At 32.9% G+C, this 72,089-nt stretch overlaps 1 protein-coding gene and 1 long non-coding RNA gene across 3 annotated transcripts in view; one reads left to right on the top strand and one right to left on the bottom strand.

The window, feature by feature from the left end:
- Positions 1-2,126, bottom strand: part of LOC127698206 (uncharacterized) — a 10,509-nt gene extending 8,383 nt beyond the window's left edge. Inside the window, exons 1-2 of one of the 2 annotated variants that reach the window (XR_007980745.1) lie at positions 1,865-2,126; positions 1-116 (exon numbers count right to left, since the gene is read on the bottom strand). The exon at positions 1-116 is cut by the window's left edge and continues 308 nt beyond it. This is a non-coding gene — a long non-coding RNA (uncharacterized LOC127698206). The remainder of the gene's footprint in view (positions 117-1,864) is intronic. The other variant, XR_007980746.1, reaches the window with a different exon arrangement.
- Positions 2,127-33,722: 31,596 nt separating this feature from the next.
- LOC127739458 (carbohydrate sulfotransferase 14-like) lies at positions 33,723-57,872 on the top strand. Its single transcript, XM_052251252.1, has 3 exons — positions 33,723-34,359; positions 55,865-55,926; positions 56,533-57,872. Exons 1-3 carry the CDS (start codon positions 34,257-34,259, stop codon positions 57,661-57,663), a joined length of 1,296 nt encoding a protein of 431 aa, XP_052107212.1. The 5' UTR covers positions 33,723-34,256; the 3' UTR covers positions 57,664-57,872.
- The last annotated feature ends 14,217 nt before the right edge of the window (positions 57,873-72,089 follow it).

Here is a 72,089-nt window from a genome sequence, read left to right as displayed (position 1 = left end):
CGCAGTAAATCAAGGGATCTTTGGAGATCAAAAATGTCAGAAATTTCAAATATAGAATCATTGCCATAATGACGACATTTCTTTATACAATTTCCCATAAATGGATTTCAAACAATCTGTAAAATCAAATATTGTGCATTGATTTTCTTGAAATTTTATTTAATATGAATTGAACAATCTTATTTCTCATTTGATCACGGGGTATTGTGAGTTTTTGGTTTTACATAAGTTGCATGGATAAATCGATATTGAAAAAAGATTGGTAGTTTTGATGTGCTAGGAAATCGGTTTCAGCTAACCACTTTTGCAAAGTGCCTGTACCGAGTCAAGATAAGGGCAGTCAATTGTTGATTAAATGATAAAATTTTCCAAAAGTGGTCAGTACATGCAGAGACATTTAATACAAGAGATTCGCAACTCTAGTAGAATCTAAGTAATGGCCAATGAAATGTATCGGCCACCGGAAATCGATTGGGATGATTGGATTGTGACGAAAAAATCCGCCATTGTGGTGAATAAGATGCGACGCCTAATGATTTTTTTATTGTTTGTGCCGATAGTTTCAACAGCTAAAGCATGCAGGTATATTCAAAAGATACACAAACCAAATTCTAATAATTTGTAATTAATATAATGTTTTGAAATGACGAGAGTAATCAAATACAGACCAATTTAAAACTCGGTCCATTCTGCTTCGCCTCCTATTACCGTAGACCATATATAGTCTACCAATCTGTTTCGGTAAAACTTAAAAATTTACGATTAAACATATGATTTTATGGAGCTATATTACTCCCAAATGTTATATCGTCAAAAATAAGACTGGTTTCGTAAATTTGATCCAACAGTGGTTTCTAAAAATATCAACAAAGGTAACTATTATGTTCATATTGGCACTCACAGCCACCTATGCTGGTACTACAAATCTGTTTCGTAAAACTTGGAAATTTACGAATTACTATACAATTTTATGAGGCTCTATTACTCCCAAATGTTATGTTGTCAAAATAAGACATGTATCGTAAAATTTTATCCAATGTTGGGCTTCTAAAAATACCAACAAAGGTGACTATTATTTTCATATTGATACCCAAAGCCAGCTATGCTGGTACCCTACTTTTGTTAAAAAATAACTCTTGGCTTGAGCGCAGACTATTCATCTTTTGTGGGTATATTTTTTTAAAAATACAACGTTTAATTCTAAATATCTTGGGAAAAAAATATATTTTAGACGAGTTGTTTTTGACAAAAAATGTTTTTACTATTGTTTTAAATGTTGTTAGCTAGAAAAAAAAATATGTCATTGAGTTTAAAAGAAAATGCTTGTTCTACATGTTTAATTTGGGAAAAAATAGTGTTTCTTAACATTCGGGTAGTAAAGTAAGAAAACATGTTTGTCATTAGAATGAAGGAAAAAACCATGACCTCAAGCACAGACTGGGCCTTGCAAAAATTAGTGAAAACAAGTGTTTGGTTCTCCTTTAAAATTCATATAAGAATCACTGAAGATTTTTGTATATTTTCTTTGAGAATATGAACCATCAGAGAGTGGATGGCATATATCTGTTCTGAATGAATATTGATTTTCACCTTATGCAAGTAATTTTTTTTTGCGTAGCAAAAGTTATTTATTTTCAATGTACACTTTTATATCCTGCATTTCGTTGGACAAAATATTCATTTTCACCCTGTTTAGGGCAAGGTTATTTATTTTTAGTTCTTACAAAGCCAGACTATTTCATATTCAATATCCTCCTAACCCTCCCCCCAGAATATTTGTGAGGAGATTTGTACATAAAAGTTTCATCATTAAAATTTCTAAATCTGTATAAAAAGCATTTTACAATAATTAGTGTACATGTACCTGTGTCATTTCATATACTTCCTTAATGTTCTTCTGTAGGATAGTTATTGGTTCATACAGAGATGTGTATTATATGTCTCCGATAAATACATGTATGATAGTTGATGTTTTGAATTGAAATTTGTAACTACCAAATCTTACAAATTTCAAACATCCCCACTGACTAGCACATATGTACTTACTATTTAATGCTAACTACGTATCATTTAGGTATTACACAGACTATGCGTCAAAATACCTGTGTGTTGTTATTGATATACATTTGAAGTATTTAAAGGTTGATTTGTAATTGAAGTACATATGTAATTAGAGAATAATGATATTAGCAGTATTCCTACCGAACAAGGAAGTGTTGATCATTTCGCGGTAATCTTGTTGGTTATCTTCTATCCAAAAATATGTGTATTATTCTGAATGATTTTTTCTATCAGCCCCATGGCTTAGTTCCACAGGGTGCAGGTTTGAATTAAGGCATGGGGAAGTTGTATTCGGAGTTTAATTACAGATGCAATTAATAAAATAATAAGTTAGATATTGAAATAGCTTATATTATGTCCTATTGATATGTGATATTATGACTGCGTTTAAATTCGCATGGCCGTTGATGTAAGCAAGATTCCTTTTATTAGAAAATATAACCTTTTCTGATTTAGTGTTTAACATAAATTCCTGCTCTTCAAATGTTTTCAGAAAAAGTTCATCTTCAGGGAGGATATTGTTAAGAGTCAGGTTTTGAAGTTTAAAACTAGTTCAGCAATAGTTGTTCACTCATGAAAATTCTAGTTTCCTTTCCCAATTTCATTGATGGCCAGTCCCTTGATGATGCATTGCCTCTAATTATTTGTTTCTTTCCTGGTCCCATCAATATCATATGGCAAGCTGTCCCAAAATTATGAGATTTACCAATTATACAATGTATCTAGACTTGAGATAAAAAGAAATGTAAGTGTCGATTTGTTACTGGCGTCCTTTTGCAAGTTAATTTTCCAATAATCAGATATTGCCTCTCTAACCTGACATTTCTATCACTTCGAAGGTAATTGATCACTTAGTGATGGAGGTTACAGGTTTTAACTTGTTTATTCGAGCGTTACTGGTATCTTATGTAAACGAAACGCGCTTCTGGCGTACAAAATTATAAGCCAGATAACTTTGATGAGTTATTTTACAACCACTGGGTCGATGCCAATGCTGGTGGACGTTTACTCGCCGGGGGTATCGCCAGCCCAGTAGTCGGCACTTATGTGCTGACACGAATTATCATTGATATTGTCATATCTATAAATTAACGGTTGACAAAACTTTGAATTGTTCAAATAATTGGGATTTCCTACCCAAGGTACTTAGCTGTATTTGGCAAAACCTTTCAGATTTGTTTGTTTTTAATGCTCTTCAACATCATACTTTATGGCATTTAAAACTTTTTTATTCGAGCGTCACTGATGAGTCTTATAAAGACGAAACGCTGGTTTGGCGTACAAAACTATAAGCCTGGAATCTTTAATGAGTTATTTTACATAAAAAATAAATAAATTTGCTACTCTGTGAAGAAAGATTAGTTCACGAGTTGCAGGGTGTGTTGTCTTTCTAGGGCCTTTCTTAGACTGTCATTCTTTGGTTAGAAGGTGGAAAGAAACAAGCTAAGAATTCGATGTGATTTATTGTATGGAAAGAGCACACAAAATACTAGTATAGTTAGTGTATTGGATACATGCAGATTGAGGATTGTATACGTATTTTGTTTGGAAAGACTATTAGTTTGAATGTTCAATGTGGGCAGACTTTGCTGTAATTTTAAGGTCGTTTGAGTTCTCAGAGTGTAGCAGATAGACCAATTTAGAGTTGACTGAATTTCAATTGCTCCAATTCTAGATTCCACGGCCTGTACTCTTACTTACCGCACCCTTTTATGCATGTTAAATGAGTCTATCATATACTAGAATTTGATTTACATACTAATTTATAAATTTGTTATTGTAGGTCTTCGATTCTGCATCACAAGAGTTCTACAATGTCTTGGTCTACATTATCTCCTCTGCAGAAGTTTATTATTTTAAGTGGTTCTTTGTTTTTATGTTATAGTTCAATTACGTATCCGTGTAACTCCATATCACTGCTGTCAGTGCCAGTTGTTTTGGTCTGGAAGATGTTATCGTGGGTCTTAAAAATTTTATTTACTATTAGTATGTTGCTTTTAAAAATTTTATGAATAATAATGTGTGCTGTTCTAAGTATTTCTTGTTTTCTTGAATGCAAATGATCTTTCTTAGTACTTGTGGTTTCCTTTACTGAAGTTATACCATTGTTTACTTCAGTACATTGTTGTACTTTTGCAGAACTAAGTTATTTCTTTAAGTATTCTAAGTGATTTTTGACACTCCAGTTTTCGGTTTTTTTTTTCATATTGGGCATATAACTTGGCATTCACAAGCTTTTACGTTACTATTTATTTCACCAATAATTTCCAGTGGAGGCTTCGGCATGTTCGCGGGCAACATCGTCATCTTTCTGATATATTCTGTATATCCTCTTTATACAGATAATTTCTACTACATCTCTTGCATATGAACAGTATGGTTGGATCAGTCTGGTTCACTTAGGTTCTTGTAAAACCAACACAAGTATTGTGAAACCAGTGGTGGCAATTCTCACATTCAATGGTATCTTTATCTGACTGTTGGTTTCAGACGGCAGAAACATTTTTGTTTGATATCAGAGCTAACATTTTCTGAATGACATGGATGTGTTGAACTTACCTGACGGTTTCAGAAGGACAGAAACATTTTTGTTTGATATCAGAGCTAACATGTTTTGAATGACACGGATGTTTGTTTTCTGATTGATATCAGAGCTAACATTGTCTGAATGACACATAGATGTTTTTTTTTATATTGATATCAGAGCTAACATTGTCTGAATGACACATAGATGTTTTTGTTTTTGATTGATATCAGAGCTAACATTGTCTGAATGGCACATAGATGTTTTTTGTTTTTGATTGATATCAGAGCTAACATTGTCTGAATGACACGGATGTGTTGAACTTATATTCCGATTTGTTTTTGCAAGTTTGATTTTCATCATAAAGTTTAAGATGATGTGTTTGCTGATGATTTCTTACATAGCTACTATTATTTATCACTTGACTAATTTTAGGGCTCGTTTTACTAACGACCTCTTCATTTTTATATCAGATGATTTCTTTTTGTGGAAGGTTTGTTTCTATAAAAAGGTATGCCCTAGGATCATTTACCAGTGAACATTACTTAAGAATGAAACAGATATATTGAAAAGTTCGGGTATGCCTTGACTTGCACGTTTTTCAGGCTACAAAATCTTAGTCTAGTAATCTCTGTTTCATTCCATTTTTTTTATCTTTAACTATTTATAATATGTAAAGATAAATATTATTCAAATAAAAAAAAAACAAAAAAAAAAAAAACAGGTATAGTGCGGAACAACCACACATACCACAGAGCATATTTAAAGATTTCGTTTTTGTTTGTTCCAACAATCTGTATTAACCAAGCTTTTGTCAATAAGGGAGTTGGATAAATTCTGTCTTTGTAGAGGGTTGTGTGTATATATTTTCCTGGTTTTATTTATACTGTGCTCCTTATCAGTATGTGTACTACATGTTCTGTATAGATCATAGGAACAATCAGATCTTGAGTATTGTTTAGGTACTTAATAGCAGAGTACTTAAATGTTATGTATTTGAAAACACATTGCATCGAGGTGGACAGTGTTTCTTACCCGCTTTGTATTCTACCGTTTTATCGGAAAATGCCTGTCTTACCGATTTCGCCATTAGGTAAAAATGAATAAAGAATGCGGAGAACATGCGAAGTTACTTCACTTGACGAATTCGTCTCGAAATGACATGTTCTCAATAGGCATAATTCAAAATTAAACGGAAAAAGCAGCATATCATTATTGTTTATTTGGAAATTATATAAACTATTAAATAAAACAGTTCGTTGTGTAATCCAGAGAGGAGAAACATCAGATTTATGAGCAGACATGATACAAGTATGCCACTTAAGAGCGGGGTTAAAGACTTTTACTCTTACTTAAGTTTACATCGACGTCTCACATTCAGGAAATGATTTAAAATGTTAAGCCTAAAATTGACGAATAGACAGTATTGTCCTCAAGCAATTATGGCCATCCATTTTCTAGTACAGACTTTTCAATCTTTAAATATAATTCAGAGAGGCTCTCAATCCATGGCCCCTTAATAATTAAAGAAGAGATAATGACAGACACTAACAAAACTATAAAGCTGTGAAGAAATACGTTCATATGAAAGATCGATGATTTTCTATCATCTATTAGATACCTAATCATACATCTTTAGGTGGCCAGAATGCAGAATACATTAGTTTCCATACAACAGTTAAGACATTAGGACGGGTCATTTAACGTATATTAAATTCTTCTTAAACTTATGGTAAATTCTTTAAAAAGAAGATTTATTTCTTCAAATTATGATACCAACACACCTTCTTCATATAGTTTCTACACTTTCAAGCGACGTAAGTTACGGAGCAGTGTTATACTTCATGACTTTTACAGACCTATTTTTATCTCAGTGCTATAAAAACTTTTGATATTCTCTCCGTCTTCCCTTTATATCCCAGTTATACCTTCAAACAACTGTAATAGTACGGTGACAAGTAAGGTAAATTTAAAAATTTAATGGACCGAAATACCTCACGGCTAATTTTGGTCTTATTTTGAAGATACATATAATACCCTTTGACTAAAGCGTGTCGTAGAGTGCCAAAGTGGTGCAGATTTTTGAAAACTGTGGTCAAAGGTCGAAAGGGGGGATTTTAAAAAATCGCAATTTTTAGACATTTTGTACAATTTCTCGGTAGTCCCCCATGATAACTGAGAATTTTTTCTATGGAAGCATGCTCTGGGAATGCTCCACGAATTCCGCTAGTCCTAGTTATGCCTGATTGCCAGAGATTAGAGATGTATACCTTCGCTTCCAACTTGTAAGAAAATGAAAAAAAATATCTTTATCTACGGAAATTATCGACAAAAAATATTCATATTCAATATTTAGCTATGCAGTGATATATGACAACATATAAAGATATTTTTGGGAATGTTTTGTTTAAATGCCATAAAGAACAGAGGAGAAATAAGAACTGTAAAGTTAACACCCGGTCCGTGATTTAGTGAAAAAAAATGATGAAATTCATTACTGATTATTTAAACCCAAAAGAATGTTCGAACAATAAAAAAAATAGTCTTCATGCATAAATGCCAGAATTAACACTATAGTATATAAAGTTGTTTTTTATGTTAATAGATAATTCAGTACAAAACTTGTGTCCCCCTTTTTCATAAAACAAGACAAACAATGGCTAAAACCGATTTGAAAGCCCGAAATATATTTGAACTACAAACAAACACGATTCCCAGAGATATTACGCTACAAAAAAAGCTGTCTAAGTATATAATACACTAACACTAGACAACGGAATACTAAGGATAAAAGGAAAAAAAATATATTGATGTCATTGTATGTAAAAGAGGGACGAAAGATACCAGAGGGACAGTCAAACTCATAGATCGAAAACAAACTGACAACGCCATGGCCAAAAATAAAAAGACAAATAGACAAATAATAGTACAGATGACACAACATAGAAAACTAAAGACTAAGCAACACGAACCCCACCAAAAACTGGGGGTGATCTCAGGTGCTCCGGAAGGGTAAGCAGATCTTGCTCCACATGTCCAAAAATATCTCCAGTTGCTTTGAAAGCGCACCAACCGTGTTCAGGTCCGAGACCACTGGCAGGTTTGTTTGTTTGGTTTTGGTTTGTTTTGGTGGTTCTGTGTGTGTGTGTGTGTGTGTGTGTGTGTGTGTGTGTGTGTGTGTGTGTGTGTGTGTGTGTGTGTGTGTGTGTGTGTGTGTGTGTGTGTGTGTGTGTGTGTGTGTGTGTGTGTGTGTGTGTGTGTGTGTGTGTGTGTGTGTGTGTGTGTGTGTGTGTGTGTGTGTGTGTGTGTGTGTGTGTGTGTGTGTGTGTGTGTGTGTGTGTGTGTGTGTGTGTGTGTGTGTGTGTGTGTGTGTGTGTGTGTGTGTGTGTGTGTGTGTGTGTGTGTGAGAGAGAAAGAGAGAGAGAGATCCCCAACCACATCAAATCGGAGGCCACTAACTGCAGATAACTTGAAAAAATGGTCATTGAGATTAATAGTTCTTCGATCATCATCCTTCTAAAATAATCTGATGAGTAAGATGGCTTCTACAATCACCACTGCCCTGACAACAACAGATGCTAGCGCACGACACATTCTGTATGTAGCATACGCAAGATTTGCTTCAAAAAGTTTTGCCTTCACATGCCAAACAAGGTCCTGTAAAAGGTCATAGGACATTGGATTCAGAATACTAGCATACTGAAACTACGGAGCTATTCCCAATATCCATATTCCAAAGATGACCTAGGTGGTGGTTTGGCAGTATCAGCATTCATCCAGACGTACAGAATGTGCTGTCTGAATGATGTATATGAATGAGGTAGTCTCACTAATTTAGCACCATAAGCAAGCGCCGATTTCACTCTTGAGTTTATTCGGATCACCATGTACTGATTGACCATTCCTTCTTGATCATATTTATCCGCTATGAATTGACTTTTCACTACAACAGATGTGTCAATATTAGAAGCAGCGAGATTGGCAAATTTAGATACTTGCATGAGGTTTTTTTTTTCGATGCCTTGTAATGATCTTTTTTGTCAATTCCGATTAAAGAAGACGTGTCGCATCCTGTAAGAGCATGAGTACCTGGTGGTTTGCCAGACATCAGTGGTCCAATAACTAAAAAATGTTGCATATGTCGCGAACAAGAAAAAACCGTCTTGCGTCTTTGGTTGAAGAAACGCTTCCAGTCTGAAACCACAATTCATCATGTTTGACATCTAAGGAAAAGAACTTATTAGAAATAAAACATAAGTGTCTTGATTTTTATATAATGCAACCCCTGGAATAATCTTTTACCATCTGTTCATTAGCACAGAATATTTCTTACATCTGCCTCTTCAGTCACTTACAGATCCTGCACAAAATTGCTTCACCGTAAATAGATTTTGGAAAGATCCTGCTAAGAATATTTCGTCATGTTCTTGCAAATCAAAGTCATTGTAGTGTGAGAGTGCATAGTCACCTACAAATCTTATCAACCCCTGTTTATTTTCAGGTGCACAAAGAAATTTTTTATAATCTCTAATTGATCTGCATTCTTGAAGAACCTTAGATCAACCACCATTTGAAATAAACCTTGCTGTCTCTTTGATGCCTTCCCCGTTTCCATACTCAATTTTACTCCTTATTCTTTCTGCTGATTTGTCCACATCATATCGACCAAACACGTCCACGACACACTCGAAGTTTTCAAAACAAGCTATTAGGGTTTTGAAGGCGTCATTGGCCAAATCTCAATAACTGTTTAACCTCTTTACATACAGACTTTGTACAGTACCCATACCATTTCTGATCAGGGGTGTACTGGTTTTTCATACAGTGATATCACACACTCAGCTAAAGGTATATATTTCATTACATGCAGTATTACATGGGAGTGCATTGTAATCATTATCCATCTGAAAATAATTGTCATATACTAACCAGTTAAAATATTTATCTGAGAGGTAGGAATAAATTGTAAAGCTGTGGAATACTAAATTTTGACGGAAATAGATAGAAATAATTTGAAATTTCGAACGATCGGAAACTGCTTTTCACAATTTTTTGCGCATCCTGAAGGATCTGGAAGAAAGGAATAATATGTAAATAGCAAATTATACGACAACGAAAATGCTTTTTGACACAAACAGATCATAATGTAGACTTTCTTTTATTTTTTGGAAAGCAACATCATGCTCCGACTGATTTGAAGCATCAGAAGCAATTTATTTTTTCATTTCATCTAGTAGTTAACAATGCATGTTGAATGATGCAACGCCTTGTCCTTAAAGTTATCTATGGATAGTAAGCTCACCACTGGATAGCCTGCCTGGTAATTTGCGTCATTTAAAACATAATTGGCACGCTTAAAAGACTCGACATGCATTAGTTGCTTAGCTTGTTGTATGAGTTTTGTTTGCAGAATAAACATCTAGACTGGTAATGCCATGGAGCATGTTTTAACGAAAGTTGATTCGTCATCACACGCATTGCTTTATCACTAATTCAAATGTATCAAAATATATTCTTCTTGTACATGTAAAGACTTTATAACACGACGTAAGCTACTTTACTTGTTCTTATTTAAAGCACTGCCCATAATTTTCCGGATTTATTCGGATGTGTTCCAGTGTGGTTTAAAATTAGTCCATTCGAAAAACTCAACAAGAATACAAACACCTCAAAAATTATTGAAACTTAACATCTGTAATTATTCAAACACCTAAACACAAACATTGATACAAATCTACATTTTTATTTACAAAAATTAAGAAAATGCATATTTAATTCATTGTGAAAAAAACACAGGGGAAAATAGGAAAAGGGAGCGTTACATGACTTGAGGTGAATATTGAATAGGATGAATATTATAAAAAGGCTTGTAAAAGTTGGTTTGTATGTTCTATCGAACTTTGATATATATTAAAACTTTTAACTTTGATGTTAAATGAAAGCTGAACCATTATTCTTTCATTTCATAGCAAATATTTGTTGATATCTTCATTCAGGAATTAATCATAAGCGTTCCCGTGTTTGATAATGAAAAAGAAAAAAAGCGGAAAATCACGCTTTACTGCGATTTTACCAAAAACTGCACCGTGGGAAATCTCTACGACAGGGCTAAAATGATAGTATAATGTATACTCTATCATCATGTGGATTTTCAGCCGTGAGGTATGTCGGTCCATTAAACTCTTAAAATAAGCGACTTTTTCTTGATTTGTCACTCCACTATAACAAGTAACCGTAACACGATTGGTATGTCATTAGTGTTATTTCCCTTTAAATAGCTATGGTGAAGAGAAAGTAAAATGTTAAGCTCATTTATAAGTTATCTGGTTTTGTAAAGATGAATTATAATAGTTACAATACAGAATCATTAAGGAAAAAATTCCGTTTATGGTTTCCGAAAATATTTTCCAAAAATAAAAGCCATTTTTACATGCAAAAATCACTTAAGGATGTGTATTTAAAAAAAAAAATAAAAATACATTAAGGATGAGTCGCAGAATAAATATCACATGAACGCTGATCCTCAGTTCAAACAATGAAGTAGATGATGCATTTATACTGTTCACTAATTATACAGGAGTATAAATACAATATTTTCTATATCTATGAAATAACAATTATGTGCAAACTCTATTTAATTCACGTTTCGATTAAAATATATTTTGTCAATTTTTCCCTGCATTTTCAAGAAATTCTGTAACAGAGATATGATACTTCTTGAAATAAGAAGAAATAACAACTTAATAATGTCTACCAGGGACTCAATGTAAAGAGATATTATTTTCCATATTTTAGGACGTGGGTGTTCCGCCCTTGAATATTTAAATAATATGGAGACTTGATCACTCTTTGAATTTGAATACAGGTACTGTATTGGCAACAAATCGGTAAACCTCTATTGGGACGAAGCGAACGAGCAACTTTATTAGCGATCACGTAATCACTCTAACTGGCAAAGAAAGTAAAAAGTAAAAGTAGAAGAAAGAAGAAAGTAAAGAAAAGAAAAACGGGATGTACAAGTACCCGTCCACGTCCACTCTGTGTTTTTGTTACATATATTTCTATTTGTATCCATCAGATGAGTTAAGCCTTTTTCAACTGATTTTTAAAGTTAAACTGTTTGTTCTTATGTTGTACTGTTACACCACTGTCCCAGGTTGTGCGCTCACAAACATGTTTAACCCCGCCATATTCTTTATGTACCTGTCCCAAGTCAGGAGCCTGCAGTTCAGTGGTTGTCGTTGGTTCATGTATGTCATATTTTTTTTTCGTAAATTGGTTTGTTATAAATTAGGCCGTTAGTTTTCTCAATTGAATTGTTTCATATTTTTCATGTCGGGGCCTTTTATAGCCGACCATACGGTATGTGTTTTCTCATTGTTGAAGGCCGTACGGTTGGCTATAATTGCTTACATCAACTTAATTTGAACTTTGGTGGATAGTTGTCTCATTGGCAATTATACCACATCTCCTTATTTTTATATTAATTAAAAATTCTAAATATTTTTTAAGAGGCGGGACATTAAAAACTCGTGTAAGTCGTAGATGAAATCAGATCATTCACTTTGCTCCTTTAGATTTGTTTGTCGCTCTTGTAAGATCTGAAACATCCAATAAAGGGTCATGTTCGTAATGACCGTTAATGCAAATGTTCAATCAGCCTTCTTCTTCTTCTTTGTATAAGCTTCCTATGAATAGGAACACCTAAATAATATTAGAGTACTAGTATAAGGGTAATTTTGTATAAAAAAAATTAAAAGAAATATTTTGGTGTATTATATATTTCAACAAACTATGTACATCACACTATGCATTCTTTTTTCCCCGTGAATGTCACTTTAAACATTATACAGTTTTGGCTTTTATTTTATTAGAATTTTACAAGATTATATTATTTACATGTGTGGGTGTTATACATGCTAATAATATAGCTGGTTACAAAGTGAGATTATAAAAAAGTTAATGGTTTAATTTACAAAGGGAGATAATGTTCAAAATGTATCGTTAATTATACATTAAGAATTAACTTACAAAGCAGCTTAGGTGTCAAAAAAGAATAATTTTGAATTTGTCTTGAATTTTAAAAATAGTTGTTCAATGATTAAAATCCAAAACTTTTCTCTTATGTTTAAAGATATAAACAAAAATAAACAAACAAACAAAAATACCCAATATTTAAATGATTTGGTGTCATATTTTAGAATATTTGTCCTCTATTCATATTTAAAAAAAGAGTTGTTTTTTTTAATTAATATAAGAATCAAAATGATATATATATATAAAAAAAGTTTTTAATATTAATATTACAATCAAAATTATATATAGCAACTTTAAAATGTTTTGGCATCATTTTAAGAAAAAAATTTTAATTGTTTTAATTTAATTGTTTTAATTTAATATTTGATTACATGATGAACTTTTTTGCATACAATATTGTTTATCATAGTTATATTTAGATACAACAATGCTTACAAACGGGTGATTTGTGGTATGAAGTATTGTTCTCCTTCTTCATTCATGATTCACAATTCTACTCACTTCTCCGCTTTTCTACGAATATAATATATTTGCTCTAAAATTATTAAATAATTTCATTATCTATGTATATTTTCACTTTCAATTATTATTTGATGTTAATTGCATCTAATACTTCAATTCTCTTGACATGTAGTTGGAATTATAGGTTTCTTGCTAATTTTGTTCTCTATCTTCTCTGCAAGTTCTCTTCTTATATCTAACGATGCTTTGAAGTTGTTACATTCTAGTATCAAGCGGGTTATTTCCAGCTTCTTACCACAGAAAGCATTCCAATTTGTTGGCCCAATATTATCCAAGATTTCCCTTTTTATATCTATGAAGTATTTCTCTCTTATAGTTCTAAGCACTGGACATGATGTTACCATATGTTCTATTTTTTGTATGGCATAATTGACATGCTTGATCTGCTTAAAATGTGAAGACTTATGTTCGTCTTATTGTAAAATGTATGCTCCAGTAATCATTATGGCTTTCACAATAGCTTTTCTTAGCTCAAGCCTTGGTTGATTTTTCAGATTCAAAATTTGTCCAATGTCAAGGCTTCTATATTCATATATTTAATACTGGTTTTGTTGGTGGCTTTAGATCTCAATTTAGTGTTCCAAAATTGGTTTATTTTTTTCCCAGTTTCTTCTTTCCCGGCATCTTTTTTGGTATGTTTTTCTATTGATAATTGATTGAAGGTAGATCATATAGTTCGAGTATTTTTAGTATTTTAATGAAAAAACTTTTCTTATTGTCATAATTAGTGGCAATTTGTCTAATCAGAACATCTTTAATTGTATTGATGTCACATGATATTATGGAGTATAGACATGATAGCTTCTATTGACAGTGCTCCTAATTATAATAATAAGACAGCAGCATTTGATGTTTTCTCTGGTAGTTATTGGAGGTGCCTCACATTTTTCCTGTAGATTATCACTAGTTGCTCAAATTTTGCTTTTGACAATGGTAGATCTTCTAAACCATATGTTAGTCTTGGTATTACATATGTCTTGTATATTTGGTATGAGGTTGCAGATTTGAATCCATTTGTACCATGTACACCAGACCCCATCAGTGCATACTTTGTTCTTCTATCTGTTTGGATTCTTTCTTTTAATATGTTGAAGTCATTTTCAAGCCCATCTGTTCTCTTTATGCCTAGATGTTCACTGCAATCTGTGGTTTTTACTTTTTTCCCTCCCATAGTCCAGTTGTAGTGAGTTTTCTGTTTTCAGCAATCAAATATTTCAGTTGTAGTTGGATGAGTTTTATAATGATGCTCTTTAGCATATCTGTCTATTACATTCAACATTATTTGTAACTCGTATTCATTGTTTGAAATAAAGGCTATATCACAAGTTGGTGCTCCTAAATATATGTCCCCAAAATGATATCCTAATGAATGCTGCTCAAGTTCTATCAATAGGATTTTTGTATAAATGTGTGGAGAGTATTCCCTCTTGTCTTACCCCATGTTTAATTTTGAATGGTTCACTTAACCCATCCATCCATTTTACTTTGGAACTAAGCCCATCATATAGCTCTGTGAGAATTTTCCGATAAATTGGATGTATATTTTGATCAATTGCCTTGTCCATTTGAATGACATGCTGTACAACATCAGATGCTGATATACATCAAGAACAGATATTAAAACATTTTCAGATGCTTTTTTGTTTTCATAGCGGGCTTCTGATATGAGCAGGCTTGACATAATTGGTGACAGTCATGTAAATCCAAATTGTAGTAATGTTATTGTTTTTGATTTTAGATTAAGTTTGTCTAGAAAGTTGTTAAATATTGATGTCAACACAGGAGCGACGGTTGATTTTTGATCTTTTTTTTAAATGTTCAGCTATTATTCCAGATTCATCTGCACCTATTTTAGTTTGAGTTCACCAATTACGTTCAAAACTTCTGTTCATGTTAATTGTTCCGTATTTTTGATTTCTTTGTTCAATGCATATTCAAATAGCTGTTTGATTTTTACAATGGGTAAGATAGCTATTGTCATATGTATATCCTCCTTTGGTATACTTAAATCCTCATAATATGCTGCATAATTTCTTCTTTTGTCTTCTAGTACAAAATTACATTCACCATCAATTTTCAAACAATTTGTAGAGGTTTGTTGGTTGCTGCGATTCCTATTTATTAGCCTGTAAAATAGTTGAGTATTAGTGTTGTCCATAATCTGTTGATACAGATTTTGCCGACCTAAAGTTTGTTCCATTCTCAATTTACCATTCAGTTTCCTTTTCTCCAATCTAAGTGCTGTTACTACAGGATGATCTTTCTGTTTACCAACATCTTGCCATTGTTTATATATATTTCTCCATGACTTTAGTACTATTTGAATCTCTGGTGATGCGTTCCATTTAGGACCCTTCAGTTGCAAGTTTTATTTTTGGAATTGTGCTTTTCCCTGCTCTTATGAAGTTACTTGTTAACATATCCATCTGTGTATTCAACGAGGATTTTTTTAACGACTTTGACTATCTTTGGTCGTTAAAAAAAAACATCTTCGAATACACAGATGGATATGTTGTGTCTAAGAACGTCTCGTAGTTTTCTTAAAAAAGATCATTGGAAGATACCAAGACCTTGTTGATAAATATTCCGTATCAACTTTACAAATAATACATGATGGTTTTGAAGTATAGATTCTAGGTACTGACGTTGTTTATCATCTTAATTACTTGTTATAGTGTTCTTTTATTTGTCTTTGTAAATTATTTTCCTTCACTGTTTTTTCCATTTTTGGTAATATCCTTTTGGCGTGGCTCGGTGTTATTGTGCTATGGTAATTTTTCGTATTCTTGTCTTTCATTTTTGCTTATGTGCTTTGTCTATATGCCATTTAGTTTTTCTTTATTTTGTTTGTTTTATAGTGATTAAAATTATAACACTATGTTGACTACAGTACCCCTATTTTTGACATTTTTACCTATTTTGTCTGTTTGTTTTGTTCAGGTTTAGCTAGCTATAAAACCAGGTTTAACCCACCATTTTCTACATAAGGAAAAGTCAGGAATATGACAGTTGTTTTCCATTCGTTTGATGTATTAGATATTTTGATTTTGCCATTTGATAAGGGACTTTCGTTTTGAATTTGCCTTGGAGTTTTTGTTATTTTACTCTTTTTTAGCAAATACTAGAAAATAGGAGAAGAATAAAAAGTCATATAATAAAACAATTGTTGACTTTTGATATCAGTTTATACGATGATTTATCAACCCCAGATATATGACATTTGCCCTCGTCCGTTGGCCTCGGTGAACACCGTATCTCAGGGGTTGATAAATCATTGTATCAACCTCACCGAAGGTTGATAATTGTATAATTATATCATATATTATATCCAAACATTCTCTATATTCAAATTGGGAATCTGTGCTATACGTTGACATGTATGTATTGATAATACAAATATCTTGTCAAGACTATTTGGTCTTTCAATTATATCATTATGGGCATTTCTTATTCTTTGACTACAGCTATTGTGTTCCTTTTGGAATCCCTGTGTTTATGAAATCTCTGTTAGATTGACATGTCACTGTTGGTATATTTGCCTTTTGATGATCTGTATGATTCATATTCAGATTGAGATTTCGACGATTAATGTTATGATGAGGTAGAAGCCCTGGTTTCGTATTCTGCTGGATAGTCTCCGGATTCAATGTTTGGCCCTTTGTAGGTTTTGTTGATATAAGTGCGGATTATTATAGGCATTAGTCATTACATGATGACGTTGTCCTTGAAGTACTTACTGGCATCCTAGTGGTTCTGATGGGAATATTAATTCCTGACATTGGATGTTGATACATATAAGTTGGTGTTCCATATGGACTATGCATTCCTGCTAGTATATTTGGCATTGTTTGTATATGGGTTCATGAATGCTGTATGCATATAATTTGGTGTTACTTGATGAACCGTGTGTGGATGTATTAGTCCTTGTCTAGTATACATATATGGTAGAATAGGAAGATTCTGCTTTGCTTGTAGTGCAATTTGAGTTGTTAGCGCAGTTTGAATGCACATCTTGTATCATTTTTAATTTTAGTTTCTTGTGTATAATTTGGAGTTTAGTATGACGTCCATTATCACTGAACTAGTATACATATTTGTTTAGGGGCCAGCTGAAGGACGCCTTCGGGTGCTGGAGTTTCTCGCTGCATTGAAGACCCATTGGTGGCCTTCGGCTGTTGTCTGCTCTATGGTCGGGTTGTTGTCTCTTTGACACATTCCCCATTTCCATTCTCAATTTTACATATTTTGCATCCTTTGAGTTTCGATTGCTCTTAGTCGATGGGCAAGAAGCATTTCTCTGAAATGGTTCTGTGTCGTTTGATCTTGTTGGTAATGATTTTTTCTATGTGTATTATCATCTCGATATGATGTATCCTTTTAAGATTGGATTGCTTCGATGACAGTTTTTATATGCTTAATTTCATTTTCTAAGTTATGAATCCTTTTTTTTTGTGAAACTATAATTTCATCTTTATCAGTTCTGTATATACCAGTATTAGATTTGGTACAAATTTTTCTTTTCACCTGATTGCAACATTGTTTTTCCTCCATTCTGACTAATCCAGATGTTTTATCCTCCACAGTTTTCATATTTCATTTTTAAGGCTTGGTTTTAGCGACAACACGGATTTTACAAGTGTTTCTTCTTCAGGTGCTTTTACTGTAGCTGATTGGATTGCATTGTCCGATATCTGATTAGGTATTTCGATGTCTTCAGTTTCCTCTGACAATTTTCCGTTAGTGTGGTCTCTATGGTCACTATCTAAGTTTGTATCTTATTTTCTGTATGTTCTCTGCATCTTGTATAAACTCATTCAGACTATTTGTGTTGAGATCCTCTGAAGTTTAGAGTACTTCATCATGATTGGATTCCTCAATAGCATCGCATTCTATATGTTTTCTACTTTCATACAGCAAATCATCGTTACAGAATCTGCATATATATCATATGTTTTAGTTCTTCGTTGCCTATATTATTTGTGAGGTTTTCACAGTCAAAATGGTACCAAAAATAACACCTATCCTATCCAATTCCATCATCTACATATTTCCTGCAGCCTGGACATATATTTTTGTCTGATTCAGAATATTTGGTATCTAAATTTTGTCTTTTGAAGTCCTTGTTGTGGTTAATATTAAAATTTGTGAAATTGTTGGTTCCTGATTTATTTCTTTGCTGATTAAAGACATTTGTATCACATTTGAAGTGTAATTTTCATCTGCATAAGATAGGATTGGATACTGTTGTTAAGTAATTCTATTTCGCCATGTTTATTTTTTTGACTTTTTCGTATAACTCATCAAAAATGTCATTAATAAATATGTCCATTCTTTTACCGTTAACTTTCATTGGTCACCGTGTGTGGTATAGATTGATGGTAAATTTCAACATATTGCCAGCAACTCCATTTTCTTTCTTATTGTTAATTGTGTAGCAGGAATCAACATTTAGCCCTGCATTTTCAACCCCATCTTACTTTTGTATAACTGCATAAGAGTTGTTTTCATCAGGATTAAATAATAAGTTATGAATCTCTCTCCTTTTTTTCATATGCCAGCACTCATGTCTACAACAAGGTTCTTCTTTGCGTTTCTCTCAAATCTGAGAAGATGTCTGTAGCAGGCATCTGAATTGTTTTGTAGTACTTCCTCTTTGTCTAAAGTATACGATCTTTTATTGATTGAAGATGGATGGAGATCCCCCATGGAGAAAGTTTTCTTAATCTGTGTACGTTCTATAGTTTCTGCTTTTTTATTATCTATATTTCCTTTGTTATCTACCTAGGAATTGATATAAATTGATAAATAAATCACAGAATTCAGTATAGAATGATCTAAATGTATAATTCAAAGATCGGTATAGCGCGGAGTCCCACACTGACCTACCCTCAATATCTGGATGCCTGAACAAATATTGTTTTTTTTTCCCACTGAATCCTACAATTACTTAATCTTTTTTTAATCTATATATCTTTTCAGTTCTATTGATTTTTCTAATGCTTTATCGATATCATAGATCTCAGGACAATGACCTAAATTAGTTAATCCAAGTGAGCCAAATAGTATAGCGGAGTCCAACACAGACTTTTTACTCAGTATTTGGATAACCAGATAATAAGTGGTATAGCGCGAAGTTCCACGCTGACCTCACATTTTGTTGGCCTGAATCCTACAATAAGATATGTTCTGATTATAAGTTATTTGTATATATATATATATATATATATATATATATATATATATATATATATATATATATATATATATACAAGTCTAAATTGAAAACAACGTTCAAACCTATGATTGCGTTGGATAAAAACCGCAATTTTTATACGTGTGCATGCAAAACAAATTTCTTGTTAGAGGGGTCTAAATACAGCACAAACAACATTTTCCAAAAGACCAAAAAAGTGAAAAAGTATATTTTAACAAAACGCATTTGACTAACAGGTCGAACAACAAATGTTCTTAAATCCTGCTGACTGCCATCGGCGATTGCCAAATAAACGGATCACAAGGTGTAATAAATGGATCTTAACTATAAATTTAATACCAAACAGAAAAGAATAAACTTGCGGCAAAGATGGTATACCGCAAACAAAGGTGCAAAGATTTTTTGTACACCATATCCGGATTTCGACAATTAATGTCTCTTCAGTGATGTTAGGAATCGAAACGGTTATTGGAAGGCCACATAATTTACATCAATTTAGGATAGACTCTTGAATATATATATATATATATATATATATATAAGTGCCTATAAATAGCAGCACATGACATACAAATCTATGGGAGTGTGGATTAATCAGTACAGAGATTAATTCAATTACACAAATAAAATTATAGATTGCCTAACAATGTAATTTTAACACACTATTTAGTATGTAAATATAAGAATGTTTAAAATATTTACAAAATGATAAAAATAAACGCAATATTTCGCTAGACTAACTAGCTTTATCAAGCGTGCATCTATCCAGGTGAAATCGGATGTAGATGATAAGAAACTTTTGCAGCTCAATGTATATGTTGCACTTGAATTTAGCTGCCTTGAAAATAATACACTAAAGTGTGGAGTTGGTGGATCCAAAAATTTTCTCTTCTCCTTCTCGCCGTGGTGTCCCACTCAGTGTTGTAAAGCTGCCAATACAAGCAGTTCTTTCATCAGCTCCGTTACTAAACAAAATTATACCATCTACTCAAATTCCAACTGTAAAACGGAGAACTCAATTTATATATTAACATGTGACACTTGTGGCATTCAGTATGTGGGAGAAACAATGGACAAATTTAATATTCGGCTCAATAACCATCGTTCATGGTACAAAACTAACAAAAACTGTCCTCTCACAAGACATCTTCGTTCAACGAAACATTCTTTTGATAATGTTACTTTCCAAATCATAGAAGTCAACACTGAGTGGGACACCACGGCGAGAAGGAGAAGAGAAAATTTTTGGATCCACCAACTCCACACTTTAGAACCTGATGGTCTTAACGAAAAAGATGAGAAAAGATACAGGAAAGATAAAGAATAATTAAGTACACAGCATCGTCCTTTTTATCCTGTAATATTGGCCAATGGACGTTGCTAACTTCAACTACCAATTTTGTAAAAATCTTGAACTTCATCCAAATTATGTATTATTTTCAAGGCAGCTAAATTCAAGTGCAACATATACACTGAGCTGCAAAAGTTTCTTATCATCTACATCCGATTTCACCTGGATAGATGCACGCTTGATAAAGCTAGTTAGTCTAGCGAAATATTGCGTTTATTTTTATCATTTTGTAAATATTTTAAACATTCTTATATTTACATACTAAATAGTGTGTTAAAATTACATTGTTAGGCAATCTATATATATATATATTGACATTGTTATCAAACAAACGGACAAAGGAAGTGCCGTTGTTGTGATGAACAAGGCAGACTACATCGAAGAAGGGAATCGTCAGCTCTCCAACACTAAATTTTATAAAGAATTAACATGTGATCCAACCAAAGAAATCAACAAAAAAATTAATGACGTCCTCTCAGAAATGAATAAAGATAAATAAATTGATGACGATACGTACGATTATCTACGCCCAGACGAAACTTGCACAGCCGGTCGATTTTACTTACTTCCTAAACTCCATAAAGAAGGGATTTCAGGTAGACCTATGGTATCAGCTAATGGCCATCCGACCGAAAAAATTTCAGAATTTGTTGATTACAACCTAAGACCACATGTTAGACAACTGCCATCTCATATTCAAGATACAACTGACTATTTGAAGAAAATGAATTCCTTATGTCCTTTACCTAATGACACAATTTGGGTTTCGATGGATGTGTGTTCTTTATACACAAATATTTCAAAAGATGAAGGAATAGCCGCGTGTGAAAAAGTATGGAACACTCGAAAGGATAAACATCCACAAACTGACTGTCTAGTTCAATTACTCAAGCTAGTGCTTGAAAATAACAACTTTATTTTCAACGACAAGCACTTTTTCAGATTGACGGAACCAGTATGGGAACAAAAATGACACCTTCTTTCGCCAACATTTTTATAGGGGATCTTGAAGAACGCATCCTTTTGAGTGTGCCATACAAACCCTTGTCATGGCTCCGTTTTATTGATGATATGAAATGGGACGATACTGCAGAACATTTACAAGATTTCTTAGATCATTGTAATCAGTTCCATCATTCAATTAAATTTACATCTGAATTTTCAAGCGAGAAAATTGCTTTTCTCGACACCACAACATTTGTAAAAAACATGACAACTGATCTCCACACAAAGAAAACTGATAAACACCAGTTCCTTTCTCCAAAAAGTTGTCACCCGAAACACTGCTCCAGGAGCATACCTTACAGTCAAGCCATCAGACTAAAGCGAATATGCTCCTCGGAATCCAAACTCAACTATCGTTTGGGACAACTAAAAAAACAACTAAAATCAAGAGGATACAAAACCAAAAACATCACAGACGCTTTTGATAAAGCCCAAGAAAAAGATCGAGATATCCTCATGGAATACAAAGATAAGACGACCCGCGCAGATAGAATTCCGTTTGTTGTCACCTTCCATCCCGATTTGACAAATATTTCCTCTACTATCCGCAAGCACTGGCGTCTTATCGAAAACGACTCTTCCTTAAAAGAAATGTTTCCCTCACCTCCTGTTATTGCCTATCGCAGACCCAAAAATCTCAAAGACATACTTGTCACATCTAAAGTAAAGAAACAAGAGACTTCTAAAATTGGGTGTTACAAACAATGCGGAAGAACAAATTGTAAGCGCTGTAAAGTCGCCAACACTGACCACTCTTTCAGCAGCACAGTAACAAAGCAGCGATACAACATCTATGTTACATCTAATTGCAAAACAGAAAATAGTATTTATATTCTTGCTTGTGGAACTTGCAAGCTGCAGTATGTTGGTGAAACATAAACGAAATTCAACATCAGACTTAACAATCACCGGTCTTTTTATACAAAAGGAAGAAACTGTCCAATTACGAGACACCTCTTAAGAACAGGGCATACTTTTGAAAATATCACCTTTCAAATAATTGAGGTAAACCAAAATTGGGACTCCCAAAGGAGAAAACAGAGAGAAAAGTCTAAATTGAAAACAACGTTCAAAACTATGATTGCGTTGGATAACAACCGCAATTTTTATACGTGTGCATGCAAAATAAATTTCTTGGTAGAGGGGTCTAAATACAGCACAAACAACATTTTCCAAAAGACCAAAAAAGTAAAAAAGTATATTTAAACAAAACGCATTTTACTAACAGGTCGAACAACGGATGTTCTTAAACCCTGTTGACTGCCATTAGCGATTGCCAAATAAACGGATCACAAGATGTAACAAAATGGATCTTTATTTAATTTATTAATTTAATACCAAACAGAAAACAATAAACTTGCGGAAAAGATGGTATACCGCAAACATGAGGTGCAAAAATTTGTACACCATATCCAGATTTCGACAATTAATGTCTCTTCAGTGATGAAATGAATCGAAACGGTATTTGGAAGGCCATATAATTTACCTCAATTTAGGATAGACTCTTGAATTTTAAAGAGTCGAAATAGGATGAACGGATCATATAAACGCGAAGGCAAATATAATACAAGACCAAACGAAAAAATATAAATAAGTCTAAATTGAAAACAACGTTCAAACCTATGATTGCGTTGGATAACAACCGCAATTTTAATACGTGTGCATGCAAAACAAATTTCTTGGTAGAGGGGTCTAAATATATATACATAATATTTAATATGTTTTATATTAAGTTGTTATTTATATCCTCTTCACTTGTTTCAGCTTGAGTTTCTAGTATCCAACAGTCTTTAATGGTCTGTATGGTTAATTTCATTAGCCAGGCTCTGGCTAGATCGTAGCTTGGGTGTATTCCGTCGTATATAGCAAGCTGATATTATATAGTCTTCGACTTTTGGTTTCTCCATGCCTTTTACTTTCTGCCTCCCCTTTGTATTTTTTGCTTGTCTATTTGATTTCCGATATAAATCTGTGTTGAAGTTGGCAGGATTATTGTTATTCTCTTGATTTATATCTTGAATCGCTTTGTTTACTGCAATAATTTGGCTCTCCAGTATGTTATCCTCTTCTGTTTGATCTTTTTCTTCCAAATCTGTAGTTTCTATCTTCTATCTTTTTGTTTTTTATTTCATTCAAGGATAGAAATGAACGGAATTTCCAAAATAGTACAGTTGTTGTTTGGAGAGAGTCTTTTCAATTGTTTTAATATTTCACTTTTTCTGCTTGTTAGGTGGGTCTACAATATCCCGTGTACTTTGATATTTGATTTTAATCAGCCTGGTACTTCTGTTAAAATCAGTTAAATCACATGTACCAATGAGAATATACAGTCATATATCTTGATCAATAAGCTGAAGTTTTGTTTCCAGATTATCTTCAATCCAGAACAATGCTGAATTAGCGTTCCGTCCTCCTTCACATCACCATTTGACGTCACTATGCCGAGGGTGATACTTTTGCTTTTGTATGTTGGCCCCAATACTGTCACTCAATTAAACTGGTCTATATTTTTGTTGCCCTTCAGGCGTTTGAACTGGCCTGTAAGCACTTTTCTTTAATTTGACCAATGACATGTATAGTGTCAGAAATTGAAATTGAATCTGTCGTGGGGTATATTCCTGACAATGGTAAAAAATCAAATCACTCGATATACAAGCACGATCGAATGTTTATATCAACCAAAAATAAAATTATTCAATTCCACATCAAATGCAGGTGCATGCAGCTAAATAATTGTAAACATAGAATGGACTAAATCATCATGAATATGGATTTGTTTTAGGTAGACTGGATATAGATTGAACAGCTTATGAAGGATTAGTGGGAGATGAACCGGGAGCACAAACAATTGAATTATGATGTGATATCATCTTCATTCTTTTGCAATTACATCTGTAATCCACAAAACAAAGATCTAACTCTGTTCTAATTATTTTTCCTCTGTCTTTTATCAATGATATATCAGATCTTAGGATGTTTACACTGGAGTCATGTCATCCAGGACAAATCCTGACATGCTAACAGATCACAATAATTTACAACTGGACTTCCCAAAAAGAATGCACTTATTTAAGGATATGATTGGGAGCTTTATATACATATTCTTATATGGATAATGTGCTGAATTCAGGATATCTGTGTGATTTTTAAGTAAGTAGCTAATGCTAACATTTTGTAATTTTTTGTACTGAAAAAAATCATTGAGACATGAAAAGGGAAAATAAATCTCAAAAGAAATTAAAAGATTTTATTCATTTCAATGACATGTTGGCTTTATTTTCCTCTGTGACAAGTTAGTCATATTTCTGAGCTGTTTTGGTCAAGAGCAGAGAAGTTTTAAGAAAAAAGGTAATTGTGAGGGCCTTACTAAATTGTGATGTGTATTGAACTTGTGCTCGTGTGTAAACAATGAATGGTAACGTCATGTGACCATCCAAGTTCTGTTCTCAATGTTCCAGTTTATCAAAATAAACCAGTCACATTTATTTTTCCTAAGTAAAACAGGCCTGTGTCAATTCGTTCCGAGCTGAAAATTTGTCAATGACAATGGTAGTTTAAAAATGGCGGTTCCGAAGACTGAAAATTCATGACTTGAATTTCTTTTTCAACGATATATTACTTGGACTTTTTATGTTTTTCAAATACTTTAAAAACTTATGATATCATGAATACCGCTCATGATACGTTCGGTTTCATAAAATTTCACAAATTCACGATTTCTTACCGGATCGCCTTCCGCCGTGAATTTTCTGCGCAGCGACATCTGTTGACGGCTTTCTCATAAATTATCTCCACTTGATTCTCGGATAATAAATTTGAGGTTTAAACGGACAAATCAGGGATTTTCTGTTCGGCTGTAAACCTTGTTCGAATACAGTTCTCTTTAAAATATAGATAACTGTTATTGGTCCAAGACCACAATTAATGAACGTTATACGAATATAGTTCCCTTTATTTATAGTGTATGTTTCTTTATTAGTCTTTCCCTTTCTCCTTATTTTTTTCTTAGTTTTTATGGGGTGGAAATGAAAGAATAGAGTTGAAATAAATATTTGAATATTATTGTAGCTGTTCAGTGGATGGGAGGAGTGATTAGTCCGTCCAGGTGCAAAAAAGGTAATGTTTACAGTTTTCGAAACATCTCTCGACTTGTCCATACCTACAGAAATTTATATTGGCTTACATCTTACAAAGTCTATCCTTGGAGGGAGAGTTGTCTCATTGGCACTCATACCACATCTTCTTATATCTATTCAAATTTGTTTTTGCAAAGTACGCATCTCAAGCCAGAGCTAGTGGCCGTCTCAAACTTGCAGTGAGGTGAAAGTTTATTTTGCTTCGTGTTGAAGGCCTCACTGTGACTATGAGATGAAGAACAGCAATAAAAACGCTGTTCCTTTGCTTATTGTGTGTTTTTGCTGTGCATGTACTGATTTTGTGTCATGGATGGATACCCATATCCTTTGTTTTTCTATTACTTTGTAAATTGGGTCAGTGTCATTTTTAAAAAATTTTAATATATTTTGCACTGAACATTGCACACACCAAAGATTTTTTTAGAAACCGATATTGGGATTTCTTTTAAATGTGAAAAAAGAAATAAAGAACATATAGGGAAAATAGTTGTGGTCTATGGCCTGTTTTGTTTATGGTGACGTTGAAATAACAGATTCTTTTTACAAAACTAGGCATGTTTTAATCATAACATTGCGAAAAAATTACCTCATAGAATGAAGTTACAAACAAAACCATTTGTCAGAGTTGGTGCCTTTATTTGCAATATGCTATTGAACGTTGGCTGCAGACATTTCCGAATGCTGAAAGCATTTTTTTAAGAACAAAAAAAGCTCTAAAAATGATGTCTTTCACTGATGTAATTTTTTTCATTTTTTTGTGTTGACAAGACTAAAAACTATTGTTGTCAGATGGAGTAATGTACCGAAAAGTAAACTTGCTAAAATATCGTCTTATTGTTCGCTAGCTCCAACCTGATTAACATTTGCATATATTTTTATTTCAATAATAAGTTTTCCGATTCGAATGTTTGATAATGTAGTAGTCTATGGTAGAAAATCTCAACGTTTACGGTAGGAAATATTTTTTCTCGCTCCTTGGTTAACCCATGGAAGTATCATAAGTCAATATAATACTTCCATGGTTAACCTTAAAGGGTGTGAAGAAACTCCTTTAAAATTAAGACATATAGTAGTATGAATGTTATAAAGACAAAAGCAACATGCAAACAATAAGAAAGAATGTTATAAAGATATTTAGAATAAGAAAAATAAAAACTATTAAGCATGCATGTACTTATTACAGAAATCTCCTTCATTTATATATATATATATATATATATATATAGTGGTATAGGGTGCTGGAAACGGTGCAGGCAGTGTTGCCCGATGTCACAGAAGCAAGGGTTTGAATCCCGCTGAGGGAAGAACAAAAATTTCTTTACGCAAATTTGAAGATTCAACATTGTTGGGCTAAATTTGAGACGAATTATATATAATATGTTGTTAGCCCTGTATAACCACGTATTATCCGATGGAGAATGTCTGTCATAAAGTTGTCACATGTTTAGACGTATATATATATATATATACTGACCGACTTTAGAAACGCAACACTAGATTATTCTTTTTAATTCCCATTTTCAAAAATGCAATTTTTGTTGAACAAACTTATGAACAGAAATTTCATTCATTATTACATTGTTTAAAAAAAATTTGCAGTTCGAAAGATGAATTGATTACGTCATTTTTAATGTTGAAATCATGCGGTATACACTTAAACCCTGGTTTTCCCCTTACGAATGGATGTGTGACCGTCGAAAGCAATGACTGCCTGTAACCAACGCCAAAATGATTGTCAGAAAGGTCAACCAATTCTGTTCGGCATGTTTTGGGTGCTGTTTTGCACCTTCTGATTTTGCCTTGTTCTACCCATTACAGTGTTTTTTGGCAATTATGCGGGTGAACCTTTAGAGCTTTAAATGTTTTTCTGCAGTCGATTCTTTGGCATTTCAGTTTATGGTAAACATTTATGGCATGAATCTGTGTGCAATGGCATTCGGCAATTTGATAAACAGATGACGTTTCGGCCGTAAACATGTCTCGCAAATGACGTTGCGTAATCAAATTCTATTGACGTTGCATTGTCACTACATGTTGGTCTGGTCATTGATGGTCATCAACAAATCCCGTCTGCCTATATCGTGGTCGGAAAGACAGTAAGACGAGTTTCTGCCGTCAAATTGTCTGGTAGCAGCACGTTCACGTTTTCCTGTTTGCAATATTCTTATGGGCAGATTCAGTTTTTTATTCCTCAGTCTTTGCAATATGGAGAGGCAACATGTTTTAACTGATTTAAATCTGGCCATAGATTGAAAGAACATTTTCACGAAGAAAACAAAACTGAAAAAATCTTTAATGGGTTCCAAATTTCGCTTTAAGAAATTCGTGCGACTTCAATAATCCGGTATGATAAATAACCACAGGAAAGTCAGATGTTGATTTTTTCGAAAGAGGAAGAAGTATGGTAAGCTTGAATAGTAGTTGTATGAGGATCAATCATGATTTGGTAAAAAAAAAAATCAACAAAATGAGTGTTGCGTTTTTAAAGTCAGTCAGTAATATATATAAAACAAGAAATTTGTTTTGCTTGCACACGTATAATATTGCGGTTTTTATCAACGCAAGCATAGGTTTGCCTGAACGTTGTTTTCAATTTAGACTTGTTTATATTTTTTCGTTTGGGCTTGTATTACATTTGCCTTCGGGTTTATATAATCCGTTCATCCTATTTCGACTCCTTCAAAATTCAAGAGTCAATCCTAAATTGAGGTAAATTATATGGCCTTCCAAATACCGTTTCTATTCCTAACATCACTGAAGAGACAATAATTGTCGAAATTCGGATATGGTGTAAAAAATTTTGCACCCCATGTTTGCGGTATACCATCTTTTCCGCAAGTTTATTGTTTTCTGTTTGGTACTAAACTTATAATAAAGATCCATTTTGTTACATCTGGTGATCCTTTTATTTGGCAATCGCCATGGCTGTCAGCAGGGTTTAAGAACATCCGTTCTTCGACCTGCCAGTCAAATGCGTTTTGTTAAAATATACTTTTTCACTTTTTTGGTCTTTTGGAAAATGTTGTTTGTGCTGTATTTAGACCCCTCTTACAAGAAATTTGTTTTGCATGCACACGTATAAAAAATGCGGTTTTTATCCAACGCAATCATAGGTTTGAACGTTGTTTTCAATTTAGACTTGTTTATATTTTTTCGTTTGGGCTTATATTATATTTGCCTTAGGGTTTATATGATCCGTTCATCCTATTTTGATTCCTCAAAATTCAAGAGTCTATCCTAACTTGAGGTAAATTGTTGGTCTTTCCAAATACCGTTTCGATTCCTAACATCACTGACATTATTTGTCGAAATCCGGATATGGTGTACAAAAAACATTTGCACCTTTTGTTTGTGGTATATCATCTTTTCCGCAAGTTTATTGTTTTCTGTTTAGTATTAAATTTAAAATTAAGATCCATTTATTACATCGGTGATCCGTTTATTTGGAAATCGCCAATGGCAGTCAGCAGGGTTGAAGAACATTTGTTGTTCGACCTAATGGTCAAATGCGTTTTGTTAAAATATACTTTTTCACTTTTTTTTGGTCTTTTGGAAAATGTTGTTTGTGCTGTATTTAGACCCCTCTAACAAGAAATTGTTTTACATGCACACATATAAAAAGAATTGCGGTTTTTATCCAACGCAATCATAGGTTTGAACGGTGTTTTCAATTTAGACATGTTTATATTTTTTCGTTTGGGCTTCTATTATATTTGCCTTAGGGTTTATATGATCCGTTCATCCTATTTTGACTCCTCAAAACTCAAGAGTGTATCCTAAATTGAGGTAAATTGTTGGGCTTTCCAAATACCGTTTCGATTCCTAACATCACTGAAGAGACATTATTTGTCGAAATCCGGATATGGTGTACAAAAAACCTTTGCACCTTTTGTTTGTGGTATATCATCTTTTCCGCAAGTTTATTTTTAGTATTAAATTTAAAATTAAGATCCATTTATTACATCGGTGATCCGTTTATTTGGCAATCGCCAATGGCAGTCAGCAGGGTTTTAGTACATTTGTTGTTCGACCTGTTAGTCAAATGCGTTTTGTTAAAATATACTTTTTCACTTTTTTTTGGTCTTTTGGAAAATGTTGTTTGTGCTGTATTTAGACCCCTCTTACAAGAAATTTGTTTTGCATGCACACGTAAAAAATTGCGGTTTTTATCCAACGCAATCATAGGTTTGCACGTTGTTTTCAATTTAGACTTGTATATATAACGCAATCATAGGTTTGAACGTTTTTTTTTTCAATTTAGACTTGTTATATATATATATACATATATACTAGTCTAAATTTAAAACAACGTTCAAACCTATGATTGCGTTGGATAGGTTTGAACGTTGTTTTAAATTTAGATTTGTATATACATGTATATATATATATATAAAGAAGTCTAAATTGAAAACAACGTTCAACCCTATGATTGCGTTGGGTAAAAACTGCAATTTTTATACGTGTGCATGCAAAACAAATTTCTTGGTAGAGGGGTCTAAATACAGCACAAACAACATTTTCCAAAAGACCAAAAAAGTGAAAAAGTATATTCTAACAAAACGCATTTGACTAGCAGGTCGAACAACTGATGTTCATAAACCCTGCTGACTGCCATTGGCGATTGCCAAATAAACAGATCACGAGATGTAACAAAATGGATCTTTATTTAATTTATTACCAAACAGAAAATAATAAACTTGCGGAAAAGATGGTATACCACAAACATGAGGTGCAAAAATTTGTACACCATATCCGGATTTCGACAATTAATGTCTCTTCAGTGATGTTAGGAATCGAAACGGCATTTGGAAGGCCATATAATTTACCTCAATTTAGGATAGACTCTTGAATTTTGAAAGAGTCGAAATAGGATGAACGGATCATATAAACCCGAAGGCAAATATAATACAAGCCCAAACGAAAAAATATAAAGAAGTCTAAATTGAAAACAACGTTCAACCCTATGATTGCGTTGGATAAAAACCGCAATTTTTATACGTGTGCATGCAAAACAAATTTCTTTGTAGAGGGGTCTAAATACAGCACAAACATCATTTTCCAAAAGACCAAATGAGTGAAAAAGTATATTTTAACAAAACGCATATATATATATATATAAATATACTTTTCACTTTTTTGGTCTTTTGGAAAATGTTGTTTGTGCTGTATTTAGACCCCTCTACCAAGAAATTTGTTTTACATGCACACGTATAAAAATTGCGGTCTTTATCCAACGCAATCATAGGTTTGAACGTTGTTTTCATGTGTATGGTAATTCACATTATCATCCTTTACGACAGACAAAATAGCTGATCTGAAAGGTACACCATCTACTTGCAACTATACATCATGTACTGTGTTACAACCCTAGATAAAGCCGACGAGGAAAGGCATCACATCGACCACCGAAAGCTATATTTTTATGTAGCCTAGGTGGTCGAGTGGGCTAGGGCGCTGCACACGGTGCAGGCGATGTTGCCACGATGTCACAGACGCAAGGGTTCGAATCCCGCTGAGGGAAGAACAAAAAATGGGCTAACGCAAATTTGCAGATTTAACATTGTTGGGCTAAACTTGAGACGAATTATATATATATTATGGTGTTAGCCCTGTGTAACCACGTGTTATCCGATTGAGAAAGTTTGTCATAAAGTTGTCACATGTTTAGACGTGTTTATGTTTATATATATATATATATATATATATATACAAGTCTAAATTTAAAACAACGTTCAAACCTATGATTGCGTTGGATAAAAAGCGCAATTTTTATACGTGCGCATGCAAAACAAATTTCTTGTTAGAGGGGTCTAAATACAGCACAAACAACATTTTCCAAAAGACCAAAAAAGTGAAAAAGTATATTTTAACAAAACGCATTTGACTAACAGGTCGAACAACAAATGTTCTTAAACCCTGCTGACTGCCATAGGCGATTGCCAAATAAACGGATCACCGATGTAATAAATGGATCTTAATTATAAATTAAATACTAGACAGAAAACAATAAACTTGCGGAAAAGATGGTATACCGCAAACAAAAGGTGCAAAGGTTTTTGTACAACATATCCGGATTTCGACAATAAATGTCTCTTCAGTGATGTTAGGAATCGAAACGGTATTTGGAAAGCCATACAATTTACCTCAATTTGGGATAGACTCTCCAAATACCGTTTCGGTTCCTAACATCACTGAAGAGACATTTATTGTCGAAATCCGGATATGGTGTACAAAAACCTTTGCACCTTTTGTTTGCGGTATACCATCTTTTCCGCAAGTTTATTGTTTTCTGTCTAGTATTTAATTTATAATTAAGATCCATTTATTACATCGGTGATCCGTTTATTTGGCAATCGCCAATGGCAGTCAGCAGGGTTTAAGATCATTTGTTGTTCGACCTGTTAGTCAAATGCGTTTTGTTAAAATATACTTTTTCACTTTTTTGGTCTTTTGGAAAATGTTGTATATATATATATATATATATATATAATAAAAACTATAACACAATTTTCCATACGTTTCGGCCATTACGGTCTTCTTCATTGGAATAAATTACAACAAATGATGTTGTAATTTATTCCATTGAAGAAGGCCGTAATGGCCGAAACGTATGGAAAATTGTGTTATAGTTTTTATTATACAATCATTCAGAGACTTTATATATCTATACTCATGCTATTGAGATATCGAGACAGCACCGCCTGCACTGTGTATAGCGCTCTAGACCAATTGGCCACCTAGAATTACCTAAAAAATTCAGCTTTCGGTGTCCTAGAGCTACCTTTCCTCGTCAGTAGAATCTAGAGTTATACAACAGTCATACAACATCTACTTATTATTATATTGTACCAATATACTGATTCTTTCACACTTTACAGTCTGATCGCTATAAAATGGATTATATTGAATATGTAGAAACATCACTTAGATATGTTAGAGCGCCATCAAAAAGGTTACTGTTATCAAATTATATCTCGGTCGGGAGTAACAGAATATAACCCAACAATATGATATCTGTACATCCTTATTTGAGATCTTATTTTAATGGCGAACTCTGTTTCTTTGTACTCTTATATCCTGGGACTATTATACTAACATACAATATATTATGTCCCAGTTATATCGTATCAGTATATTTCAGGATCAAATAAAATTCAACCAGTGATCGAGTGGTAAGTTTAATGTTTCGAGGAAACATTAAAGTGATTCTCAAATTTCTGTTTTGAAATAGATATGTTGAACTGCTTAGGCAGCGTATATAAAGATGAATGTATGTCTGTGACTTTTCAAAATTTTACGAATGTTTGTTGTATAACATTATTTCGATGAATATCATATATATAACACAAATATAACATACTGTCCCTGTTGGGAAGGGGAAGAAATGTTGACTTGTAATATGCCACCTACGGATTCCTCAATTGTTCTTTGTCGTTCAGAGAGTGTGGCAATCGCCCTTCACTGGACATCAAATTTAACGTCCATATTCCGACCGGACGTGGCTGAGTATTTATACATCCCGCAAACACAAACGGATGCCCCACTTCAGCAAGGGATTTACTGCCGGACGGGAGTGTCCAGGATTGATCATTTTTCCGTACCCCAGTCAACCATTTTGGTTTTATTATTTTGAATGACTATTCATTCAAAATCCATTCAAAAAATACCAGCCCAACATAACAGCTCAAACCAACAATTCAAACAAAGCTGTTATTTAATAAAAGACACGAAAAAGGAAATATTTGATCATGCGTTTTTGATGCATATTTTGCGACAAAACTGAATTCAATTTTAATGCACATTTTGAGTAACAATTTAATTATATAATTATGAAATCGATTATAACCATGTAAAAATGTGTTCATTGTTTTTCAGTTTCATTACCTTTTACCTCAAAACATCACTCCACACAAACACGAATAATTATCATATACATTTTCCCTGTCATATTAACATACAAATGCAAATAACCTTATGCGCTACATATTCCTTACAAGCGCCATACATTATTTTTTTCGTTCGTTATTTAATATGTTCTCGTTAGATGTTCTTTAGCGGAATATATAGCCGTGGGGGTAAAGTCAAGTCCATATTCATCTTTAACATTGACTGTCAGAAAAACAACTACCAGATAATAAATTACATCGTGTCGTCCATCTGACAAAACTTGTAGTCACACTGTGTTTTCTTACTACAATAAAGACACAAAAGGTTACAAATACATACGGAAAATAATCAATTCCATAATAAAAAACTTTACAGTTATAGTGGGTGAATTGTGAGTAATTACTATGTTACAATGCTGTAAACGTTCGGAATCAACTCTCTATTGTGTGTATGTGGACCGTTTTTTGTTTGGAAGATGTGTTGTAACTAAATGATCGTCAAGTGTGGATATATTGTAACATGGTTAGAATAAGTGGAGTCACACGGCGTTTGTCTAAGAAAATTCGATGGATTGTAATTTTTGTATTAACCTGTGTACCGTTTATAATTCTTATATCCTCTGGTGAGTATATTAAATCATCACCCGACCTTAATTCTATAATGGCTTATTTATCATATATCTGAGCAAAACATTATTATACTGTGAAAAACCGATTATGTTGTTCTAACTCAAAAGGTTTATGTTTTAATGAATCAAATTCCGTAGAGTTCAAAGAATTAAATTCCGTTGAGTTCACTCTTTATATATATATTTGGTGGAAGAATTGTTCTCCTTTTGATGGTGTATATATTTGAAACAATTTGTCTAAGTTTGGTACGCATGGGAATCTGAAACAAGGTAGGAAATACATATATGCAACTTAAAGCATAAATAGTAAAATGTTTTCGTTAATGTCGGATGGGATTCAAATTTTTTTTAAATGGAGCAAGGGCTTTTTACATTCAGCTAAAAAGTTTCAACGTAAAATTTCCTGCTCTCTGTAGTAATCCATTGTTTTGATTTAAAATGTAATGCATCGTGATTGGACAATTTTCTTCAGTCTATTAAAAACTTTATGGTAATTAAATAAAAAATTCGTCCATTAACCTAAAATGATATTGGTGTTTTTATTTTAAAATAAATAATTGTTTTTCAAGCTTTACATTAATGTATAAGTATGCAAATATATGCAATAGTGTCACATTAGCCATATAACAAACAATAAAAAATATATGGTTAATCATATACATGAACATACCGTGTTATCCGTCCTGCAGATGTGGTGTTGACTTTGTAATGAATGATTTATGTTGACCTAGGTTAAATTAACTGCACTCGAAAACTTTCATGGAAATGAGGAATTATTGCTCTGTCAACCTTCCTTTCATACATGGGGCCAATGTCGGCACATTAAAATATTGCTTTTAATTTAAATGCGTATTTATCTTTTTTTCAAAAAGGCGGTTCAAAAGGGTTTTATTGGATTACATTCGGAACAACGAATTTTGGTAACCTTTTTGTACCTTTTGTTCGATATGAAACTTTTTTCGTTTTTATTTGTAATTAAAAATGACTATTTTGTTTATAAAAAATTATGTATAAATGCGTCGTAGGTCATGGTCTTGAGTTGAGTCTCTGTTGTTTTTATTTGTGTGTGTTCTGTTAGTTTCTAATGTAGTGTTTTGTGAATTTTCTTCTCTTTTTATGTTTTTGCTACAGTCTCTCCTTCTTCGATGTATGATTTGTTTTATTTTTACATCTCCTTGCTTTTAATCTGAAAGTTACTTTATTCACGAGCAACAGACTCGTTTTATTCTTCCGCTGATAAAAAAATATGAGGAGAGTTTGAGTACTTAAAAAAACTGGTTTAAGCCCGCCATCTGTAAATGTACCTGCCCCCATGTAGTCATGAATCTCGTCAATTGTTCTTAATGATTTTCGTCCACCAGGTAATGAAGTACTTTAAAAGCAGGCTTTATGACAGTCTTGAAGCTCTCTGTTTACATAATTCCCACTGTGCATATACTTTGGTTGATCTAAATATTGATAGGCGATGTAGGCAGTTCTCTTTTATAGAAATCTCTACTTACTCTTGATCTTGTCTTGTTTGGTTGTTGTCTCATTTATATATACCAGACATTTGTCTTTGTTAAAACATAAATATTGTTCAGGTTCTGCTTTATATTGTAAACATTATTCTTCTGCATGTATAAGTATAAGGATTTTGTATTTTTCAAAAGATTACCCGCCTGTATAATACCAAATAATTAATGAGAAGTTGATGAACGTGAACACACCACACCGTTCATTTCATTGGGACCAAATAGTTCCCTGATGTAGTTTTATGAAAATTCTTATTCAACAGTGTGTTCCTAAACAAGAAATTACTTTTAGTACAACAAAAAATAAGCTTAATTGTTGTTATTTTCTGTGTCATTTGGTCTCTTGTGTAGAGTTGTCTCATTGGCAATCATACCACATCTTCTTTTTTATATCAATATTTTACAAAGACATATTTATAATTACAAATCTTCAAAACATGGCCCTTTGTGACTGACAATAGGCATGTTAAGAGCATATAGAATAATAAGAAACATACGTAGTATCAAAAGTGGGTGGAACAAACAAAATAATAACATTCTTGTATTAAATTATTAGATTTTGTGACAATACAAAGGTGTCATAAAAAAGACACGTAGATTTTTTTAGGACAAAAAAACAACAATATGTCATCGAGACAAATTCTTATGATAGGTATGGAACCAAAAAAAAAAAAAGGAAAAAGAAAAAATATTATTGACACAGAAAATGTTTCAAAGAAGTTTCCTGTGTCATATATAAATGGCCACTCAGTCACATTTAAAAATTTTTTTTAACTGTGTTCATATAACGTGTTCATATAAGCACGAGTCGCTTATCACAGTCATGATTCCGGTTCATAAACTATTTATTATATTTTCAAACACAAAAAAGGTTAACGGTGGACTGTGAGGCAAATATAGTTTTTGTTCTTGTAAATAATCGATTAATTATTCATGTCAAACTGTCATCAAGTTTAAATAATTATTATTTAATATATAAATATGTTCCGTGAAGCGACAAATGACAACATAATAAATCAGTACACATAACCCTTAATACAATAATTGTTTTATTTTCAAACCTCGAGAAATGTACAAACACATTATGAAATTCTCGACATAGTAGTTGAATTAAAAAAATGTATCGTAGTCAATACTAGAAAACCACACTTTATTTCAAATTTGGTATAACAATATACAGTTTAAATTGAAAAGCAAAAAACCAATCAATTGTTATCATTGTAAATTTATTATTTTTTACTTTCAAAATTTAAAAGAACGAATGGACGATGAATCAAAAACATAGACAACTTTAATTTTTTTTTTAAATTAAAGTTCAAAATATTACTGATTATCGATATTTGAGATTTCAAATTTGAAATATTCAATCAGGACAAAACCTGCCAGAGGTCAGTCTGTATGTTCAAAATTCTTCATTACAAAGACCAAACTAACACCAAATGATATGGAATGGTACTAACGTTATTAGCTCAGTCAAGGATGTCAGTATCAGTTTGAATAAGTTTCATTGTCAATTGTGTATACTACGTACACATAAACTGATATGATAGTGTATTGTAAGCCGCCATGTCGAACTTTTAAATGTTTTATGATTTATTTTTCACTTTCGTTTTTTTTTACTATTATTTTTTTTTCTAGTATGATGGCTTCACTTTCACTATAGCACAAATGTGCAGTTATTTGAAGCACGTTTTCCGTATAGTTAAAAGTTTACAAATCTTGAACCGGTCGAAATTTGCAATTTTCAAGATTCACAGTCATTTAATACCCTGACGAGTTGATACTGAAAATGAATAATGTACAGTTTACCAGGACAGCACACATGACAAATTTAAACCAATTATACAGAAAAAGAAACATAGTTATGCATAATACTTCAGGCTACTATTTTACTTTGAAAAGATCGTCAATTAAATGGACTTGTTTCCTTGTGTACTAGGATAGAACAATGTATAATTTTATTTTAGATTCTTAAGATGCCATGTTTTACGGAAGTGAGTTATTTATCTCAAGTTTTTAGAGCTAAAACAACTTGAAAGAATTTTCGATTTTTTTTTCTAAATGAAAGGCATTATATCTCGTCTCACTATTTTTAATATATACCACCTTTGATAAGTATTTAGTATGACGATAAATTTTCACTTCTGTTCTCATACTATGAACAACAAATTTATTTATTTTGTATAAAATATTTCCGTACTCCATGTACTCCTTACAACAAAATTATTTGTATTTACCTGTGTACGTTATTTATTTAACGGAATTTTGTCCAAGGTTATAGTTGTCTTTCTGATATTGTTTTACATCTCACCCCCCTTTTTTTAATTAATTTTGTATTTACATTGTGTCATAGATCAAATTTATTCGTTCAGTGTATGTTTACTTGTTTTTGTTAATATGTCTTTTGATTGAGTTAATCCATTTCAATTGATATTTTACAGTGTGTCTTTCTATGTTGTGATGTTACATTATCATTTTAGGTTAGGGTGAAGGTTGGCGCCTGTTAAAAGTTTAAACCCGCTGCACTTGTTTGTACCTGTCCTAAGTCAGGAACCTGTTATTCAGCGGTTGTCGTTTGTTGGTGTGGTTCATAAGTGTTTCTCGTTTCTTGTTTTTTATATAGATTAGACCGTTGGTTTTCCTGTTTGAATGGTTTTACATTAGTCATTTTTGGGGCCCTTTATAGCTTGCTGTTCAGTGTGAGCCAAGGCTCCGTGTTGAAGGCCGTACTATGACCTATAATGGTTTACTTTTACAAACTGTGACTTGGATGGAGAGTTGTCTCATTGGCACTCATACCACATCTTCTTATATCTATTATATAGACAATAAAACAAATTATTTCTTATCAATTCAATTTTTATAACAAATAGTCTGCATGACATCATTTGTTCAGAAACCACAAAATTTCATCCGACTTTTTTCCTTCAAAACCCCGAATTTCAAATTTAGATATTAATTCAATATGATTAAAATACATATCCTGTGTTCAAGCTTTGCCTTGTAAGCAAACCTTGAACACATGATCTATGTTTTAATCAGATTTGTTATCAACTGACAATTATAGATAGTATGGGGTGATATGTCATAAGATGTTTTCACATTGTTTTATAGATGGTACTTCATATCTTTATGAATGAACTTCAAAGTCTGTAAAACATAATGGATAAGTTATACCGACCGGTAAACAATTTGTCGAGTCATCTTTCTGGGATAACTTCGTTGTAATATCCAGAAACCAACCAAAGATAATTGTAACAAGGGATTTGTCTACACTCACTCAAAAGTTATTTTTCACTTTATATATTTACTAAAGGTACTGTATGTTGTACTTTATCATATTAGTTATGGACCTTTTTAACCAATATTTTAATTTACTTAGAAAGATAGTTGGTTGAAATTCTTATGAAAATGTGGGTGTATATCAATAAGGCAGCAACCAACGACATCTAGAGGTCAATACACGATGTGTATAATGTAATGGGTTTGTAAGATACTAAGAAGATGACCATTTAATATTCTGGGGGGCCAGGAGGGTCTTTTTTTGACAGGATAGTCATTTACATAATTTGCGAAACTCTCTTATTTTTATTTATTTTCATTTTTGTACATATGCTATCTTGCATTTTGTTGGATAAACTATTCATTTTCATTCTGTTTGTGCAAGGTTATTTATTTTTAGTTCTCAACAGGCAGACTATTCATTTTCAAAAACCTCCTGTCCCTTCCCCGAATATTATATGGTCGTCTCCTAACTAGAAAATAGTTAAATTTTACAATAAGACTTGCACACCAAAAAATTAATTCTTCGTGATTTATTTGTTCTTTGCCTCAATAATTAGGACATTATATTTTCATCTTCTTTTCTTGTCTATGTAAAATAGCGACCACTGCTTAACAGTTCATAATATTAAGCTCATAACATTTTTTTTAGGAATAAAACATGCCAACTTTTTTGCATGTATATATGTTGCACTTTGCAAATATTGCTGATTCATAAACTACGCCTCTTTTAAGGAGATACTTATTCATAGATATTTGGTTTGATAAACTTCTCTTTCCCAGGTCCATGTTTAATCTCCTAGACACAAAATTTATGAATTTTACCGTATCAATACAGTTGGATAGCGGTAAAATTAAATTCTCATGAAGATTCAAAGTAAAGGGAGAGGTAGTATAGAATTTTAGTACAAGCTTAAACTCTAAGAAGTTCGAGCTATATAAATGTTGAACAAATGCCGCACAACCCATGTTTTACCTATGCAAACAAATGTAGTGACCTGCTATATTCAAGTTCACAATATTAGGTATAAAAGAAGATTATATGAAAAATTGCATGTCTATATTTATAAAATGCGACCTAAATTATCTTGTATATCGAAATTTCGGTCTGTCAACATGAATTGTATGTAAAGTACAACTAAATGCATGCTCATTAACGGAAGCATTTTATCAAAACAACAAAATAAAATATTTAAAACTGACACAGATAACATATGTCGTTAAGAAATAAACATAAATTTTAGCGATGAATGATGTTATGATAATGCACCTGAAAATGACAACTTATGTACGTGCTAGACAGTAAAGCATGTTTGTGCATTATGCTGCTCAATGTGAGATGACAACGTACACAAACATTCCGCTATAATTAACATAAAACATTTCAAAACATATACAAGTCAAATATCTCTGTAGGAAAAAAAACCTTTATTATAAGAAATGCAGTATTTTTATATCTTTGCTGGTTTGAATGAAAATAGTAAAATGAATATAAAGAGACAACAGTAGTTTGACAATGTTCAAATCTCGTAAAATTATTTTGAATATACAAACACAGAGGAAACCAAAACCTCCAAAAAGATCTAGACCAATTCTCCTGTTCAGCATGCATCGTCCGCAAAGCCAATACAGGCTGTACAAAATGTCAAAATAAAATCTTGGACACAATTGGTAAATGTCCATATCAGAGGACTATTTTGATGTCTTTAAAAGCAGGAATATGAAAGAATTGAAGGCTTATTTTGTCAGTTTATTGACGTAAAAAAGCGTGTTCGAAGCACACGGTCAACTCTATTACAATCCTATAAAATTACAAACAGAAGCATTCAATTCTATTAATTATAATTTCATGGTTATAACATAAAATAATTTTAATGTAAGCTTGATTCAACTTTTAGTGTCATGGTTATAGCATAAAAATGTAAATCTAAGCTTGATTCAACTCTTGTTTTCATCATTAAAGCATAAGAAAGAAATTATGCGCTTGATTCAACTGTTAATATTTTATGGTTATAGAATAAAATGTAATTATAAGAATTGAATTCTTCTATTTTGAAATATATGGACTTCATTTCGTTTGTTTTCTGTATGCATTTGTTACAACGTTGTCATTTAGATGCTCAGTTTGATAGGGAAATAAAACATAATTTTTGTCTGTCAATCAAATTTGTGAAATATATTTAATGTAATTATAGTGCAATAAAAGCGTACATGTATCTTCAAGAATACTTATAAATAAAACAATAGAAAAAACCATATATCTCAAAAGGCAGGGATGACAAATTACTAACGAACAATGCATCACAATGTGACTATTTAAAAAGTTTTTAGAATAAAAACATGAACATTTAACATTGATAAATTGCACAATATAAATTGTAAAAGGTCTTAACAGACATCATTTTCATTTCTAATTATTACAAATAAGTTTAGATAGCGTGACAGACCATAAAAGAAGCATTGTAAATCAGTGTTAGTAATATGATGACGATGGATGGCTGCTTTACGTCGAGCGGCAAATTAATATGCATATTCAGGACGAGAACATGTTAATGTAATATGAATATTTACCCTGCTTTGTGCTAGACCGACACGCTGAGTCGAATTTTTAACGCGCTAGTTCACAAGGTAACAGTCCGCAGGAAGACATGTGACCTTACCCGGACACATTATTCGGACTCCGAGCCGACCAGTCTTTGATCTTACTCCTTAATGCCGCATGCTTAGCGGGGAAGCAGCAAATACCAATTTTAAAGTCTTTTGTTTGACCCCGCCGCGGTTGGAACTCACAACCTCCCGCACTCGAGGCGAACACACTACCACGGTGTTAGTAATAAATAAAGGATGTGAAGTAAGGTAAAATGAGGAAATATCGCATATTAAAGAACCATATGAAACTGGTTTTTTTTGGGGGGGTTTTACCAGGTGTTGAGATAGTTGATTTGAACTTTTATATAACAATTCAATACCCGACATAAAAGTAAAAAAGAAAATGTTCGATTAGAATAAAGATAGTTCCTGGTCTGTACGATGAGAATGATAATGTTACTTCCTATTTACGAACAGATTAGGGGTTAATACTGTCCTATACGATAAGAATAAAGTTAACATTTTATGTACGAACAAATTAGGGGTTATTACTGTCCTATACGATAAGAATAATGTTATCTCCTGATGTACGAACTCTGTACCATTAGAATAAGGTTAAATCCTATAAATGTACGAACAGATTAAAGGTTATTCCTGTCCTGTACGATAAGCATAAGGTTAAATTCTATAATACGAACATATTAGGGGTTATTCTGTACCATAAGAATAAGGTTAAATCCTAATGCACGAACAGATTAGGGGTTATTCCTGTCCTGTACGATAATAATAAGGTTAAATCCTAATGTACGAACAGATTAGGTGTTATTCATGTCCTGTGCGATAATAATAAGGTTATCTCCTGACGTACGAACATCTTAAGGGTTGTTCTTTACCATAAGAATAAGGTTAAATCTTAATGTACGAACGGATTCGGGGTTATTCCAGTCCTGTCCTTTACGATGAGAATAAGGTTATCTCCTGATGTACGAAAAGACAAGGGGTTATTCTGTACGATAAGAATAGCGGTAGTTCCCGATTTTTTAAAAGTTATGTTAAGCTTCGATTGCAAAGTCTGATGCCTTGTATAACTTTTCATTCATCCAAAACAAAATAAAACATATATACCAATATTAATTGTTTTTTTATCCCGAAATAAAAGCCTTTGTTTTCAGAAAAATTATTTCGTCATACATGTGATTATGAAATGAAGATGTTGGTTCCATATATATGAAATTATGTCCATTTCATAGTCCAACTAATTACCTTGTGTCCTCAAAAAGTAAACCATAGCAATACTATGATGTGGAAATAAGCCAAATAAAACACATATCCTGGTTCACCATAGTACCACCACAAGGTGAAGATAAAGCCAAATAAAACACGTATCCCGGTACAACATAGTACCACCACAAGATAAAACCAAATAAAACACACACCCCGGTACACCATTGTACCATCACAAGGTAAAGATAGAACCAAATAAAACACATATCCGGTACACCATAGTACCATCACAAGGTGAAAATAAAACCAAATAAAACACATATCCCGGTACACCATAGGATCACCACAAGGTGAAGATAAAACCAAATAAAACACATATCCCGGTACACCATAGTACCATCACAAGGTGAAGATAAAACCAAATAAAACACATATCCCGGTAGACCATTGTACCACCACAAGGTAAAGATAAAACCAAAATAAAACACACACCCCTGTACACCATAGTTTCACCACAAGTTAAAGAAAAATCCAATCATTAAAACACACACTCCGGTACACCATAGTACCTTCACAAGGTGAAGATAAAACCAAATAAAACACACACCCCGGTACACCATAGTACCACCACAAGGTAAAGATAAAACCAAATAAAACACACACTCCGGTCTACCATAGTACCACCACAAGGTGAAGATAAAACCAAATAAAACACACACCCCTGTACACCATAGTGCCACTACAAGGTAAATATAAAACAAACAAAAAAACACACATCCCGGTACACCATAGTACCACCTCAAGGTTAAGATAAAGCAAAAAAAAAACAAATATCAATGTACACCAAAGCAATGCCATAAAGTGCAGATGAAGCTAGATACAACGCACACCCCGGGACATCATACTGACACCATTAGATGAAAATAAAGCCAAGTTAAACACACATCAATGTACACCATAGCAATACCATAAGAGGGAAAAACTTAAATAAGATACACATCTCATACGCTTTAGCAGTACACTAAGGTGAATATAAAGCCAACTAAAACACAACTCCATACACTGTAGCAATACCACAAGGTGGGGAAATCACCAAACTAAAACACACATCAATGTACGTCATAGCAACACTATAAGGTGGCAATAAAGCCAACAAAAAAAAATACATCTCCCATACTCCAAAGCAACACCATAATGTGAAGATAAAAGCCTAATGCAACGCTCAGCCCGGTACATCATAGCAATACCATTAGGTGAAGATAAAAAAAACTAATACAACGATCAACCCGGTACATCAAAGTAATACCATCAGGTGTAGATAAAAACCTTATACAACGCCCAATCCAGTACATCACAGCAACAGCATTAGGCGAAGATAAAGCCAAACATAATACACATCAATGTACATCATAGCAATACTATAAGGTGGCAATAAAGCCAACAACACAAAGAAAACCATCCCCAATACACCAAAGCAACACCATAATGTGAAGATAAAAGCAGAATGCAACGCTCAGCCCAGTACATCATAGCAATACCATTAGGTGAAGATAAAAACACTAGTACAACACCCAACCCGGTACATCAAAGCAATACCATCAGGTGGAGATAAAAACCTAATATAACGCCCAACCCGGTACATCATATCGACATCACCAGGTGAAGATGAAGCCAAATAAAATACACACCAATGTACACCATAGCAATATCATAACGTGAAAATAAAAGCTAATGCAACGCTCAACCCTGTACACCATAACAATACCATTAGGTGAAAAACACACAACCCCATACACTATTGCAAGACCATAAGTTGAAATTAAACCCAAATAAAAAACACACCCCATATACTTTTGCTTTATCATAAGTTAAAGATGAATCCAAATAAAATACTCATCAATGTACACCATTGCAAGACCATAAGTTGAAGATGAATCCAAATAAAACACACACCACATACACTATTGCAATACCATGAGTTGAAGATGAATTCAAATAAAACACACATCCCAAACACGATTGCAATACCATAAGGTGAATTTAAAGCCAACTAAAAAACACATCAAAACAGCAATACCAGAATTTGAAGACAAAGCTAACTTAAACACACATCCAATACACTTTAGAAATACCAGAAGTTGAAGATGAACCCAAATAAAACACACACCCCATACACTGTTGCAATACCATAAGTTGAAGATGATTCCATATTAAACACACATTAATGTACACCATTACAATACCATCAGAAAATAACCCAAATAAAAACACACATCCCCATACACTATTGCGATACCATAAGGTGAGGGTAAAGCCAACTTAAAAACACACAAAAACTATAAAGCAATACCATAGGGTGAAGCAAAAAAAGGCACAAACCCTCCTACACCAACCTGTCATATGATGTTTTCTAGATTACTATTATTTTCAAATTATGACTTCTTCAGAACTATAATGTCACATTGAGAAAATATGAAAATCAATGATTTTGATATATAAAGCAAATGACACTTTTTAACATTAATCTCATGGGATTTAATTATATAACTAGTTCGAGAACATGACCGATTAGTAGAAATTAATAACTTATATTGTGATTTTGTTATCCTGGATGTCTGTAGATTACCGATTCTTGATAAGCTTAAATGCTCATCCTACATTGATCATGCTGATTAAGCAGATTTTATTAGATTTTCTTACCATAAATACAAGAATAATTTTCTCACGTTTTCAAACTAGGGAAATGTAACATTTTAAAGTAAAAACTTTTATATGGGTTGTATTGTTTTAATTTACTCATATAAAATTTAATCTCAGTAAGTAAAATACTAAGAATAAATAGAAGTCATGTTTGCGTGTTTCTCGCAATTGATTTCCGGTGACTGATCTCTTGAATAAGTCCATGTCAGGATAAAAAAATATTTTTATTGGGACTCATTTTCTTTCCATTTGTTGCTCTCAATTGACTAAGTAGAATCATGAAAATGTTGTGTCCTCACCGAAGACCCCACATTGCCTTCCAGTGATTTCATTATTATAACCTATGCATTCAATGGTAAGTAAATTTCCGATTAACAATACGAAAACTGGTGATTAAATAACAACTGGATTTCCTCTTGTTTTGACAAGATCTGTCGTTTTTTGGTTATTTATTTACAGTTGACCGCCGGATATATTATGATTATTGATTAACAAATTTATTTGCCCATTATTTATGTCCTAGTGATTGATATATATATATAAAATTATTGATGGCTTTTGTGTCTGTTTAGCGTATTCTTTTTATCAATCAGAAATTTTATATCTGTTATATTATCATATTGTCGTAGTCTCTTCCGGTTCGACGTAAACAACAACGGAAACACATGTGATACATCCTACATTCAACGAAATGTCAATAGTTCTTTTTCTGTAATTGTATAACACTGCTTACCCTTCTTGAGCAACTGAGATCCCTCTGGTTTTTGGTAAGGTTCGTGTTGCTCAGTCTTTAGTTTTATATGTTGTGTCTGGTATACTTTTGTATGTCTTCTTGAAGTTTTTCTTTCTTTGCCATGGCATTGCCAGTTATTTTTAAACTTAAGAGTTTGATGAAATTCTTTTTGATATCTTTCGTCTCTCTTTTTTAATCATCTTCTTAAAATCGCTACTGCAAGAAAACATTTCAACACCAGTCTTAACCGCCAGTTTGCATAACTTTATAGCAAGTCTTTTTCTTTTTCCCATATATACACATTGGTTATAAACTGTGAGGTCTGTCTTTGGAATACAGTGTGATATTTAAGTCAAACAATGTAGGTAATATCCTTAAACCTAGTTTATAACTGATTTGTAAGAAATCAGTGAGATTAGAAAATTCACGGTTTGTATTTTCACCTTTCTTTTCATACAATTTTTACGCACATTTGTTTGTAAAAAATGCTTTTGTTTGCATTAGGGAAAAGGTTTGGGTAACAAAAAACTTTAATTATTTACGTCTTTTTTAAGTTGACCAAAAAGAAATTTTACAAATGTTTTGTTTCGATGGTCGTTGCAGTCTTCACGATAAACTTTTAAATCTACATACCCGGAGCTCAATTTTTGGAAAACTTTAGTTAGATTCTATTGGCCTGTAAAGCTGATTTTTACAGGCCCGAAGGCAATTTTACAAGCGTGGGCCGCTGGACCTGTGGCTGAGTGAAGACTGCCGTCGTTAATGAGTCTTGTGTTGACGAAACGCATCTGGCGTACCAAATTATAAACCTGGAATCTTTGATGAGTTTTTAAAACCATTTGGTCTATACCATGCTGGTGAACGTTTCGTCCCCAATGATATCACCAGCCCAGTAGTCAGTACTTTAATGTTGACATGAAATATCAGTGAAAAAAGCAGGCTCCTAAATAACTGTCCATTAAATCAAGAACTATTAACCTTGGATTGTTGTCTACTTTATTCAGGAGCAAAATGAAAATATCTTTAAACATGTTTTAGAGTTTATCAGAAGGTCGGAGGGATTCAGTATTTTTTTTCATAGTAAAACATGACTACATCCACATCTTCATGTAAGTGAAGCTTTTTTTTTAGGGGGAGGGGGAGGGTTCCTTTTTCTTTTTCTTCTTCTTTTCGCCTTTTTTACTTGTGCCAATTAATAGAAATGTTGAAATAATAATTTATTGTATGGAGAAGACTTCATTTATCAAAATATAATGTGTTTAAACTTAATATCGCTGATTTACTTATTTTCTGCAAATTTACTGTTTATAAGTTGAATTGTTCAGAAGCACTCAGGATTTTCTTCCCCAGATATATTTTCCTTACCCTTCAACTTTGTATTTGATTTGCCTTTCGGTCTAACTGTTTTGATTCGAGCTTGTGTTGACGAAACGCGTGTAGTGTACCAAGTTATAAGCCTGGTATCTTCTTAATTGAGATTTTATAATCTATAATCTATAATTTAGATCTGAACTTATGAATGAAACTGAGTTTGCAAGATGAATTATAATCTGATGAATGAAACTATTCAAAAGAGCCTTAAGATTGACGTATGAATTTTGATGTTTCTGTTTATTGCGATTGATACTTATACCGTGTGATTGTGACTAACGGTTCCTTTCTAGACTGGGCCCGCTATGCTGTAATACCAAATTTTAGATGTCTTTTCATTCCCACCAACGGAATATTTAGTTTGAAGCCCCTTGATTTGTTTATCAAGGGAAGTTGACGTAAAGAGAACACTAACACTTGTCTTTTAATTTCTAGATACAAAATCTCATTCTAGACTATATACAATATTTCAAATCATGGGAAAATATACATATTACACGAAAACATGGAATATAACACATGCTTTTATTTTTAATACCGAAATACTGGGATTGATTTACGAGATTTCCGTTACTTTATCACAAAACGAACATTTTAAATGTACATTTATGGAGCAATTATTCTCGCAAATAGAATATATGTGTTTAGGTATTAACATAATGCCATTTTGTCGTACAGGGATACATCACTGTCCGTTATATTTTAGAATCTAAAAATAATCTCTTTTTGGTAACTGATTGCAGAAAAATGATAAACTATCTGTTTATAAGGAAATTTGAAATGAACCGATCACTACGCTGGAAATCTTACAATATTGAATGTTTAGCAACATGATATTTGAATTATGAATTAATTAAGAACTGGGGATTAATGTATAGAAGACAGCAACCTATCAACAACAAAAAACCAATATGTAAACTTCAAAACTACAGGTTGTCAAATCTTCAGTTACGGACAAGTGACCATACGATATGATTAATTCTATATCAGTTCGAGTCTAAAATATGTTCCACTTGCATCAACCTAAAATTTAGGATGTATATCCTAGTACAAAAAAAATCTAATTGTGAAGTTCCATACGTTGGACAGGCACATCGTCAAAAAATCAACATGTGGTTCGATTGTTCTTAGCTCCTCAATGATTTAAATCCAATTATGATGTCAAATTGATTTCCTCTGTTCTTTTTTTTAATGTGATGTCCCAGTGAAGTCTACTTTGCCGAATGACATCTCCCAAAAAGAACACATTTTTGACATTGAAGAAAAACCTCAAGATGGATCATTGGTATATATTTCCTGAGATAGAATTGTTTTTATACTTTGCCAGAATGTACATTTTTCCATGCTTCTGTCATAATATAAAGTATGGGTCACCGTGCTATTTTTTAAGCTACAAGTCGTGCAAAATGCCGAAATTTGCATAGATTGTTCATGAAAAAACACTTTTTGTGAAGAAAAAAAAGAAATCTATACGATAGAATTCTGAAATAAAACTTGAGAAGATAAGTTTTAAAATATGCTAGTAGAAAGTAAAAGGAAAAAAAATGGTGTCACCGACCTTGTTTTCTGGCTATTTAAAAAATGACTGTAATATTTTTTCTGTCTATTCGAAATAATATCAAAAATGTGGTGCACACTGAATAACCCGCGTAGCGGGTTATTTAAAAGTGTGCACCACATTTTTGAGGTTATTTCGAATAGACAGAAAAAATATTACAGTCATTCCATATAATTTAATTTTAAATTCCATTTTTAAGGAGTAAATCATGAAAAAACGTTGATGACGTCACGGTCACCTGACAAAACTATGTCTATGAGCTGATAAGCAACAAAGTTTGAGCCAATCAGAAGACGTGTTACATCCAGAATTAAATTATAAGTTAATATTCAAAATTTCTCTATCATTCTTTTATAAAAAAATTACTATTTGAGTTATCTTCCCTTTAATGGCTAAGTTGACAACTTGATTCGAACAAATAAAAAAAATTGTATTTGATAAATCAGTCTGAATAAAGCAATAAATCGCTTATTTTTCTTTATCCAATAAACAGTTTAACCCATCTCAAAATTTGCAGATTTAAAAAAAGAACTAGACCTATTGTGAACTGCTATTTTACAATCCAAGATGGCGGTATACAGTTAATCTACATTAAGATTAGCTTAAATACATTAGAGAAATCGATTCTATCTCAGTATTTCGTGGAATACGATAAATCACCAACACTCGACATATGATTTTAAATATTCAAAAAGGCTCGATGTGCTCTGCTTTTGAAATTTGAAAATTTAAATGTGACAGTCTTGAGTGGAGAAATATCGTATCACACTCGATGCAGTAATTTGATTGCGATCCGATCCATGCGATGTTTGCATTTGCGCCAATCAGCATTATATTTGCGCCAAAAATAATTTCCATTGTGCTTATTTTCTTCATTTGCGCAAATAACAATTATGCCATTTGCGCCCAATTACAGTTACAGGTAAACAGTTATGAGTAACATAAGTTGAATTTAATTTATTGACATGATTACAGAAAATATCCAGTCTGCCATCTGTCCTTTGCTCACCACGGGCGATGGAAGTGGGATTTCGAGCATGATAAATTTTATTTTTTATCTTAAACTATTTTCATCACACTTTTTCTATGGAATAAGAACACACTTTGATGTCATAGGCGCATTTACATAAGTCCGTCCTGACACCTTATTTGAAAGTTCCATCAACGAATATTTCTGTTATATCATTGCACAAGCATTCCAAATTAACATGGCACGAAAAAAAAATATTAACGCTGTCAAGGTCATATATCAGTTAAAGTTTTCTGATTTATCAGCATTATAATTGTTATTGCTATTAAGGTAGTTCTAATATCAAAGACTACTTTTGTGAATTACTAAGATGGTTTGAAAACGGAATTAATGCAATATAAACAATGCTTATAAATGCATTGCACACGAACATTTAGTATAACCAAGGATTAGAAATACAACAGAGAGTTGAAACGTCTTCAGAATCCATGTTTTCTAAATAAGCTACTTATCTAGTCAAATAAGTGTTAAAAAGTAACATAAATGTTAAATTAATGTCACGAAAGAAAAGGCATGTTTTGAGCAATTCTTTTGTTATTCAGGGCAATTTTTAATTCTGCATATTCATGGACTATATGTTTTTTCGACTTATTTATCGAGGACAGTACAGTCTCTGACACGTTCGTTTTCACCTCATAATTTATAATAAATACATAGTGTTACGCATTATACATTTTACCTTATATGTTCTGTCAATTGAATAAGAGAAAAATGAAAATACTTATTTTGAAAAGTCTAAAAATATAAATGGTGTTGTAGTGGAGAAAAATTTTAACAATAATATTTCAGCTTCGGTGCCCGAGTGGTCTAAGTAATCCAACTACTGTATCACTAGCCTGTCAACACTAAAGTTGTGAGTTTGAATCCCGCAAGTGCCAGGTGCGTTCGACTCTAATCATAATTGACTAAGTTTTTCAGTTTTTAATACTGAAGGTTGGTTGTCCACTGCAGGTACTCCGACTTCATCTGCCAATCAAAACTGACCGTCGCGAAATAGCCAATAGTGTTGAAAGTTGCGTAAATCACCAATATATCAATCAATCAATCAGTTTCGATATGATCCATTATGCTTAAAACGTTTTATCCTTGCTCATTTCACTTGTGTACTCAATTGAATGTTTATAAAAATATAACAGTAGGAATATGTCAAAATTTGATAAACGATTGGTACAATGAGTTTGAATACAGATTGTCTGTTCAATTATACGGATGAATCAACTTATAAGAAAAAAGGTAAACGCAAACACACAACTGAATACACAAACACACGACATGATCATAAAAGAACTAATGGCCTTAGTTTCTCTTTTTCTTTCAATTAATCAAGCCATTAATTTTTCAGTATATTAATGGACTAAACTTAAAAAGCTTGGTCCTAAAACTAGTAATTTGTGAGGAATTTCATAGTATTCGATCTGTTAAGCAGTCTCGCATTCTAATATGCATGTTGACTGTTATGGAATATCTGTTTCATAGATGACGACGTATATGTTCCATTGTCATAATCACAATCCCGTCCTTTTTTGCCCAATATGACCTACCACAGGGTTTGTACTTACATGAGCAACACGACGGGTGCCACGTGTGGAGCAGGATCTGCTTACCGTTCTGGAGAACCTTATATCACCCCTGGTTTTTGGTTTGATTCGTATTTCTCAGTCTTTAGTTTTCTATGTTATGTTTTGTATACTGTTGTTTGTCTTTTGATCGTTTTTTTTCGTTTTCGTTGCCAGGGCATTGTCAGTTTTATCGACTTATGGGTTTGAATATCCCTTTGATATCTTAATCTCTCTTCTATTATCATTTTCAATTAGAAAACGTTATCCATCTGTATATAAAATATATGGACTATTTTCATTATTTAATATAAAGGTTTTAGCTATATTTTTGAAAAATTGTAAATCAATATCTGTACTAATTTTATAAGATAGCTGTTCATAGTTTCGTTAATGGTATACATTTTTACATAGTATCTGTCATTTCCATAATTTCATACCTTAACTCTTATTGTTTGTTTTACTGCTAAAAGAATCATTAATTTCAACCTGTATGCATATGTACAATTTAAATAAAAAAATAGACCTGTATGCATAAGTACAATTTTAATCAAAAATGAGTCAACTATAAAATAATATTTCTTATTGTCAACATTGATTATGACTTCCTACCTGACAAGCAATTCAAAAATCTTCAATAATGACCCCCCACCCCCAACAACAACAACAACGACAACAACAACAACACACCAAACAACCAACAACAGGCTTTTGGTATATTGATATAAAAACGAGCCTGTTTCCTGTTATGTCACACTTTGTTTCATGTTACCCAAATAAAAGTTTCCGAAAATTTAATTAAAAGTTGTCGTAAACTTATGATACTGCGAAGAACTCCTACCTTTCTAGAATGTAGCAACCATATGGTTATCTCAGTGTCATTTAATGACAGTTAAGTTGCTATCAAACGAAGCCATCTTGACCACTCCTTTACCCGGTTACATTTTATTTTTCAAAACAAAGTTTTAACAACATTTCCACGCTCAACTAAATACGAAATAAATGAACTTATACGATGCATAAAAACCACGTATATGTATGTCTTTAATTACAATCAACACTATTACATCTGCAATAATTCATACATTAATATATGAGGGAAAATTTATACCATTTTCTTTCTTGTGCAGTGAACAAATCCAAGTATGCAGATATTTATCAAAATTACATATCTAGACTATGACCGAGAGTTAAAATCATTCCTCAGTAAAGGAACTAAATATCGTCCCCCGTCAATTATTAATTGGAATGAGTGTCGTAATATCATCCACGACTCACTCCATACTTACTGTTTGAAATGGATAAAACGGGAAAAAGCTGACAAAAAATCTTTGGACTCTTTTTTTAATTCAGTAATGAACATAGTTGATATACGTATTCAACATTTTAAAGAACATTTTACTCTTAACAATAGCCACAATAAACCTATTTCTCGTATCAAACATAAACTAAAAGAACTAGCCAAGGAATTTGTTTTTGTCCCGGCCGATAAAGCTGCTAATAATATTATTATTGTTTGACGTAAATTTTACATTGAGGTTCTGAAAAAAGAAATCACCAATTCACCAACATTCCAACTGACTCCATTTTCAGAAAACGACATCTGTAACAAACATAAACTTTTAGCTACCGCTTTACAAGCAGAACCAAATACAATGAAAGTCCCAACTATGTATTGGCTTCCGAAGCTACACAAAACACCTTACAAATATAGATTCATTTCGTCTTCAAGCCATTGTTCCACTACTAAATTGTCTATTCTTCTTACCAGTACACTTGGTACAATCAAAAACCTGATAATAAATTGTTCAAATAAGGCCTTCGAAAATAGTGGAATTAATTACTTTTGGAGTGTCAAGAACTCGTTGGAAGTACTTGATAAATTACATGCATATATTGGTGATTTTGAATCTGTTCAAAGTTTTGATTTTTCTACCCTATATACCACATTGCCTCACATTCTCATTAAGAAACAATTCACACACCTAATTAAATGGGCATTTAAAAAGTCAGAATGTGAATATATATGTTCAAACTCTTTTAGGTCATTTTTTAGTAGCAATAAACAAAAAAAACTATGTCAATTGGACATGCTTTGATACTATATATGCCCTTGAATTTTTACTAGATAACATTTTTGTTCGCTTTGGAGATTCCGTATATCGTCAGGTTATCGGAATTCCAATGGGGACTAACTGTGCACCACTTATTGCGGACCTTTTTTTGTATTGCTATGAGTTACAATTTATGACAAAAATCAGCAAAGACCCATCGAAACAACATCTGATACACAAATTTAATAATACTTTTAGATATTTGGATGATATTTTGGCTCTCAATAATGATGACTTCAGTATGTATACTAAAGAAATTTATCCTGTTGAACTTACTTTAAATAAAGCTAATACTAACAATGACCACTGCCCTTTCCTCGATCTTGATATCTATATCATTAACGGAAAGCTTAATACTAAAATAGATGATAAAAGAGATGATTTTTCATTTCCTATCGTTAATTATCCATTTTTAGATGGTGACGTTCCCTTGTCACCATCTTACGGTGTTTATATATCTCAACTTGTACGATTCGATCGTGTATGTAACAATGTTTTAAACTTTAACGAGAGAAATTTATGTATTACTGAAAAATTATTACACCAGGTTTTTCGATATCACAAACTAGTCAAAACATTTACTAAATTTTATCATCGGTATAAGGACATCATTCGTAAATATAGCTCAACATGCAGACTTCTTATACGTTCAGGTATTTCACATCCAATTTTTTATGGAAATATTCTTTATAAAGCACAAAAATGTCAGTATTCACCTCTGAAGCTAACAAAACCTTTAAATAGACTTATTAAGAAGGGATATAGTTACGATACTGTTGTCAGGTCATTAAAGATTGCATATTTTGGCGTTAATATTGATTCACTTATAGGGTCTTTGCATCGGAACTAAACACATTTATTTAAAAACCAGTTGTTGGCATGACACGGGTTATGTTCTTCTCATATATGTTATGATGGTATGATACTAAACCCCTAACGGGAAGGATTGTGCCTGATATTCATATGATGAAGACATAATCTTTCAATCAGTTTAATTGAAGTCTGGAGCTGGCATGTCAGTTAACTGCTAGTAGTCTGTTGTTATTTATGTACTATTGTCATTTTGTTTATTTTCTTTGGTTACATCTTCTGACATCAGACTCGGACTTCTCTTGAACTGAATTTTAATGTGCGTATTGTTATGCGTTTATTTTTCTACATTGGCTAGAGGTATAGGGGGAGGGTTGAGATCTCATAAACATGTTTAACCCCGCCGCATTTTTGCGCCTGTCCCAAGTCAGGAGCCTCTAGCCTTTGTTAGTCTTGTATTATTTTTAATTTTAGTTTCTTGTGTACAATTTGGAGTTTAGTATGGCGTTCATTATCACTGAACTAGTACATATATTTGTTTAGGGGCCAGCTGAAGGACGCCTCTGGGTGCGGGAATTTCTCGCTGCATTGAAGACCTGTTGGTGACCTTCTGCTGTTGTCTGTTCTATGGTCGGGTTGTTGTCTCTTTGACACATTCCCCATTTCCATTCTCAATTTTATGATCATAACTTGCTAAAAAACGTGGGTAACAGTATCAAAATGTATAATCATTGGTTGGTAATGTGTTACACCAAATTCAAAGATTGATACGATAATGCGTTTTTTCTTTTTGATTCTTTGTGTCGATTGGTCTGGCGCCCATTTGACGTGACCCTCTTATTCGTCCTTTAATGAATGTATTTTTTATCGATTATTAGTTGCATGGAATTTATAAAAAAAAAAATGTGATAAAAACAAAACCACCTTCAAACACAATACAGTGAATGAAGATAATCATTCAGTTCCTCTATATTCACGTTAGTTTTGCAGTATATAATTAATTGATTGTCTTTTTTAGGTGGCATAACTATGTATGATTCTTCAAACAAAACAGTAATTCAACCAGGATTTCATTCTGATGTAAGTTTTTATATTTAGAAAACTGTGTTTATAAAAAAAACACATAAACACGTTAAAACTTAGTGGCTGTAGATATTTTCTACTGGCGTATGACTTTTCTTACTTTAGTAGACTTGTTGCTGTTTTATTCTTTAAATCATTGATTGCATTCTGAGCTATTCTTTGGCACAGTACCGTAATGCAATTGTCATGATCGGTATATTAGACCAAAATATTTAATCAAAAGATTTGTATTATGAGCCACTGTCGTATAAACGTATCAGGGGAATATATCTACTATAACAAAACATAAGTTTACGGTGCAAAAAAATCAAAACGAAATTTAAAAAATAGCTGCGTTAGCAGTTTTCCTTAAATATACAAATTTTGAATTGTGACAAATGAATCAAACCGAATCGCTCCATTTCATTAAAACAAATGAGAAAAAAATGAATAATCATCAACACACACACAAATATAAACATGTGTAGTATACTTTTTTTACTATAGATTATTGCAATGTTAAAATGGTATTCTATTTTCAACCAAAAGGAAATCGAACACTGAGATAAAATTGAGGAATGTACCTATAATATTAAACCTGCAAAATTTTATTCTTCATTTCAGGAATCGTCATCTTCTATAAAATCCAGATTCACTAAACGTAATCACATTGTCAAGGAAGGATGTCGAACACTCAAACAATACTATATTGCTCAGAATTCAGAAGCGGCAGTCAAAGAACATTTAGTTGTTGATAGGAAAAAAAATATTGTTTATTGTGCCATAGAAAAAATCGGATGTACTTTTTGGAAACGTATATTTCAGATTTTGAGTGGTTGGCGTAATGTGAGTGACCCTTTCAGCATCAAAGGTATACATGCATATGAAGGTTATCAGACAGCCAAACGGTTACCCTTTGACAAAATCCATCAGATTTTAAGACAATCTAAAAAATTTATGTTTGTCCGTGAACCGTTTGAAAGACTAGTCTCAGGGTATGCAGATAAACTGTATTCTCCAAATGCAGCTTATTGGAATTTTATTGGTAGATATATTGTAGCAAACTTTCGTGATAAACCGACAAATCTGAGTTTAGAGTGTGGACATGATATTACGTTTGAAGAATTTGTGAAATATTTCATTTATTCCCAAAATACGAATGAACATAGGGATGCACATTTCGTTCCAAGTTTTGAACACTGCAGGCCATGTGAAATTGAATATGATTATATAGGAAAGATGGAGACTTTCAAAGATGATACGTTTCAAATAATTCAAGAACTCAACCTACAAAATGTGGTAAAATTTACAGATTTCCAAAACGAAACTGACGTTGATGCTATTATTGACACAGTTGATTATGTTTATTCAATGAAGAGAGCTATTGAAAAATGCATGCCATTGCCAATGGCATTATTTCGGTCATTCAGAAAACTTCAAATTCGAGGAATTTTAAGTAAAAACATCAAATTCCCTTATGACACAAGTAAGCAAATGGAGATTCCTCCATTGGAATACAAACGTTTTTTGTTAAAAGCACACGAGAAATCTGGTGATGCTAAACTAAGAAAAAAGAACAGAGAAGAAGCATTTCTTGAAGCTTACAGTAAAATATCTACTATTTTATTGGATAGATTGAAGAAGACATTATTGATAGATACTGTTTTATTTGGATATGAAGAATTGCCAAAGAAAATAACAGATTTAGAAAATAAGACGCCATACAATGAAAACTTTAGATTTTTTACCATGTAGTTTATAAATATTTTAACAGTTGTTGCTCATTTTTAATTATTGAATAAATAATGATTGCTGAAAACTGACGACATGATTTCATATCAGCAGGTATAAATTACTTTGAGCTTATTTTCAGTAAATGTGTGCATTCTTAAATGAGATTTGACATTGTTTATCATTATTATTGTACTTGTGGTTTTTTATATCTATTATACCGTTATTTTAGAGTTAATTTTTTTTTCCTTTACTAATTGTTATTGTTTGTCCTTTAATGTGCATATATTTTTTATTCGTATTTAAATCTGTATTGCAAACGGGGAAAGTTGAGATCTAAAACGAAATCTAGTTAAACACTACATATAGGGTTGTGCTTGTTCCAGGTCAAGAACACTCAGTGGTTGTATAATGACATATATCTATGTCTTTTGTTAATTTTTGAGAAATTTGGTGTTGATGTCAGATATTTGAGAGTTTCTGCTCGGATTTCTATTGGTTATTTCCGTCGTTGGTTTGCAGGCTCATTTGTTAATGCCCAACATTTCCTTATGACATAGTTACAAAAACTCAGAGAATATAAGAAATGTAATACATATCTTTAACAGTGGTTTTTCCAAGTTGAAAAACATGTTTAATTCATTGTTGAATATTGTCATTTTCAGTTCTACGATTGATTTGATTTCAATAGTATATTAAAATATTAAGATATAAACAACACGGATGGTCATGGCCTAATATCTATATCTAAGGTAAACATTTTATTGCTTACTATACTGTAACTAACAAAATTGATAATGGAAACGGGGAATGTGTCAAAGAGTCAACAACCCGACCAAAGAGCAGAAAACAGCCCAAGGCCACCCATGGGCCTTCAACGCAGCAAAAAAAATCACGCACCCGGATGCGGGCTTCAGCTGGGCCCTATATATACAAACATGTGTACTAGTTCAGCGAAAATGTATGTCACACTAAACTCCGAAACATATAAATGAACCAACATTAACCAAAATGTATTGCTATCAAGTTATCTAAATACAATATTGTCGATACTGCACAAGGTAATGCTTTTCCCAGAATTCTTATTTTTCCCCGCGCACCGCGTTGAGGGGGACATAGAAACACCGGGCGTCCGTTCGTCCGTCCGTCCGGACTTGTTAGCGCTATCACATGTACAATTCTTGCCAGTTTTTTGTAAAACTTATACCATAGATTTATATCAGCAATGTCTCGGACGAGTTCGAAAATCAGTGCCGATCAACTATTTTTAAAAGAGGTATGCCCTTGGAAACATTAATTATATGGAAAATTGCATCGTTAGCGGTCTCATGTTTACAATTCTTGCCAGATTTCTATGAAACTTATATTGTAGGTTTATATCAGCAATGTCTCGGACGAGTTCGAAAATCAGTGCCGCTATACTATTTTAAAAAGAGTTATGCCCCTTGGAAACATTAATTGTATAAAAATTGTATCGTTAGCGGTCTCATGTGTACAATTCTTGGCAGATTTTTATGAAACTTATATTGTAGGTTTATATCAGCAATGTCTCGGACGAGTTTGTAAATCAGTGCCGATCATCTATTTTTAAGAGTTATGCCCATTAGAAGTATAACTTATATGGAAATTTGCATTGTATGTTTTCTCACATGTACAATTTTTGCCAGATTTTTATCAAATTCATATCTAAGGTATATAACAGTAATGTCTCGGACAATTTCGAAAATAAGTGCTGATCAAATATTTTTAATGAGTTTCCCTTGGAAATATTGAATATATAGAAAATTGATCTCAAGTCTTCAACTCTAGAAAGATAATTTAAATTTTTTTTTTTTGGTTATTGCCCTTGGACAGTACAGATAAATATGTGCACTGCGGGGAACATTGGAACTCAATGCTCAATTATCATATTTGAATATAATCAGTACATTGAAGGTATACTGATTGATTTTTCCGTCTAAGAAAACATTTCGATTCATTAGTGGAAATTTGGCTTAGTGCTTCCAGGAACTGCCAGGACTTTACAGGGGCGGATTCAGCCATTTTTAAAAGGGGGAGGGGGTTCCCAACCCAGGATAAAGGGGGGGGGGGGGGTTCCTACTATATGTCCCAATTCAAATGCATTGATCGTCAAAAAAAAGGGGGGTTCCAACCCCCGGAACCCCCCTCTGGATCCGCCACTGCTTTAAATTGGTATACTTTATTTTCTTTGTTAGTCGTTTCATTGCCTTGTATCGATTTGATGAGTCAATCTCTTTCCAACTGATTTTTATAGTTTATTCTAACGTTGTGCTGTTACATCACCTCCCCCCAAGTTAGGGAGACGATTTAGCCCACCACATTCTGTATGTGCGTGTCCGTAGTTAAGTGGTTATCGTTGGTTTCCGTCCGTCATAATTGTTTGCCTTTTAATAGTACACGTACTACCTTTAACCAGATCGTATGTTTTCTCTGTTTCATTGTTTAACATTTCGTTTTCTCATGACATTTTATTGCTTGCGCGTTATTTAAGGCTGTACGATAACCTATAATTGTGCACCACCTTCTCGTTTGGTATTTTTTGGTGGATAGTTTTCTCATTTGCAATCGGTTGACATTTCCTTATTTTTTTTAAGATATTAACAGTATGCATGGCTATTGCTTAAACCTATTTTTAGGTTTAAATCCAAATTTAGTTATTTTTAAATCATTTGTGTTAATATGATTTTTTTACAAAGTAACCTTCTTTTTGAATGGGGAATACCTTTCAGTTCTTTAAAAACTGTAATTTGACAAACTCTTGAATTTCAAATATATTCTTCCCCACAAGAATTGCGAGCGTTCTGTGCTATTATTCAAGCAATACAAGTCGGTGATGTTAATTGAACGTATAGCATACGTTTTATTATACGAATATACGAATGGGTTCGTACTGGCCTGACGCAATAAGTTTAAACCAGTGATTGGGTTTAGGTAGAGAGTAACACAATCGGGAGCTGACTTTTATTCTACAACCAATCCAAATATGGTGGAACTGAATGAAAAATATAAAATACTTTTTCAAACGAACCCAATTTTAAAATGATAATATTTAGAAATATAAATCAATTGTTTTAAAAACAATTGTTAACGGTCTTTCTGATGTTCAGTAGTTTAAATTGTCGTGTGTTGATGTGGTTCATAAGTGTTTCTCGTTTCTCGTTTTTTATATAGATTAGACCGTTGGTTTTCCCGTTTGAATGGTTTTACACTAGTAATTTTTGGGGCCCTTTATAGCTTGCTGTTCGGTGTGAGCCAAGGCTCCGTGTTGAAGACCGTACTTTGACCTATAATGGTTTACTTTTATAAATTTTGACTTGGATGGGGAGTTGTCTCATTGGCACTCATACCACATCTTCTTATATCTATTTCCCCTCCGAAACATGATTGATTGATTGATTTTTATTAATTGATTGCTTAATTGATTGATTGATTGGTTAGTTGGTTGATTGATTGGTTGATTGATTGATTGATTGATTGATTGATTGATTGGTTGACTAATTAAACACGTGGGATATGGTCTCTTGAAACAAGCGAACACGAAGCAAATGAGTTTTTGACCCCGTATTAAACACATGGGATCGAATCATGCATGCAATGATTGATTGGTTGGTTGGTTGTTTAGTTGGTTAAACACATGGGACCGAGCAACTAGGAACACGCGTAAAAGAAATTGATAGCCTAGTTCCCGTGTTTAAACACTTGAGACCTAGCCTCTAGGAACACGCGAAAAAGGAATTGAAAGCTTAGTTCCCGTGTTTGAACTCATGAGACCTAGCCTCTAGTAACACGCGAAAAAGGAATTGATAGCCTAGTTCCCGTGTTTGAACACTTGAGACCTTGCCTCTAGGAACATGCGAAAAAAGGAATTGATAGCCTTGTTCCCGTGTTTGAACACTTGAGACCTAGCCTCTAGAAACACGCGAAAACGGGTGTGTGCAACATGTTTATTTATATTTAAATTACGGTATTAGTAGGAACATGCAAGGATTTCAACGCACCTACAAAAATATCCTTGCATATTCCTTTTAGCAATGTTCTTTTTTTTATATAAGGCTTCCCGGAATTTGTGTCTTGTTTACTTATTGTGTATGCATTGTATTCAATTTTGTATGTAAAGGAAATCGGACCTAACCTTGATGGATCTGTTGTTTATAATCAACGTGCACATTTTAATTCTTGTCGAAACTGGGAAAACCCCTATTTTATTTTAGGTAGCACACGGCTGCAGATTGTGTGATTGTGACGTCACCAAGCTGATATACACAAAAATTCCTTTGCAGAGGAGACGCTGTCATACACTTATCCAGGAACTACCCTTAACCCGAAATTTACCTTTATCCCATTACCCTTAACCAGGGAACAAACATATTCTGTGATATTTTTTCAACAAAGCAAAATTTGTTAAATATTTTTTTTTAATTAGATTTACAGTAAATTAATAAGCATTTATCGGTATATAGCATTTCGATTATTTTGAATAATGCACTAATATTGAGATAATTCTTATTTGCAAAGGGAGAATACATTAAAAAATGTCATTTTCATGGAAACGGAGACAACTGCAACTTATTACTCTTAAACGGAAACGCGTTTACTCTTATCCAGAAAATGTAATGTTTTATTATTGACTAATTGTCAACACAGGAATGCATTTCCAATATTTAATCAAATAAAAATAAATAGATGTAAATGAACACAGTCAAATCCAAATGCAATTGTATTTCCTCAATAGACTTGTAGCTTTAAAGTCGAAGGTAATTTTTTTTGGTCATTTTCATCTGTAATGAGACAATCATTTGATTTTTCGATGATTTTTGATGTTTTTTTGGGGGGGGGGGGGGGGGGGGGGGGGGGGGGGGTGGGTGGAGGTTGGGGGGGGGGGGGGGGGGGGGGGGGGTGCAGCAAGATTTAGAAAAACAATACCCTGGCCTGGCCAAAATAAACACAAAGTGCAGGAAACAGTTGTGCTCAAAAGTGGAGAAAAAAATTTCGGCCAAAAAATGTAAGCGTGCATAACTTTATGATACTAGTAGATGGAAATTAATAGCCAAATCTGCAAATACAACCAAGATGGTTGTCTCAATTGGCGATCATACCACATCTCTTGGGTTTTTTTAACCTACAACACATGTAAAGTATTCAGGACCTTCATAATTCGAATTCAGGATATCCTGAAATATTTCTTGACCTTTACAAATAATCGGTAAAAATTGATTTATTTCAAAAGGTCTTTCAGTATTTAAATGTCAGGATATCTTTAATATATATGGATGAGCGTGATAGTTTTATATTTGTTTGTTCGTGTTTTTTATCTTCTTAAAATTTAACCATCATGGCTAACATGACTAATAAACAGCTGCGCCATGAGCGCATGATACGCCCGTCGTCTTGTGTGTGAATTTTTATGCAATAATCCTAAATAGTTTCTGACAAAAGGTGCGACATGTGAAAACCCCCCTTTTTTTTTACAAAAAACTCAATAACTCTAAAATAAAATTGTGAGTCATCACCAAACAGTATACAACTCTTAAGATTAATATAACTAAGAAGTGTGTAAAGTTTTAAGCAATAATCATAAATTGTTTTTGAGATACGGCGCGACATGTGACCCCCCCCCCCCCAATCCCCCGTTTTTTTTACAAAAAACTCAATATCTCAAAACAAAATTTTGAATCAAAATCAAAAAGTATACAGATCTTTAGATAATATAACTAAGAAGTGTGTAAAGTTTTAAGCAAAAATCATAAATTGTTTTTGAGATACGGCGCGACATGTGAAAACCCCTCCCCCTTTTTTTTACAAAATACTCAATAACTCAAAAAAAAAATTTTGAATCATCACCAAAAAGTATACAGATCTTTAGATTAATATAACTAAGAAGTGTGTAAAGTTTGAAGCAATAATCATAAATGGTTTTTGAGATATGGCGCGACATGTGAAAAAAACACACCCCTGTTTTAGTTACAAAGTCCCGTAACTCAAAAAGTGTTAATCTTATTTTCACCAAAAAGTATACAGATCGTTTGACCATCATAAGAAACAACTATGATAAGTTTCATGAAATTTGGATAAGTCGTTCTCAAGTTACGGTACGACATGTTTACGCTGGACAGACAGACGGACAGACGGACGGACAGACGCCGGACATTTGTATACCATAATACGTCCCGTCAAAATTTTGACGGGCGTATAAAAACCAAGTTACCTGAACATAGGAATTATATGAATTAATTGGCCTATATCTAGGAAACCATAATAAAATAACACTGGACACTTTTAATTTGCAAAACACTCATTTGCAAATCCGCCGCCGCCTCTCCTTAGAGCTACAGTGTCATGTATATAACCAAAATGTGCGGAATTACATGGGATTCAATAAATTCATTGCTTTTCTGCTGTTATTATTATATATATTTTGTAATTTGATTTAGAAAAACATGGGATTTTCAATATCCCATGGGATATGGCAAATCCCATGGGATTGACCATTATCCCATGGGATTTTGGTTAAACCCCATAGGATTTTTTTGGGTCCCATGGGATAATTGTAGTCCCATGGGATATTTGTTGTCCCATGGGACAAAAAAAATCCCATGGGATTATAATTATCCCATGGGATTTTTAATATCCCATGGGACAAAATAAAATCCAATTGATCCTATGGGATTCAAATTATAAATATACAGTAATGTGTATGTTACAATGAATTAAGTTTGGTAGTAAATTGTTTTAAGATGAATCTTTTTAGTTGAATATCTTTTTTTCCTTGGAAATGTTAATGCAATTATATTGTTCTATAACTGTTCAAAACTAAACTTTTAAACAACAAAGCAGATAATGTAAGTATCAATATATGATTATTTATGAATTCCAGAATACTTTTTTGGAACACAATTTTTTCCCATTTGGAATCATTGAAACTCTATTATTAGGCTTAACATACTAGTAGCTTTTTACATAAATCTAATTTTTTTTTCAGGATATCCCTCCATCCAAAAAATTAATAGTTTCTTATCATCCAGCATTGTGTGATCGTAATATATAGTCCACTTTTTGGCCATTCAGCACAGAACATTGTCATTATTGTGGTTTTAATATCTTTAGATATTTAATAGAACTTCGATTCATTGACTGAGTGATGAAAATAATAACTGATCTGACTTTTGTCTTTGAATTTATTCTGGTCTTGTTTCTGTGTTTTCTCCTTTTATTCTAAGTGATGAATTTCAATCCTTCTGAAAAAGAACCAATAAAATCCGAAGTTATGCATTACAAAAAATTGTTTGCATACATGTAGCAATAACATATGATTTTCAATAAAAATAGTTATGCGGTATGGATTTTACTGATTGTTGAAGGTTGTCCAGTGTCATCAGTTGCTAACCTCCTACATCCTTTGGTCTCTGATGGAGAGTTGTCAAATTAGCAATATACCACATCTTCCTATTCTAATATTATATAACAATCAATTTATGTATTCTTCTTTATAACATTTGGGTATTTTCCCCAGTTATATATATATATATATATATATAGATCAATGTTAAAACTTCAGGCAATTACAATAACTTTCCATTTTTCACAAGAATTTGCAATATATTATACAAAATGCCAACACTAGAAACAGCACTTCTTTAAGCTTCTGAAGTTCTGAAAGAGTTCCACTTGTGTTTTATTTCAATGAGAAAATACCTTGAACTCTTTTGACATGTTGGAAATTATAACATTCATTGATACAAAAAATTATATTGTTTTTTTTTTCTTATTTTTGTGTTGTTCGGTTGCTGTCTCATTTTTATATATGGTTATACATATATCCTAAATCTTCTTTTTGTTAATACTTAATTATTAATAGTAAAAATGGGATATATTTTATTTTGATAATCTCAAAACATTATTATTCTATCAAATAACTTATTTCCAAGTTCACAAAACACCAATGTGTCAGATATTAATTTTAAGACATTAATAAACATGATCAACAAGCAGTTGACAGGATGTCATGCAAAAATCTCACTATTATTAAATTTTCACAAAAACTCCATACTCAGCGAGTACTATTAAAGTTCTTAGTACAGGACAAATTCCTAGTACAGGACACCATGCCTGGCAAACACTGGCATGTGTCAATGTCTAGTCAATCATGTAATCAAGCTCAAAATCTTAGTTTGGCACTGAATTTAAAAGTTCACCACATAATGAACATGTGTATGAAATTCACCTTCATGGTAAGCTATGTACCTTAACCTAAAACTTTAACCTAAGAATGTACTATAATTTCACATTATGACATTTCTATGTTCAGTGATCCAAAAAATCAGGGTAAAAACAGTAAATGTGGTGTATAATGTATAAACAAGAGTGCACACGCTAAAATGTTGCGCCTTCTTTACTAATCATTGATATCATGTTGATAGTCCTAAATATGAAGCTTTACTACAACTATCACATAAACTCAACATGATCCAAGAAAATGAATTCAAGGTCATATAAACCCGACAAGAAATACATGTACACCTTACAATCATTCAATATACTAAATACAGTTGACCTATTGCTTATAGTTTCTAAGAAGCAGACTTAACCAAGAAAACTAAACATTGACCAATGAACCATGGAAATGAGGTGAAGGTCAGATGAATCATGCCAGGCAGACATGTACAGCTTACAATCCTTCCATACAGCACATATAGTTGACCTATTGCTTATAGATTAAGAAAAACAGACCAAAACACAAAAACTTAACACTGAGCAATGAACCGTGAAAATGTCAAATAAAACCTGTGAGACTGACATGTACATCATAAAATGTTTCCATACACCAAATATAGTTGACCTATTGCATTTAGTATTAGAAAGAAAGACCAAAACTCAAAAAATTAACTTTGACTACTGAACCATTAAAATAAATTCAAGGTCAGATGACACCTGCCAGCTAGACATGTACACCTTACAATCATTCCATACACCAAATATAGTAGACCTATTGCATACAGTATAAGAAAAACCGACCAAAACACAAAATATTAACTATAACCACTGAACCATGATAATGAGGTCAAGGTCAGATGACACCTGCCAGTTGGTCATGTACACCTTACAGTCCTTCCATACACCAAATATACTAGACCTATTGCTTATAGTATCTGAGATATGAACTTGACCACCAAAACTTAACCTTAAATATAAAAAAGAAGATGTGGTATGATTGCCAATGAGACAACTCTCCACAAGACCAAATGACACAGAAATTAACAACTATAGGTCACTGTACGGCCTTCAACAATGAGCAAAGCCCATACCGCACAGTCAGCTATAAAAGGCCCCGAAATGACAATGTAAAACAATTCAAACAAGAAAACTAACGGCCTAATTTATGTACAAAAAATGAACAAAAAACAAATATGTAACACATAAACAAACGGCAACCACTGAATTACAGGCTCCTGACTTGGGACAGGCACATACATACAGAATGTGGCGGGATTAAACATGTTAGCGGGATCCCAACCCTCCCCCTAACCTGGGACAGTGGTGTAACAGTACAACATAAGAACGAACTATAAAAATCAGTTGAAAGAGGCTTAACTCATTAGATAGATAAAAATACAAATACTACAAATACAAGTGGACGTGGCCGGGTACTTGTACATCCAAACAACAAAATATAGATATCCTATTACTCATAATAAGACAGAAATTAACATTACAAAAAATCTGAACTTTTTTTCAAGTAGTCACTGAACCATGAAAATGAGGTCAAGGACAATGGACATGTGACAGACAGAAATCTTATCATCTATATACAAAGTATGAAGCTTCCAGGTCTTCCTTCCACCTTCTAAAATATAAAGCTTTTAGGAAGTTAGCTAATGCCACCGCCGGATCACTATCCCTATGTGGAGCTTTCTGCGACAAAAGTCGCAGGCTCGACAAAAATACATGAACATTTTAAAGTACTAAATTTTGAGTATATACATGTAAAACCACAAGTTACTAACTGAAGTTCATGTTGAACTGTAACCAAAAACTTTAAGTGAATACAATTTAGAGAAAGAGCATAAAACTTACCGAACAAGATGATTTACATTTATTCTTCAGAAGCAGAAAAATTGAAGTGTTTTCTTTTCTTTCTCTGCCCTCCATGATATAAACTTCAAATTCATTCATGCAAAATATGAAAATCTGCAAAAGTAGGACCTTGTATCTCAGCTTATCAACATTTTGACTTTTGAACTTCATTGTTCTTTTCATCTTGCTGGCAACCTAAACATAAAAAAAATGATAAACACATAATTCTGGATAAACTTTGTGTATTTATTTTTGTTGGTACAAACAATTTTTTCCAACTTTAAACGAAAACATCATCTTCAAAAAGGACGTCATACTAACCTCTGAAATATTTAAACAAACCAAAATTAATACTTAAGATCTTGTCATAAATGTATAGCAAATGTATAGCATGGATACCTCTTATTTTTGAAGACCATATGTCTATTGCATACTTATATTCCTTTGTACAAGAGTATGCATATTAATATTAAAGATTGATTCTGAGGACTTTAAAATCAAAGAGGTAGTGTCATTATCCCCTGAATTCATTACACTATACAGTGCCATAAGGCTACTCCAAGTTGTATGCCAATCTTTAACATGTTTAATTAGCATGATTAATTTAAGTTTCATAACTCCATGTGTACACTTTGAGAATCTTACAATACTTTTTATTCTGATTTTCAGAACTTATTGTGAGGTTTTTATTAATGCGACTGAGAGCTGTATTGCATTCTTATATCTAATACATATTTATGAGCTGAAGACTACCTCCGGGTGCGTGATTTTCTCGCCGCGTTGAAGACCCGTTTAGTAGCCTTCGGCTGTTGTCTGCTCTTTGGTTGGGTTGTTGTCTCTTTGACATATTCCCCATTTCCATTTTCAATTTTATGTATGCAGATTTTTCTTAAATCACAATAATCAATCTCACATTTTTGTCCATTATTCAAAATTAGCAAAAATAAATGCACACAAAAATTAACATTGTTCAAGCTTTTTTTTTTAAATTCAAAACAGTTGCCCAAAACCATTTAATTCCTTGTTTTGATTTATTTTATATTATTCAAAGCCTTTTATAGCTAGCTAGATGGTACAGCTTTTGCTCATCGTTGCATTTATATCGTTACCTATACCCTAACTTGTGCATCATTTGGTTTCTGGTGGGGATAGGCCTACTGAAGAAGGTTCAACTTGGAATTTGCCGGATAATGAGTAATTTATCCAAAAATGTAGAAGAAAGATATTCATAACCAAAACCAAAATTATGCTGAAATTAAAGATGTAAATTGTCTGTAACAAGTTGTTTCATTTTTATTAGTGAGGTACTGGTGACCTGACGAAATTTATAAACATGAACTTTTGACCTATAGGAGTTACCCTACTGGAGTTTGGATCTAGGTGCGTTCGCCCTGATTCACATTCAACCTTAATTACTTTTAGCCTGAATAAGTTAATATCTGTTTGCTCTGGGTCCATTCACCCTGATTTTAAATTTTATTTTGTTATCTTGATGTATAATGTTTATTTTTGAATAGAGTATGGTAAAGTTTGTAGAAATTTTGCTCAATATTTATATTGTATTGCTACTACAAGATAATTAACATTATTTTCCTTTGATTTGTACTATAGAATACACGTATAAAATTTTTAATATAATACAACTGAAGACGATTTTACAGTGGTGGATCCAGAAATTTTCTTAAGTGATTGCCTAAGAGGGGCCGGCTCCTGTCATGCTTCAGTGATTCCCTATACAATCAACCAATTTTTTTCAAGAAAAGGGGGCCCTGAACTCCTGTCAACCCCCCCCCCCCCCCCCCCCCCCCCACTAAATCCGCCTCTGCTTTAAAAACAACTGAAAACCATTATAAAATGCATGTAATTATCTTAATTGAAAACAATTTCTGAGTTTTTCTCATTTAGCGGATCCAGAATTTCATAAGGGAGGGCCGGCTCCAGTCATGCTTTAGTGATTCCCTAAATAACCTATTTCCAAAGCCCCCCCCCCTGGATCAGCCTATGATATATGTTTATATATCTCTCTGATATGCCATTTCAAATCAAATGTGTATTAAATAAAACTTTACACTAGAAAAGTAAGGGATAGTTACTCATTTTGGAAACTTTCAAATTCACAGCATGCCGGTGCCCATGTTCAAAGTGGTGGGTTTTCATCACCCTCGTTGTATTGCGGAATAACGATTTAGGCAAATTGAGAAAAACATCATGTCTGTGGTTGTTAATAGTGTGTGTGCATTAATTTTCTATACCTTCTAATTTAATATTTTTCCAATTTTGAGTACTGACGGCAAGTGTTGTAACGTATAGTGTACCAATGTCTTGAGACCAATGTGCTATTTGCAAGTGCGAATGCAGGGGAAAGAAACTTATCAATTATGTTTATTCTTAAGACAAAAATGAGCCGTCGTAAAATGAACCGTGTCGAGGAGGTTACTGACACGTAATAGGGCAGAGACATATATACACATATGTGTATATATGTCTCTGTAATAGGGTCATCTCTCGAGAACATTAACTAGTACATTGATAATTTACTATGCAGTCAGTATCCCGAGGAAAAAAAAACGTATGGATGCGAAACGCTTCAGTAGTGGTTTCGGCTGAATACTAATACGTGCACTTTGTCTCAAAATATCCCGGCAGCGTTAAAGTTGAAATCAGGATCTTTTTTTTGGGGGGTGGGGGGGGGGGGGGGGGGGGGGGGGTCTTCTTTTTCTGTGTTCTTTATTTTTTTTAGCTATATTTCTACAAACTTACACTTTTTGCTCATTACTCTCTTTCCTCATATTTTAGCATTTCATCATTCTTTAATCTTTATTGTTTGCCCGTTATTCTCTATTCTGTTAACCCCCATCCATACCCTCTTATGTGGACTTAAGCTTTCGGTAGTTTATTTTATCCTATTTCTGTCTATGTTAATGTAAATACTTTATCACAAAACAAAACTTACTTAATATTTTTTTATGAAGTCCTCAACAGTTGCGGATCCAAACAATGTCATAAAGAGGCACCAGAGACATATAATACAAATATGTCTCTGGAGGCACTAACTGTCATGCATAAAGAGGGGGCCCGCTTCAGTGATTCTCTAAATAATCAACCATTTTTTTCCAAAAAAGGGACGGGCCCCATGCCCTCACCTTAATCCACCTCTACCCCCTTCCCAATTCGTATCCTTGAATTCAGATTCAAGATCTCTCTGACTAAAGTAAGTAAGTAAGTCACATTTGCTTATATCAGGTTTTTGAATTGAACTGGCGGATAGTTGTTTCATTACCAATCATACCACATCTCCTTATTTTTTATATATACGAAAGCGTTATTCATATTTTTAGGTGTATTGATGAATGTGTAAAGATGCAGCAATTGTGTAGATACATTTTAAAATACAGCACAAGAGATGCAGATTATATAAAACTTATAAGTCGAAGACATACTGACAACTCCATGGCAAATACTTAAAAACGACCAAATGACGTACAACAGTTTATAAAAATTAACTATAGCATACAAAACGCAAACATTTAAAACACATAAGAAGCAACCAGACAGTCAAATAGAAATTTAAAGAATAAATAATGTGTAAAGATTTTCAACTAGGCCTACAGCTATATTTTCTTATCATCTAACAGTAAACATAGGTTCTGGTACAATGTGATAAGTCATTTTTTCATGCAGACCCAGTTTCATTGATACCTTGAACTTAAAGTGGTTTTATGCATATCAGCCCAGATTATGTGTGTAATTTTATTAAACAATTCAACAATACACGTTCTAAACAGGTTGAATTCAATTTACAAATTTACAAATACAGATCAACTGGCATTCAACACCCAATTACTTACTTGCTGTATATTGCTAACTTTGATTGTATATTGTCAATCCCTCAACATCGTGAATACGTCATGCGAGGTGTTGGCTATGTGTGATACAGGGTGGCGGCTTCGAAGCGTAGAAAAAAATCCAGGTAAATGAAAGTGTAAAATTTTGTTGTTGAAAATTTTAAGTACTAAATTCCTAAATTTGTACTTAACTCCGTTCTACGGGTAACATGGTTGTTTGATATGAAAATAGGATAAAAAGCATCCGGAAAATTATCACATTATAAGTATGCGTAAATGGATATGAAAAAAACTTAACAAGGAATAAGTATTGGTAAACGGACAGAAAGTCGCAGTACAAAAGTTTAAATTAATTATTTTACAATTGTTTAAATATATGAGAGAAAGTTCTTGACGAATTGACTTTATTTAAAGATGGTATTTAGTTGAGGAAATGATTAATTCGCTTTCAAATAGTTTTTTTATTATCAATTACTTATAAAAAGGAGACATTTTTGACAGCATGAAGCCAGT

This window comes from Mytilus californianus, unplaced genomic scaffold (assembly GCF_021869535.1).
Source record: "Mytilus californianus isolate M0D057914Y unplaced genomic scaffold, xbMytCali1.0.p SCAF_4, whole genome shotgun sequence".
Classification (NCBI taxonomy): domain Eukaryota; kingdom Metazoa; phylum Mollusca; class Bivalvia; order Mytilida; family Mytilidae; genus Mytilus; species Mytilus californianus.
This window is presented reverse-complemented; position numbering and strand designations above follow the sequence as displayed.

What these genes read in the sequence shown, in the direction of transcription:
- LOC127739458 (XM_052251252.1), top strand. Translation starts at nt 34,257, where the DNA reads ATGGTTAGAATAAGTGGAGTCACACGGCGTTTGTCTAAGAAAATTCGA. An exon ending in TATAATTCTTATATCCTCTG is followed by an intron (nt 34,360 to 55,864) that starts GTGAGTATATTA and finishes TGTCTTTTTTAG; the next exon opens with GTGGCATAACTATGTATGAT. An exon ending in AACCAGGATTTCATTCTGAT is followed by an intron (nt 55,927 to 56,532) that starts GTAAGTTTTTAT and finishes TCTTCATTTCAG; the next exon opens with GAATCGTCATCTTCTATAAA.